The sequence below is a fragment of the Plecotus auritus genome, assembly GCF_963455305.1.
Source record: "Plecotus auritus genome assembly, chromosome: 9".
Classification (NCBI taxonomy): domain Eukaryota; kingdom Metazoa; phylum Chordata; class Mammalia; order Chiroptera; family Vespertilionidae; genus Plecotus; species Plecotus auritus.
This window is the reverse complement of record NC_137783.1, coordinates 153,938,034-154,006,941: the sequence shown is the minus strand read 5'-3', so window position 1 is coordinate 154,006,941 and position 68,908 is coordinate 153,938,034. Positions and strand designations below refer to the sequence as shown.

General features: G+C 60.0%; 4 protein-coding genes across 5 annotated transcripts in view; 3 read left to right on the top strand and 1 right to left on the bottom strand.

Annotated features, from left to right (window-relative positions):
• Window positions 1-13,794, bottom strand: part of VPS37C (VPS37C subunit of ESCRT-I) — a 16,799-nt gene extending 3,005 nt beyond the window's left edge. Inside the window, exons 1-3 of one of the 2 annotated variants that reach the window (XM_080641786.1) lie at window positions 13,723-13,794; window positions 2,080-2,178; window positions 272-443 (exon numbers count right to left, since the gene is read on the bottom strand). In XM_080641786.1, coding sequence (XP_080497912.1) covers window positions 272-443; window positions 2,080-2,172 — 265 coding nt within the window. In that variant the 5' untranslated portion in view covers window positions 2,173-2,178; window positions 13,723-13,794. Of the gene's footprint in view, window positions 1-271; window positions 444-2,079; window positions 2,214-13,722 lie in introns of both variants that reach the window. The other variant, XM_080641787.1, reaches the window with a different exon arrangement.
• An 11,045-nt stretch (window positions 13,795-24,839) lies between these two features.
• On the top strand, window positions 24,840-51,110 carry LOC308234104 (pregnancy-associated glycoprotein-like; the record flags this gene model as incomplete). Its single annotated transcript, XM_080641339.1, has 9 exons — window positions 24,840-24,892; window positions 26,401-26,551; window positions 27,285-27,402; window positions 27,491-27,609; window positions 29,130-29,329; window positions 48,174-48,290; window positions 49,646-49,790; window positions 49,879-49,977; window positions 50,961-51,110. The coding sequence occupies 9 exons, from the start codon at window positions 24,840-24,842 to the stop codon at window positions 51,108-51,110; spliced, it is 1,152 nt and encodes a 383-aa protein (XP_080497465.1).
• On the top strand, window positions 41,824-46,240 carry LOC308257772 (pepsin F-like; the record flags this gene model as incomplete). The annotated part of the gene is made up of 5 exons (XM_080687843.1): window positions 41,824-41,876; window positions 43,166-43,316; window positions 44,048-44,165; window positions 44,248-44,366; window positions 46,037-46,240. The coding sequence occupies 5 exons, from the start codon at window positions 41,824-41,826 to the stop codon at window positions 46,238-46,240; spliced, it is 645 nt and encodes a 214-aa protein (XP_080543969.1).
• A 7,867-nt stretch (window positions 51,111-58,977) lies between the features above and the next one.
• On the top strand, window positions 58,978-68,287 carry LOC308233879 (pregnancy-associated glycoprotein-like; the record flags this gene model as incomplete). Its single annotated transcript, XM_080640852.1, has 9 exons — window positions 58,978-59,030; window positions 60,334-60,484; window positions 61,212-61,329; window positions 61,419-61,537; window positions 63,104-63,303; window positions 65,376-65,492; window positions 66,827-66,971; window positions 67,058-67,156; window positions 68,138-68,287. 9 exons carry the CDS (start codon window positions 58,978-58,980, stop codon window positions 68,285-68,287), a joined length of 1,152 nt encoding a protein of 383 aa, XP_080496978.1.
• Window positions 68,288-68,908: the final 621 nt, after the last annotated feature.

Sequence of the window (68,908 nt, the reverse complement as noted above, 5' to 3'; positions counted from 1 at the left end):
ACAGGGGTCCCCGGAGCGCAGAAGCGGAGCTGGCCCAGCCGACAGCCGTGCAGCCCCACCTCCAGCCAGCAGCCTCCTGGTCCCACCTATGAAAGGAGTCACAGCGGGACCACCCTCCAGGGCGACAGTGAGGAATGCCCGGCTGGGACGTGGGGCCGCAGTCACTGGGCCCCCCTGCCCTGCCCTGGGGGCGAGCGGGCTCCACTCTCCCAGGCTTCCCAGCAGCTCGCCAGGCCCACCCTGACCGGGACCGCTCCGGTCAGCCACCTACCCAGCTTGGCCTTCTGCTCCTGGCACCGCTCCACGAGCTTCCGCAGCTCCTGGTACTTGTCCGAGAGGTTCGAGCGGCTGATCTCCAGGGGCCCTTGGAACTCCAGGTTCCGCTCGGCCAGGCTGCGGTTGGTGGCCAGCGCCATCTCCCGCTCCAGCTGCAGGTCCTGGACCTGAGGGAGGGGACACCTGGCTGAGAACCACCCCACTGAGCAGGCGGCAGGCTGGCCCAGGGCTCGGGGAAACCGCAGTCCTCAGCCCGTGGTGAGAGTGCAAGGACCGGGGCTCACACCTGAGCCAGCCTCCGACCGGCACCCCCGAATCCTAGTCCATCGGCCGGGTGGTGGAGACACGGGGACACTGGCGCAGGCCACAGCTGGCCCAAGGCCAGGATGGCGCACCATGGACTGAGCAGAGCGGGGGGGGGGAGCGGGGGGAGGACCAATTTATAGGAAAAGTCACAGGCTTTGCAGGAGGGAAGGGACCAAGAGCCCCGACCACTTGTCCACAGGATTCAGAGTCAAGAGACTCACTCTGGGGTGGACTAAGGTGGCCCGGCCAGACCACAGGCCCCACAGTAAGTGACTCTGAGGGTGAGCGAGGCAGGGGCAGAGTGTGGCACTGGCTCAGGAGATGCCCCTGCCTCCTGGGCCACGTGTGTCCTGCCGAGAACTGTGCACATGAGCTGACAGAGGGGCCCCCAAGAACTACAGGGGAGTCCCCACGGCCAGAGGACCCCCACCAACAGGCGACCTAATGCCAACCTCTGCCCCTGGACGGCACTTCCCCAAGCCGGACGGCGCTTCGCCCTCAGCCCAGTCCTTGCCACCGGCCCGAGGTGGCAGCCACAGGAACCCTTGCCGGACCTGCTGTGACCGGAAGCCCTGCCCGTTTGCCGGGGAACCGTCTTCACCAAGAGGAGGGCGAAGAGTCTGATTCCCCTGCCCTAACCGGTTTGGCTCAGTGGATAGAGCGTCGGCCTGCGGACTGAAAGGTCCCAGGTTCGATTCCGGTCAAGGGCACGTACCTTGGTTGCCGGCACATCCCCAGTAGGAGGTGTGCAGGAGGCAGCTGATCGATGTTTCTCTCTCATCGATGTTTCTAATTCTCTATCCCTCTCCCTTCCTCTCTGTAAAAATCAGTAAAATATATTTAAAAAAATAAAGTCTGACCCCCCACCCTGAGACGGGGGACAACACCCCTCCAGCACCCGGTGGCACCAACCCCCAGGGCAACTGCACCTGTGAGCTCCGTGGCCACGTCCGGCGCTGCCCTCTCCACCTGGCAGGGGGGTCATAGGGTCAGAGCCAGGGAGGCCGGGCAGGCCCTCCGTGACGTGGGAAGCCCTTTATAACGGGTGGCGTCCCAGCTGGGCAGCAGACGGAGGGCGCTCTTAATCCCCAGAGGACAGATTAGGGGCCGGATTAGGTGCCAGTTACGACAGGAAATGGGTGTCAGATGAGCCACATCCAGCCCGGGAAGGGGTCCTCATGGAGACGCAGGCCAGGGGCCCTGGGGATAGGCAGCTGCGATCGGTGCCCGAGCTTCCAGAAACCGCCTCCCAGTTCAGGCTGCCCCACGGTGTGGCACTGCTGGGCTGTGTGGATTCACGTGGGGCCCTGGACGCCGCACTCCCAGGAGCCCCGGGAACTGGGCTGACATTTCAGGGGAGTCTCTGGTTGGGTCCCAACCAGGGGGAAGACCACAGACAGGGAGATGAACTTGACCCCAACTCCCAGCCAGCCAGCGCTCTCGAGCGCCTGGGACCCCTCTGGGGCCTTCACCGGGCCCGCGCCCGCCTGCCTCTACCTCAGGGGCCTCCTGGGCCAGCCGGTCGATGGCCGCCGGGTCGTTCTGCATCTCCTCCAGCTCCTGCAGGGTCTTGTCTTTCAGGGTCTCCATCGCTCCCTGTGGACACAGCACGGTGCGACGTGAGGGAGAAGCTGGGGGGAAGAGCCGTGTGTTATCCGTGCAGACGAACGAGCTTCCTGAGGATGCTCCCCGCCAGGGCGGCTCCAGGGGGGGCAGGGGTCCCACTTCCTGTGTTCCTGCCGCCCTGCCCAGCCCTCTCCCCAAGGAGACCAAGGAGCCGCTCCTTCCGCCCCATGGACAGCGGGACGTGCCAACGCCCTCGGCAGCGAGAGGGGAGCACAGACGGCACTCCCCAAGGAGCAGGTGGGAGAGGCAGGCGGAGAGCACCCGCGGCCAGGGACGGAGGAGAAATCAGCCCCAGGCGCCGCCAGCACCCACCCTGGCAGGTGCCTATCTCTGCCGGAACCAGGAATACGCCCACCCTCCCGGGCCTGGCGGGCTGCACCAGCACCGCCCCCAGCACCGCCGCTGGTTACATTTAGGGCACCGCAGCCTCGGGCCCCCTTGGGGTTCTCTGAAACTGCCGTCCTCTCTACATGCCACAACGGAGTGACAGTCATGTTCACGCCTCGTCTTCATCATGACAGGGAACCCCCCCCGCCCCCCGGTCCCCCGACTGGCTTCCCCGGCAACCGGGAGGAAGAGAAGCGGAGCGACCTGCACAGACAGATGCTCTGGCGCAGAGCTGTCATCTGCCGGGGGACACTCACTGACTGTCTGCAGGACAGGGCGCACAGCAGGAGGAGAAAGCGCACACAGAGACACCCCCAGGCTCGCTGGACCCTGTGCTTATGTGTCTCCCTCCAGAGAGGCGTTTTAGAGCCCGCCTTCGTGATGGTTTGCTCACCACCAAGGCTGCTCGTGTCCTGAAGATTCTGACGCTGGGGGGAACCTGAAGTCCCCACACCCCGCCCCGGTGCTGGCCTCCAGTGAGTCCGCACCCACTCGGCCAAGGGGGTGCTGGAGTCCAGGCCCACGGTGACAGCCACAGCAGCCTTCTGTGGGTGGCGCCTGGCGGCAGGAGCAGCGGGCCTCAGGCAGGGTGCCGAGGCCGGCGTCCCCTCCGCTGTCACGCAGGCAGGTCCCACGCCTCTCTGCCTTAATGTCACACCTGCGACGTGGACACGGCAGGCTTGAGAGGGAAGCCGACCGAGAAAGCGGAGGAGGTGGGGTTAGAGGAAGTGCCACATCCAGTCCCACTGTGGCCAGTGACATCGCAACGGAGAACGCGCTGCCCGGACAGGGGCCGCCTCAGTTTCCCCATCTGTCACAGAAAGGGAGAGGCATCTCCTAGGGTCACAACAGGTGAAGAGAGAAGCGGACAGGCCTGGCCACACCCCCACGGGCCGGGAAAGGCCTGCTTTCCCGTCGTGTCCCCGCGTAGCCGTGAGCGAGGCCCCTCTACAGGCGCACCAAGGCCCCGTTTCGACATGTCCCAGGCGGACCTCGGAGATACGCGGTCTGGTCCCAGGTCCCCGCACAAAGCAAGTGTCGCAAGAGTGGGACCCCTCCTCCCGCTGCTGGAGGGCCTTGCCTTCGTTTGTAAAACACACACCTCTGAAACGCGACGGAACAGGGTGCCTGTGCACAGCACCCCCTTCTATAGAGCTACCCAGGCAGGGTCACATGGCGGCCGCTACCTACGGAGGCTGGCGGAGCCCCAGCCTTGCGGGAAGGACGTGCGTCTTTGGTGTGCACCCGAGCCCCGGGGACCCTCGCCAAACATGGAGGTGCCTGTCAGTGCGCCAGGCGGGCCCCGACGTCGGGTCTCTCCAAGAAGTGCTGCTGTAGCCCGAGTCTGACATGTGCTGTCCCTCCCAACCCTGCCAGGTGGCCATCGTCCATCTGCAGGTGGCAGAGCAAATTCACACTCGCACTCTGCCCACACCCCCTGCTGCTCCCCAACCCGTGGCCTGACAGCTGGCAGGGCACAGCGGGCTGCAAGGCCCCGAAGGGGCGGAGCTCAGAGGGTGAGTGAGATGACGCTGCATGAGTGACCCCCAGGAGGGGGACAAGCAGAGCAGCGTTCCGAAGACCTGAAAACACGTCGGGAAAGGGGTCCGGAGGCATCCGGCCCTGCCCCTCACCAGCTGCAGGGCCTCGCCCAGGCGCGGCTCCCCGAGCCTCGGGCTCTTCACCTGTGAAATGGGCTAGTGCAGGTTCAGTGAGAGGAGGCAGGCAGCGCGCTGGCTTAGCGTGAGGCCTGCCCTGGAACGAATGTGAGCGCAAGACTCCACCACCACAGAACTCAGTACTCCTCAGGCTGCAGGATGGCCCCGGGAGCACCTGCCGGGTCTCCGCGGCACAGCGCCCAGCCCTGCTCCACCCGGGGGTGGGGGGGGGCACCTGCCGGACCAGGCGTCCGCTCGCTCCGCAGCCAGGCTGAGCACGGGACACGCGGCTGAGAGGAAGCTCGGCAGGGGCAGCTGGGCAGCTGGCCACCCGCACACCAGCAGCACGGTGGGCGGTGCGATCGGCACAGGCCCGGCGGGTCCAGGCGCACTCTCACATCGGGGAGGTCTCCATGCACGCGGCCGGAGAGCGCTGGGCAGAGCCGAAATTCCCTAGGACAGCACCCCCCGCCCCGCCCCCCCGCCCCGCCCCCCCGCCCCGGGAGGTGTCATGATCTGAGGACAGCGTGTTCTCAGTTGCGATGTCACTGGCCACAGTGGGACTGGATGTGGCACTTCCTCTAATCCCACCTCCTCTGCTTTCTCCATCGACATCGCTCTCAAGCCTGCCATGTCCGTGTGACATCAGGCAGAGTGCCATGTCACCTGCCTGTGTGACCTAGGAGGGGACACCGGCCTGGCACCCTGCCCGTGGCCCGCTGCTGCTGCCGCCAGGCACCACCCCACCGCCTCCTCTCACTGCCTCACAAGGCCCTCCTGGCACGGGGGGTGCTCAGGGTCTCTCACCCAGACACCCACCTTCTCTTTCCTAGGGGCTCTGTTTCCTCACCTGTAAAATGGGTAAGCAGCCCCAATGGTCACTTTCCTGAGGTCAAAGCCCTTTGCCAACTCTCCCATTAACTTCAATCAGTGACGTCAGCCCTTCTCACCTCACAGCGCACACACACTAACCACCGGCCTTCTGCGGGGGCACACGGAGAAGTCACGCCTTTTGCGGATCTGACAAAAACAGGCGTAGTTCTGATTCACCCACCGGCTGGCTACTGTGCTGGCTGCTGCCTTTGCTTCACCATCGCAGGGAGGAGAAGTCAGGCCCCTGACGCAAGAGTCAGGTGGTGCGTGTCTTAGAAATTCTTGCGGCACACCGGCTGAAAAGTCACAGGCTTACACAATCAGCTAGTGAGTAAGGGGAACACGGGGCTTAATGACCCCTAATCCAGGGATGAAAGCGAGACCAGGAAGCGCAAGGGAAAGCACTGCCCAAGGGCCCAGAAGCCAAGCCCTTTGGTATTTAAATTTCACAAGCACCTCTGCCTCGCTGCTCCATCGCCCCACGCCCCGTGGAGTCAGGAGAGGAGTCAGGAGAGGAGCCCACGACTGACATCTCCAACCCCGGCAGGCAAATGCCTGTCTTGGGAGCAACAGCGGCCCCTGGAAGCTGCGGGGCCTTCCTTCCCGGGTCAGAGCCGCCAGTGAGCCCAGGGCAGCGAGCACTTCTCTGGTCCCTAACTGGGGAAAGGAGAAGGAAGGGGCAGGGCGATACTCTGCCCGAGGCCTACAGAGCAGGGGCCCTGGGGCCTGGCACCTGCTGCTGGCAGGGCTCTGCCTCCCAGGCACCCGCCTGGCACAAAATCCCAACCAGCGCGACTCAGCGGCCGCAGCCACCAGGGACGTCCCAATGCAGAGGGCGGGGGTGGAGGGCTTTTGGGTCTGGAGGGCCTGACAAGCCCAATGACCTCGCCTCTTGGCACCCAGGCCCAAGCAGGACCCCCCTCCACCTACCAAGGTGCCCCGGAGGGTGCTGGGTCAGGGGGTGTGGTGTCTGAGTCTGCTGCCTGGAAGGAGGGAACAGGAAGGGAGAGGGAGGCAAGAAGGGACCACAGGCAGGAAGGTGGCCTGTTCACCCTGCTATTCCTGGTGGCGCCCAGAGGGCCCCTAACAGCATGTGCAGGAGACAGACTGGTGGGGAGGGAGGGAACCAGCGCCTCCGGTGGGGACCCACCGAGACAAGGGGATGTGAGCCGCCCGGGCTTCTCCCACTTGCCCGTCCTCACTCCTTCCTCAGGCTCTGACTGAACAGACAGCGAATGCTTATTCATCACGCCGTGCCAATACTGTACAAGAACCCACAGAGAGGAGGAGGGTAAACGGGGCGGAGGGCTGTAAATCAATGTTTACTCTGCGCCAGACTCGGCCTTAAGTTATCAAAACTGATGCAATTCTCCGGAACTCAGTTTGGTTTTAAAAGGCCAAACAGTTCACAACGACCTGGTGAGAGGGGCCGTGACAGAGGTGGGGACAGTGGCGTGAGGAGGGGACGTGGACAGTGCCAAGGAGCCCTCAGGCTCCCTGAAGGGGCTGCTTGTCCTGGGAGAAGGCCCAGGGCAGAGGCTGTGGGGCCATGGGGGCTGCATGGCCGGGAGAGGGAGAAGGCTGGTGGGGAAGGTGGTGGTGGGGGGGGCAGGCACAGCGAGACGACCCCTCTTTGGGGGGCGACACCACCAACTCAAAGGAGGTCCGACGGGAACAAGGCGGAAAGGCAAGAAGGCGAGCGCTCAGCTGCGTTCCCTCCGCCGCGGCCAGAAAACGTCACTGATCCCGAGACAGGGTCCCAGGAGGAAAAAGCTTTCTTCTCTGTCTCTTTCTTTTTTCCCTTTTTTAAAAAATATGTTTTTATTGATTTCAGAGAGGAAGGGAAAGGGAGAGAGAGAGAGAGAGAGGAAAATCAGTAAGAAGAGAGAATCATCGATCAGCTGCCTCCTGCACACCCCACACCGGGGATTGAGCCCCAAACCAGAGCATGTGCCTCGATGGGGAGTCGAACTGTGGCCTCCTGGTTCATGGGTTGACGCTCAACCACTGAGCCACGCCGGCCGGGCCTTTTCCTTTGTTTGTTTGTTTGTTTGCCTCCTCCGCAGCTCACCTCCACCAGATCTCCTTAGTCACAAGCCTGCGCCTACAAGGGCGAGGCAGGCGCACTGGCCGAGCCTGTGGCGGGAGTGCGTCCCCCTGGAGGGCTCGGCCTCCAGCCCAGCCGGGCACCTCCTGCAGGCAGAGGGCGGCCGCTCTGCCAGACCTGCCAGGTTTCCCGGGGAAGCTAGGAATCTGAACCCGCGTGCTACCTGCCACCCCCCCATCTTTAAAGGTCAGCAGCCCTTCAAAGTTGTCAAAGACACGAGAGGGTGAGGCATTAACTGAAATCCACATGCCCTCCGAGAGAGACGGGGCCAGGAGGACAGATTCCACCGACCAGGGGCGGGCAGAGGGCCAGGCGACGCCACAGGGGCTGCAGTGCACACGGTGACGGACGAGGGGGGACGCGGTTTCGGCCCCGGCCCTCGCCGCGCTGCCTCTCTGGGTCACAGCTTCTTTCTGTTTCCGTGTCTGGCCTGACTCAGCCTCACATGCCTGGACCACGGGGACATGGCTGAGGGGAAGATCCCGGGCCCCAAGGAGACTGCCTGCACCTGGTGCCCTTGGCCGGAGGCAGTATCCTTTCTTGCCCCGGGGCGGGGCGGGGCAGGGCTGCAGAAGGTCCAGGTGGAGAGGGGATGCTGGGAAGAGCCTTCCACACCTGTCCTTACCGGGAAAAAGAAAAAAGCAACGTATTGCTGGATGTTGTGCAATGAGGGTCGTTGCCAGGACTGCTCAGCGCAAAAAACAAAGTTTCAACTGATATCAGATCCTTTGAAGAATAAACTCAGGGCGGGGGGGGGGGGGGGGAGCGCGGGGAGGACAGAAAGCAAAACGCAGCACCTGCTACGCGCGAGCTGCTCAGGTCAGAGTGAGGCTGGCAGCCCTAGAGACGGTGAGGGGCACCCCTCGCCCAAACAGTCAGATCCGCTCTCCCCCAGAAAGCGAGGAAAGCACAGAATTTGGAAACAGTGCCCTGGCTGCGCACTCTGGCTGCCCAGCTGTTTGGTGGTGTGACCTGGGTCCAGGCCCCTGGCCGCAGCTTCCTCCTCAGGACAGTGGGCACGCCGCTGGCAGCGCCACGCTGGGGCTGTGTGCCAGGGGAGCAGGCTCCTGAGCGCTGAACAGAGACTCATCTTTCTGCCTCTTGGGGGTGAGCTGATCATTAGGGGTGAGCTGATCATTAGGGGCGAGCTGATCATTAGGGGTGAGCTGATCATTAGGGGTGAGCTGATCATTAGGAGTGAGCTGATCATTAGGGGTGAGCTGATCATTAGGGGTGAGCTGATCATTAGGGGTGAGCTGATCATTAGGGGTGAGCTGATCATTAGGGGCGACTCCTGACACCCCTGAGCTCAATACTGAGTCAAGCAAAACGACCGCTCTCACTGTGACTGGGCCGGCGACTGCTGTCCCCAGCGCGGGCCCCTCCTCGGCGTTACAGTCAACACTTCCTGGCCCGCTACTTCCCAGCCTGAACTCACAGGGCCAGGAGGGCTGTGAAGGCCCTGGGTCTCTGGTAAATGTCCCACTTCCACCTAGGAGAGCAGAGGACGGCGTTACCATAGCAACCTGCACGGTTCAATCCAAGGTGTTTCACAGTCTGGCCCATCCCACCCCTCCGGGCAGGAACACCTGTGGAGGCTGGAGAGACCGTCCTAACCCTGCTCCTCAGGAGGAAATACGTGTTGACCTGACCTGCTTTTCCTCTTCCAGAAGGACTCCAGCCGAGCAGCCAGGACTCACGCTGCCGAGCCCCTGGCTGCACGCAGGAGGCAACGACACAGCCAACCGGGGCGCCAGCCTCCCCGGGCCCAAACCACCCACTCACTCGCCCGCCGTTGACAAGTTGGCCCGGCAGCCCCAGGAGGGGGAGCCTCCCAGCGCTCAGTAGTCGTAGGGAAGCTCTGGAGTTGGGGTGGAGGCCCCTCTGACCCCCGACGCTAAAGGGTTAAGACAGCGTGGGAGGTAGTAGAAAGAGGTCAGGGCTTCGGAGCCAAACGGTCCTGCTCCTGCGTTTAAACCCCAGGGTGACCTTTTACTAGCTACTTGACCTTGGGCAGATGACTCTGTTTCTCACTGGGAAAGGGGGGCTAACCCCAACATCGCCTCGGGCTGCTGGAAGGGTTTCACGGGAATTAAACGAGAGAACCGAGAGAACCGGTGGAGGTGCCAGATTCACACGCTCACGCCTCGTTGTGTGAAAGACGCCTGCCAGCCCTGCCAGGCCCCAGCGGAGGCAAAGGTGTGCCTTTCTGAAGCGGCCTCCACGGCAGCGGAGCCAAGGCCCTGGACTACACGCGTGCCCATGCGTGCATGGGGGGTGCAGCCTCTCAGGACAGGCTTCCGAAGGAGACGGGCGCCGACAGAACGCTCCCGGGCCCGCCGAGTAACTCCGCCCGACCCCCCGCTTCCCAGAGGCAGGCCCGCAAGGGAGAAGACCCAGGAAGGATGAGCCCAGCTACCATGAGAATGGGGGAGGGGCACTCTCATCACCTATCTGTTCTCCCCAAACTAGAAACCCCTCCCAAGCGCCCTCCACCTCTGCTCCATCAGCACCCCCACTTCCAACCCTCCAGGCCATCTGGGAGCACAGGCCTCCCGAACCTGACGCCCCATCACCAGGTTTTATCTAGTCATCGAGTGCCTCCATCCCTGTCCTTCTGCAAACTCCACAAGGGTCTTCCCACCTCCAGCGTCTCTCCCTTCCAACCATCGGGGCTCATTCTTTTTAACAGCCCCTCCCCCCTTCCCGAAAGCTCGTCACCCCGCCCGCCCCTCCCGTCTCCCAGCACCCCTCCAGCGGAGCATCAGGACAGGCTGCAGGGCGTGCCTCCTCCATCCTTTCCCACGCGGTGAACCCCTCCTGTTGTTTCCCCAAACCTTTGCAACTGTTTTTCCAAAGGAGAGTATTTTTGTTTTTTTCAAACATTATCCCCAAACCCCCAGTGCAGAGAACAAACCAGAGGCCACTCTCTGGGCAAAAAGGCAGAGGGAGAGCCTGGCGCCCCGAAGTCTCAAGGGGGCCCCCAGGCACTTTCCCAGAGAGTGGTTTGAAAACCACTATCCCAGTGGTTGGCCAACTGCGGCTCGCGAGCCACATTCGGCTCGAGAGCCGCGGTTTGCCGCTCTGTTGACTAATGAGTTTGCACTATCCTAACCCGCCCTGCCTGGCCCCCGCCCAAGCCCTCCTCTGCGCCCTTTCGGAGGCCATGTCTCACGAAGGCCAAGGGCAGAGGGAGGGCTCTGCATAGGAAACTGGGTACCCCTGGCACCTACAGAGCACGTGGGGCGGGGGGGGCCGGATGAAGTCTTGGGAGAAGGAGCAAGGAAAGCGTCCCAGAGGAGCTGACAGCGAGGGAGCCGGCACTTCCAGGACGGAGGAGGTGCAGGAAAGAGGGTTCCGGGCTGCGGGGAGGGAAGGCGGAGCAGAGGAGGGTGGAGCGGGGCGCTGTGAGGGCAGCAGTGGAACCACGCTTTACCACCTCCCGCTGTTCCCCTCTCCAAGCCTCGGGGTCCCACCACTTAAACAGAAAGATGGCAGTGCCCAGAGCCACTGTGCACAGAGCACCGTCCTGGGCACTCTCTCCCTCAGCTCGTGTGGCCCTCACAATGGGCCTTCGCCACTGGGAGTCCCTTGTTTTCCTCCTTTTGACAGACAAGAGCAGCGGGTCAGAGGGAGGGAGGCTGTGGAGCCTGGACTTCACCCAGGGCGGTTCACCCAGGGCGCTCCGGCTCCGGCCCCGCTCTGCACACTGCACCTGCCGCCTCTTAGTCATACAGGGGTGCGTCTCTCCTCTCCTGCCCATCCTAAGCCCCGGGGGCCACTCCATCAGCCCCAACAAACCTGTTTGGTACTTGCTCACGTTCTCACATAAACGCGTGGGAGAGAAATGCCGTGGAGGGGCGCCTGCTAAGCAAGCATGCCTTCACCTCGCTGCCACAGAGGTCTCCCTGATGAGGCAACGCTCCAGGAACAAACCAGAACCTTCGGAAAACGCCAGACCCTAAGCAGAAACTAAGAGAATTCCTAAACAACAAAGTCTTCAATGATCTGATTATGTGATTCTGGAAAAACCCTACTGGTCCCGGCCAACAGTGTCCAAAGATGATTCACACAGCTAGTTACCCCAACGCCCCCCCTTTTTTAAAATATATTTTTATTGATTTCAGAGAGAAAGGGAGAGAGAGATAGAAACATCAATGATGAAAGAGAATCACTGATGGGCTGCCTACCGCATGCCCCCTACTAGGGATCAAGCCCGCAACCAAGGTACATGCCCTTGACCGGAATCGAACCTGGGACCCTTCAGTCCGCAGGCCGACGCTCTATCCACTGAGCCACACCAGCTAGGGCCCCAATGCCTTTTTAAAGGCAGACTTAGGTCTGATTAGCCAATTTCACAGCAACAAGAAAAGGAAAAACAGGATACTCTGGGGGAAAAATCGCACGTCCAAGCTCAGCAAACCTACAAAGTCCTGGAGATAGTGTTCCCACCCTTGCCTTATAAGGATCACTCCGTGCACATGTTAACGACACAGGTTCCTGCGGCTGACCGACAACCTAAGCGAGACTCTCCACAGGGTGGCTGGGTTCTTAGTAAGCATCACAGGTGATTCCTAAGGTCCAGCAAGTGCACCTTCGCTTTGAAATGAGACCAGCAGGTCAAACACCCCAACTGGGCCCCTGGCTGGCTCTGTGGGACCCTCGCCCATTACCTACCACCTCTGACTCTCTTCTCACCTGTAAAACGGGAGCAGCGCCTACCCTGGCGTGTTCTGCGAGTTCACTAGGATCACGCAGCCCCTCAAGCAGTGCCAAGGGCACGTGCAGCCACGCAAGGAGTCAGCCGCCGCTACCTGAAGACCCCACCAGCAGCTGCCCCGGCGAAGAACCCTGCAATGGGAATGTCCCGCCGATGGCAATCGCCGAGGCACCAAACCAGAGTCCCAGGATAATGCGGGGGAAGCTTCTCTAGGCCGTGACCGCCAAGAACAAAGACTCTCACTTCGGTGTCCGTTTTTCCGCCCCAAGTTCCTCGCTCCCATCCAGAACCAGAGCGCGGGCCTGTACGTGGCTGCAGCTTTGGAAAACGGCCACACACACAAAAGGCTTTCCTTCCCAAATCCCTCTGTCACCATCTCCTCCAGCGCTAGGGCTGACAGTCAGGGACCTGGGAGTCGGGCGGCAGCATCGTGGGTGAACCAGTAGGGAATGGGACTCCAGGATAGGAGGCTGGGGTTCCCTGGACCTGCTGGGTGAAACGGGCATTGGTGTGTGTGTGTGTGGGGGGTGTCTGCCTGTGTGCCTGCTTCTCCCGGGTACAAGGGCAGTGTGGGGAGTGGAAAGGGCCTGAGTCAGCACCGGGACTGCTGAGGCAAAGGGAAGTGACTCTCAAGTTCCCAGAGCGAAGGTGGGCAGCACGCAGGTGAGGGAGCCCGGACGCTGCGAGGCTGAGAGAGCACCGGCTTGTCGTTGGGGCCAGGCCCTGAAGTGCAGAGTGAGCTTCGCCAGGAACTCACAGCAGAGCCCTGGTCACATCTTTCCCACCCGGAGTGGGGAATGAGACCTCACTGGCAGGGGTCGGCCAGGAGGACCAGGTACAGAGAGCCCTACGGACGGCGTTCCCCTTTATGATGGTGTGAAAGTGACAGGCATGATCAATTACAGGAGCGGGTCTACAGTTCATTACAGAACAGGCTTTGTGTTAGATGGCTGTGCCCAACCTCAGGCTGTCAGGGCTCTGAGCTCAGTTAAGGTGGGGAGGCTAAGCTGTGCTGCTCAGTAGGTTAGGGGTAGTAAAGGCATTTTGTATTATTTTCAGTTTACGATGGATTTATCAGGATGCAACCCTGTTGAAGGTCAAGGAGCATCTATCTATCACTATGGTAACTATCCATCTGTAGATACCTACCTACACACACACACACACACACACACACACACACCCCAGTGCCCTATTTGCCCCGGAATAAGGAATGAGGATTGGTCAGTGACTCGGGTGGTCCTAGTCTGGGTCCAGGAAAAAACAAGAACAGAGTCAAGGCATAAAGCCCACCCAGTCACTGCCCTGGAGAAAGAGCACGTGTCAGGGAGGCAAAGACCAGGGACCCTCGACCCCACTCTGCCACTGCCTCCCGCGTGCCCTCCGCACGTCAGACTCCGCCTGGGGCCTGTTTCCCCGCCGGTGCCATGGGCGAGCTGCCTGGAACGTCTCCAGAACCGAGACCAGCAAACCGCTCAAACGTGGGGAGGGGGTGGGGGTGGAGAGTGGAGGGTGGTGGGAGATGGTGGGAGGCGGGGCTGGAGGCCGGACCTGCGGAGGTAGCCGCCGGCGCCCGCGCCCTCCCCTCACGCCCTCCCTCCCTCCCTCCTGCCGCGAGGGGCCGGGAAGCCGACCTCGGCGGCGGTCACGCGCCCCTCGCGCCCAATCACCGGCCTCCACCCGAGTGAGGCGGAAAGGAGGGGGCGCGCCGGCGGCCGCCGCAGCACCACCCCCAGCCCCGACCTCGCCCCTCCCCGGGCCCCGCTCACCTGCCGGGGCCGCAGCCGCGCCGCCACAGCCGCGGGTGAAACCACAGCCCACGCCCACACTTCCGGGTCCGGAGGCCCGCCCCCTCCTGCCGGATGTGACAACTCTCAACTTCCGGGTCTGGGAGCGGGATCCACGCCGCTCATCCCGCTACCACATTGGGTGTCCCGCGCGCCTCTGAGTCACGGCACCGGGCCACCCACCGCACCAGACACACTCACGGCCACGCGGGGCCGCACCCACGGACTCCGGGCCCCGCCCCCCGGGAGGGACACCGCCCAGGAGGCGGGAACCAGGCCGCCGGGGGCGAGTGCGCCTGCGCAGGGTGGGCGGGCCAGGGGCTGGTGTCTCACTGCGCTCAGGCTGCGGGCGGCTCCCCAAAGCAGCCCTGGAGGGGCCGAGAGGAAGCAAATGGACCCCCAGGATGTAGGGGACGCCCTAGGTGGGCTGAGCTCGGACTGCGGACACCTCCCCCGCTAAACGAATGCCCGCTTCCGTGACACCGTTTGGCCTCTAGACCAGAGTGACCGCAGAACTCAGTGTCCCCCGTGGAACATCAGTGCCTGGCAGTCCGGGTGGCTCCGCAGGGATGGGGAGCCGAGTGCTTTCTTGTTGCTCTGCCTTCATCTCGGGCTACTGTGGCTGCCCCGGCCCTGTCATCACGCCTGCGTCCCAGCTGGCGGGAGCTAGAGAAGGGGAAGCATGAAGGCAGCGAGACGCCAGTCATCCTTCCACCCGTATCCACTGGCTTTAAGGACGCCACAGGGCACGTGGATGGAAGGGAGGCTGGGAACTGCACCGGGGAGCGGGGTGGGTCACGGGTTGATTGCTAAGGGCAGAAGGAGTCCATGGCAGACGCTGTGGCGCCCGCCTGTTTCAGTGAACACACGCTGAGGCGCGCACATCAGGAAGACGCCAGTGTTTGCGCAGCCAAGGTTTCTTTCCCATTCACATCCGGCACCGGCTGGCAGCGAGCCCTGCTCCTGTCACTGAGGGAGAAGCTGATGCAGGAGGGGGTGGGAAATGGACTCTGGTTCTTAAGGCTTCCTTCCACCTGCCCGGGCCGGTGGCTCAGTGGGTGAGCGTCACCCTGTACACCAAAAGGCTCCGGTTCAATCCCGGTCCAGGGCACACACCTAGGTTTCAGGTTCAGTAGGGGTGCGTAGGGGAGGCAATTGATGGATGCTTTTCTCTCACATCCATGTTTCTCTCCTCCCGCGCTCCCCATCCCTCCCTTCCACTCTCCCTAAAAAAATCAAGGGGAAAAAAATCCTTGGGTGAAGATTAAAAAAAAAAAACACCCCCACCTGGAAGTGACACACATGCCCTCTGCCACAGGCCATGTGCCAAAGCAAACTCCACAGTCGTGGCAAACCTGATGGGGGAGTGGGTGCGGGGAGGGGTCGTGGTGACAATGCCACCATTTATTCTCAGGCCTAGGATTTATTCTGCCTTGGTCCTCCCCGCCCTGCCCGTCAGCCTTTCTTGGCCCCTAGATACAGATTTGGATAAGATTATCTGAGAAGACGTACACTAGGCTGTTCATAAGTGAGGAAACCAAGCAAAAAGAAAAAACCCAAAAAACCAAAAACTATACTTTAAGAAAGCATGTTTACAATCACAATTTTGTATTTATACAGGATACGTGTGTGTGGGTTATGCATACATTTAATTAAATGATAAAGGAAAGAAATTCATAAAATGTAAATGTGTGTTTGAAACCCAACAAAATAATAACAATAAAGCTGTACCATATTAAGCACATAGTATATGAGGTTTAAGTTTGGGTGCACGTTACAAAAAGCCTGAAGAACCGTAAGTTAAGATAAAACGTGAGTTTTTTCTCCCACTTAAATCTGGAGGTAGGCCGTCAGAGCTTGAAGGAGAGAGAAATGAAATTGTGTTTTATTTCAACCGCCGTTATTCAGGCTTCGGCTATAGCCGCTGAGCTGTCACCTAATGCTGTCACCTAATACTAACCTGTGTTCCCTGGTCTTAACAGGTGGATAGAGAGCTCTCTGCTTCCACCGGCTTATGAACGAGCGAGGCCCCGGCCTCGGGAGCCCGTGTCCACGGGGCTTTGGGAAATGAGGCCAGGACAAAGCGCGTGGCGGGGACACGCCGGGAGCCCCCGGGAGGGGAGCCTGACCTGGTCGGGTGCCTGAAGCGGGGGCCGTCTTAGGCCAGGCTTCCCGGAAGTCGCCCCAGAGCTGCGTTCTCGCGTGCCAGTGACTTCTTTCAAAGTGGCTCCCAGAAACATGAGTGAGGGAGCAGAGGAAGCAGGAGGGAGAAGGGAGGAGGCCCAGCAGGGCGTGGTTTCATTCAAGGCAGCCCGCCTGCTCCCACAAAGAACTCTGGGGCGCTAGAAATGGAACCTCAGACGTGCCGAACCCCAGGCCAGGGCTCTCACGCTCCCCGTCATTGGCTGGGGTCCCCCTTGCGACTGCAATAGATCCTCCAAAGGTCCTCCAGGCGCGAGAAGCGAGGTCCCACGGAAGCCGGGAGAAGGCTCTGCACCCTGCTGCTGTCTCTGGCATCTGTCAGGGACCCTCCCCCCCCTCCCCCCCCCCCCCCCCCCCCCGCCACCCAAAGGCTTCGGGGAAAGCTGCTTCGAGCCTGAGAGGCCCAGGCGCCCTAAATGTAGGGGAAGCAGGAGTGCATTCTGCCCCAGCGGCGCCCACAGCACCCAAATCCCCACCTGCCTCCCCCTCCCTCCCCGACACAGACGCAGGCAAGATGTGGGGAGCGCTGTGACTGCTGTTAGGGTGCTCAGCCAGGACGGGCCCCCAGGAACTGTGAGCCTTCCTCACGCTCCCAGCCTCGATGACCATAGGGTACCAGGAAGTCACACCCATCTCCGCCCCCGCTGGCGCCCCTGGATGTCAGGAGGAGAAGACAGTCTCCCCCCCGCCCCCGCCCCGCGCCAGGCGGCCCCGGGCCAGCGGGAAGGCAGCCGCTGCTTCTCCTGCTCAGGCCTGGAGGCCCCCCCGCAGCCTACTCTCCCCACAGCCAGGCAGCCGCGTGGCAAAGCTCACACAGCTCCCTGAGCCCCAGGTCTGGCTCTGTCACTACATGACCTTGGTCTAGGGCAGCGGTTCTCAACCTGTGGGTCGCGACCCCTTTGGGGGTCGAACGACCCTTTCACAGGGGTCGCCTAAGACATCCTGCATATCAGATATTTACATTATGATTCATAACTGGAGCAAAACTATAGTTATGAAGTAGCAAGGAAAATAATGTTATGGTTGGGGGTCACCACAACATGAGGAGCTGTGTTAAAGGGTCTCGGCATTAGGAAGGTTGAGAACCACTGGTCTAGGGCGACCTCCCCCAAGTCCTTTCTCTCTGGGTTTGATTCCCCATCTGTAAGGCAGAGATTCAACCAGATGGTCCCTCGAGATATGACATTACATTAAGAGGCAGCTCCCTCGTAACCCCCACATCCCAGACAAGCTCCCCATTTATGGCAGGTGTAACAGGTATAAATTTGAGTCCAAACACATGATTGATTTTTTAAATATTTTTATTGATTTCAGAGAGGAATGGAGAGGGAGAGGGAGACAGAAACATCAGTGATGAGGGAGAATCATTGGTCGGCTGCCTCTTGCACGCCCGACACCGGGGATGGAGCCCACAACCTGGGCATGTGCCCTGACCGGGAATCAAACCATGACCTCCTGGTTCACAGGTCGACGCTCAACCACTGAGCCACGCCGGCTGGGCCATGACTGATTTGATGCAAGACACACAGATATAGCACTTCCCACGCGTCTATGCACCCTCCGCACACGAACGCATCAGGTCCTGTCCCTCTCCATCGGAGGACGGGACCTGCGGCACAGAGAGAGACAGCCACTGCCCGGGTCACACAGCTAGGGAGTGGCCAGGCTAGGATGTGAGCCCAGCTCTGGGTTGCTAAGTGCTGTGCTGTGCCCCCTCAAGGTCACGGTTGTGGATTTCCTTAACTCAAGTTCAGTCTCCCCCGAGCCTCCTCCTGTAGGCCAGAGAGCGCGTGCGTCCCACACGGAGACTTCGGGCTATTTAGTTCAGGACAAAAGAAAGTGGGGCCTGGGGTCCAGACACCATGGTGGTCACCTTCATAGCCACAGCCCCCTGACCACAGGGGACATGCCAGTGCCCTCTGTCCCCCAGCAGGTGGCAAAGGTGCCCCTCCCAGGGCCAGGCCAGAGCCAGGGCCAGTCCTAGGGGGTCCCCCCCGCTCTTCTCACAGCCACGAGCTCAGTAGTCAAGTCTTGGCACCCACTCGCCTACATGCGGAAGTTCCGTCCCTTCCGGCAGAAAATCTGCCCCTCCAGGTGGCTGCAGGCTAGGGGCATGGCTCAGCAATGGGCACCGACTAGACTCGGGCACCTTCCCCTTCCACTGGCACCTGTGTTCTGGGCACAGTCTGCATGCTGTTCACGCCTGCCAGGCTCCCGCATTTAGAGCGAGCATTTGGGGGACTTGGCTTAGAGCATCCTCAAGAAGTGTTCACTAGCCCTGGCTGCTTCAGCTCAGGGTATAGAGTGTCAGCCTATGGACTGCAGGGTCCCAGGTTCGATTCCAGTCAAGGGCACATGCCTGGGTTGCCGGCTCGATCCCCAGTAGGGGCCCTGCAGGAGGCAGCCGATCAGTGATTCTCTCTCATCATTGCTGTGTGTGTCTCTCTGTCTCCCTTCCTCTCTGAAATCAATTTAAACAACAACAAAAAAGTGTCCACTAAAAGAACGGACAGTTTTCATGGATGAGACTCCCTTATCGGTTACCCTGGCAACTCCCAGCCCCTCCTCCCGGCTCTCTCCTGGGCATCACTTCCTGGCCCTCCACCCCCAAGGAGCAGCGTGGTCCAGAGAGGGAATCTGTCGGGCAGACCTGGCTTCACCTCTCAGGCACTCACTGGCCATATGACCTCATGGGAATTTAACTCCCCCAGCCTCCGTTTGCTCATCTGTAAATTGGGGACATTCTCAACCCCATGGGGCTCCCATGCAAAGCACATGGGAACATGCATTCCGTGTCTGGGGCTCCTCAAATGAGTCATGGTCTGTGCCCGGGGACCAGCGTGGCCAGGGCAGACCGCACCGAGGAGGGGGCAGTGCAGAAGGACAGCTGATTATGAAGAAGGGCCAGCCGTGCAGAGCGCTGGGAGAAGAACATTCCAGACGGGCAACAGCGATTGCAAAGGCCCACGGTAACCAAGCCCAGGAAATGGCTACTTCTCCAGTCGTCCTTCCACACTGGACGCACCGGGCATCAGGCCGCAGGCACCCTCACGGTGACCTCATCAGACACTTGGCGAGTGAGTTACCAGCAATGCGTCACCCCCTCCCAGAACAGCAGCTCCGTGCTGCGTGCAGCCTGAGGGCAGAGCAGGGCTATCAACACAAGGATTTCTGCTGGGCCAGCGCGCCGATAAGCTGAAGGAGCAGCCCAACCACGCCCGAGGCACAGTGACAGCGCACTAAGGACTGGCCTCTTGCTCGCGCTCCTGGCGAAAGCCCGGCACCCGCAGGACCAGGGTGCTGTGCCCTCTCCCCGAGTGGTCCTGGGGCCCAGGAGTGGCCGTTCCCGGGCAGAACCTGGTTCCTCTCTTCCATCCCAACAGGTGGCCACGGGCATCAGCAGGAGCGCCTGACCCTGAGGCCGGACCTCAACCTGCCGTTAGCTGGGACCCAGGAGATGCCCCGCCTTGCCCAAGGTGCCCCAGCCCGCTCGCTCTCTCTCTCTTTGAAATCAAATATTTATTTCAGAGCAGGAGAAAGAGACAGAAACCTCAATGATGAGAGAGAATCATTGACTGGCTGCCTCCTGCATGTACCCTGATCGGGGATTGAACCGTGACCTCCTGGTTCATAGGTCTGCGCTCAGCCTGTCTCCACGTCAGGAGACTGGACTTGTTCCACACTGAGTGTCAGTGACGGCCAGACACCCGGTGGCCGGAGCCTGACCGCCTGGCGCTGCCGCCCTGGAGCGGGATGGGGTGGCAGACAGGTGCCGTGTAACTGCCATCATGAGCTGGAGAGCCCTGGGCCTGCCCCGTGGACAGCTGCCACGCATCCGGTGGGCTCGACAGGGTCGTCATACGGAGGGGCTACCAATGGAGGGGGGGCTCTCCAATAGAAACCCGCGCTGGGCCCGGCGTGGAGGCCCAGTGGTTGACCAGGAGGTCACATTCCGATTCCTGGTCAGGGCACATGCCCGGGCGCACAGGCAGCAGCCAATTGATTAGTCTCTCTCATCACTGATATTTCTATATCTCTCTCTCTCCCTCTCCCTTCCTCTCTGAAATTAATAAAAATATTTACTAAAATCAAAAGGAACCCATGAAACCCGAGCTGGGTGAGGGATCGCCTCTCCTAACGGTGTGGATGCCAACACCAGGGCTCCGGTCCCGGGCCTGCAGGAAGGCGAGAGCCATGAGGCACGGTTTTAATGCTCCACTGACCTGCCGACCCCCTCCATGTCCAGCACAGGGTGCCCCAGCACAGGGTGCCAGAGGCGCAGTGGCACGGGGCACCGAGCTCCATCCTGCCCAGGCCTCTTCCCCACCCCGGGCCGGGGCCTGGCCGGCGGCCTTCTCTGTTACTCGGCTCTGCACCCCCTTCCCTTCCAAGGACCCGCGGCTCACTGCTTGGCGGCTGCTGCCCAGGCCTGTGCCTCCCCCTGCGGCAAAGCAGAGGCAGCCATTTCCCTCAGCGTTTCCTCATTCCTCCCACCTCCAGGCCCTGACGTGGCTCCCCACTTCTCCAGCTGGACCACGGCCCAGCCCTGGGGGTGGCGGGCCCGGTTCAGGAGGAGCGGGAAACGGGCAGGTGAGGCTCGCAGACTGGCCCTGGAGGCCGCCTCGTCCTCCGCTTGGGCCCCTCGGGGCATCGATACAGACAGATTCTCCAAGTGATAGTGTTTAAACCTCTTGTCCCTTCCAACATAAGAGCTTTCAAAACAGAGTGTCACGAGGCTTTGTTTCATCATTTAGCATCAAACGGACAACGTTCTTCCTCTCCGCCCAGGCTGCCAGGGCCGGAGGCTGGGAGCCCCGCTGCCATTGGCCGAGCTGGGTGTCAGCTGTGTCTCACATTGTGGGGGGCAGGGGCAGGGGCAGGAATCCTCGTGACCCCACCTCAACCAAGTCACCTCCCAGCGGCCCCGTCACCTGTTGCATCCTTTTGGGAGGGAGGCTCCAACATGACTTGGAGGGGGGACACCGTGCGATGCACAGCAGCTATGCAAATCCCTTCTCTCTAGACCCTCACTTCAGGCCTTTACCCTTTCTTCGTTTTGCTGTGATAGTATCAGCAGAGGGCATCACTCCACAGAATACACAGGTGTCCGTCCAAGATGTAAGCTCATGCTTTGAATAGTGATAAAGGCAGTGTTTATTAAAGTGCATTTCATTTTCACAACGGAGCTGCCAGCTGGTAACGCGTGTATACGTTTTGGGGGGTCACTCTGTATAGACCCACAATGCTCTTTTACCCCAAACAAAATTAACAACTCCAATCTCACCTAAGATGTAGTTCGTGCTGAAATCTTCCTGACGCTCTCAAATAATGCCTTTGAACAGCTTATTTATTCAAATCAGGATCTAGAAAATGGACACGTGTTAAAATGGTTGTTATTTCTTAAGATTTATAATAAGTAACAGCCCCCCCCCTTTTTTAGGGCCTTTACTTGTTTGAAAGGTGGAGGGGGTGGGGTTGTTGACCTGAAGAATGCCTCAAGGAATGGTTTTAAATGATTGCTTCCTTGTGCCTTTATCTGTCAGCGATTTCAACCGGCGCCACAAGAACATGTAAAATGTGCAACCCCCCCAAAAAGCACAGAACCTGACTAATACCATCATTTCGGGAGCACGGACCCCTTTTCCTAGATGGTCAGGTTACAAAATTACAGCAGCCAACACAGCAGCCGTCGCTGTGGGCGAGTCAAAATCATACCTATTTTTTATGTCAGATCAGCAAATGCATGTTTTCGGTGTGTCGCGGCGTGTTGGGAAGCAGTGTACGCGCCATGAGGACAGAGGGGCCGACCCCGCTGAGCTGTGGGGTTCCCGAAAACGGGCCGTGAGGCCAGGACGCGCGATGGAACCGTTTCGTTGGACTGCCTCTCGGTGGGGCCACACGTTTCCCGCCGCAGGCGTCCAGAGGCACGGCCTCCCTGGCTGCGGCCCGACAGGTGCTGGGCGTGGGCTGCGGGTCCCGGTGCAGCCCGCTCACCCATTCACGACCAACTTCCATCGGCTGCCAACCTGGGCTTAGCCCCCCCCGCTCCCCTAGGGGTGCAGGACGGGATCTCCCAAGGCTGCCGCGCCCTCCGCATTTAACGGAGGGCGTTCTTCCCTGCGCCCCTCCACCAGCTATTCGATCCGCAGCTCCGTGCAACGCACTTCATGCAGCAAATTAGCCATCAGCGCGTTGAGGGTTCCCCTGCCACTCTGTGACCGGAATGCGTGGGCACGCCGCCTCCTCCCGCCCTGGCAGACGTGAAAGGCGCGGCTTCTCAGACGGTTCATTTGCTTCCAGCGAGTAAAGGCGATGCTCGCACTGCCCTGCTCTGGGCCAGCGGAAGCCTCTGCGCACCGATCCCCGAGCCCACGTCGGCCGGACCCTCTGGTCTGGGAGATGCGGCCCAGGCTGCGGCCCGTGGCCGGAACCCGCCCTCGCTTCCCAAAGCCCTGCGCCCTCGGCCAGGAACGGGATGGAGGCCGCCAGCCCGGCCTTGGGCTGCTCCCTCGAGTCCTGGGCTGGGAAGTAGGCATTTTTAGAACAAAAACAGTGAGCGCAGACATTTCCAGTTCAGGCCTAAGACGCGTGGTTTCCTCCTTGGGTGTGACACCCGCATCTCTCCCTGAACCTCCTGCATCGTGACTGGCTGCGTGAGCCTGCCACACACGTGTCCTGGCGTTGAAGTCACTGGGGCAGCGCCACCGACACGGGCCGCGGGGCCGGGTCAGATTTCCTGTGTGTGTCCTTGTCTTTGGTTTGTCTGTCTGTCCCTAGAACACACCTGACGGTGCACAGTCGTTGGAAAGCCCCGCAAAGTGCTATTTGCTCTGTGCGGCTGCGTCCCATGAGGCCCGCTGGTTCCAGTTGCTCTCCACGGGAGGCTGGGACTTTTTTAATTTCTGAACTGTTTGTACATCCAGAGAGCCGATGTCGTCACTCAAAGAGCCATGTTTCCTAGCGCAGGAATATAGGTCGCTGGCAAGCCTTACGTCTCACAGTCAGGAACAGAGGCCACTGCAGTTCAACCCAAAGGAATGCCTTAGACTCCCGCCCCCGTGCCCCCCGAGAACCGCCAGCCCCCTCCTCTCACATCTCTTGTGGGAGCAGTTCCTGCAGAGGGAAGCCTGCATCCGCCTCTTCGTGGCGCGGCCACGGCAAACCTGCCGAAGGCGCCACCCAGGGCCCGCGGGGCGCCACGGTGTGAAGGCGCGGACGCTCAGCCAGGCCCCGCGGCTGAGGTTGGGGCAAAGCGCCGAAGACACGGAGGCTCTTTCTCCTCCATCCGCTCTTCCTGGTCTCGGGGAGGCGTGGGGGCGGGGGGGTTCCCGTGTTTGTTTGTTTGATTCCCTAGCACGTTTGCATGGCGGCAAAGTCGAACATAAACTATAAAAGCCTCACTCCCACCCTGCCCCTCGCCTGAAACTGCAATTGTTATTAGTGTTTTGGTTCATTCCTCCGTGGTTTCTCATTGAAAACATACATGTACGTGTGTCCGTCTAGGCGTGTGTAAAGCAGCGCGTCGCAAACACTCTTCTGCCTCTTTTACTTTTTTTTGTTAATCCTCACCTGAGGATATTTTCCCATTGATTTTCTAGAGAGTGGAAGGGGGGCGGGGAAGAGAGAGAGAGAGAAGAGAAAAACATCGACATGAGAGAGACACAGCTATTGGTTGCCTCCTGCGCGCACCCCAACTGGAACCAGGGGTCGAACCTGCAACTGAGGTACGTGCCCTTGACCGGGAATAGAACCCTCCACCCTCTGGTGCTCAGGCTGACACTCTAACCACTGAGCCCACTGGCCAGGACTGTCCCCTTTTTAAAAAAGCATCAATATTCCCTCAAAATCCGGCCCATTCATTCCTCTTCCCATCTGCGTTGTACCCAGGGGGGTCCATCCCCTCCATGGGGGTCAAATCCACAAACTGACTTCTTATGTGGCCATGGGGAGGGGGCGGACACAGAGCCCCCAGCCCACCTGCCACTCAGCCTGGGGCGAGGCCAGCCTCCGTGCTGGGGACAGACCTGGACGCTGTCTCGCGGGCCCCGAGGCCTGGAGGCCTGGGGGGATGCACACGCTCCCCTCTCCTGGCCCGGCCGGAAGGATGGCAGGTGCTGGGTAGCCCGTTCTCAGGCTGAGCAGGAGCTCTGGGCCTGCCAGCTCCCTGGAGGCTAGGACCACGGCGCCTTCTGACTTTCCAGCACCCAGCCCAGCCCAGCTGCTGGGCCCTCAGGACTGCTGGGCGGGGAGGAGACCCCCTGTGCACGCAGGCACCGCTCTCCTCCAGCAGCAAGGTCGCACGCTGGTCACGCTGCTCTCGCCCAGGTTTCTGAAGTAGACTGGATGGCAAGCACCCCGATTTGGGCCGTCCGTCCCATCAGCTAACGCCACGCCTACATCCGTGGGCTCCCCACCGTCTTCCCTCTGCCGGGTGACCCCCATTCCTCCCGGCACGCTCCTCCCCCATGCAGACACAAAGCGCAGCTCAATGGTGGCTACAGGAGGACATGAGACCCAGAACGTCAGGCATGGCCCCCAGCACTTGCTTTTATGACATGATTAGCATGTTTTACCTCCAAGCGAGCACGGTCTCCCCACACCTGCGGAGGTCATGTGGTTTGGGTTTGTCCCCCAGCCATGCCCCAAGAAGAGAGTACGATAGAGATCTCTGAATTCCGAACTTTTTCTCAGTTTTCCCCTCACACCGCCCCCCAATTCAGAACGCTGCTGGGAATAAAGATCTTATCGGGAGGCTTGCAGTGTTTTATCGGGGCCATCAGCAGCCCTCCCCGCAGATAACAGCACAGGTCAGAGCGTATATATCGGCAGCGCTAGACCATCCCCACACGCTCCAAACCCGAGCCTTCCGGAGGACTCCACGCGGGGAAGAACGCACGATGAGGTGGATCGGGTTCCTTAGCCTCGTGGCCCTCTCCGAGTGCCTGGTCACGTGAGTATGGATGGGGACAGCTCTCTCCCGGCCTCTCTCTCATTGTCCCCTTATCCTTCCTTCCACCGCTCGGGGGTTGAGAAGGGAACGCCATCATTCCCTGTCCTAAAGCCCGCCTTTCCCTGTATTTTTTTATCTTTATTTTTGTTAATCCTCACCAGAGGATATTTTCCCATTGATTTTTAGGGAGAGTGGAAGGCAAGGGAAGAGAGACAGAGAAACATCGATGTGAGAAAGACACATCGATAGGTTGCCTCCTGCACGAGCCCTGACCAGGGCCTGGGCCAGGGAGGAGCCTGCAACCGAGGTACATGCCCTTGACCGGACTGGAACCCGGGACCCTTTGGTCCGCAGGTGGACGCTCTATCCACTGAGCTCACTGTCCAGGGCCACTTCTCCATGCATTGATGAGTAGCTAGCCACGTGCACTGTGGGGCCAGGGGTCCGGGGAAGGTCTAGGGGTTCCACAACGCCAGGCTGCCCCTGTGTGGATGGTGCCCCCAGGATTGCTCATGACACCACCTGAGGAGCAGTGTCGGTGGTCCCATTGGGGACAGCAATTCCCTCCCATTGGCTGCTCGCTCTCCTCCCCGCTCTCCCTCCTCTCCGTGTGCACGTGTGTCCACCTGTGTCTCTATCTTCTGTCTCTCCGTCTCTTCCGATGTCTCTGTAGGCGTTGAACTCCTTGAGTTTTTCGTTCAGTTTAGATTCTTGCCTGCTCCTCGGTCCTCTGGCTTTTCCTAATGTCTTCTCCATCTCCCGCTCCCTCGCCCACCTCCAGCCTCCCCTCTGCTTGACACGGAAGAAGGGCCCGGAGGGGTCCCCTGGGGCCCAGTTTTGCCCCTGTAAAAGTGGGTGATCACCACTCCGCTCCCTGCAGGGCTTCTTGGACAGGGAGCCGGTCAGATGACAATGGCGACAGCACTGGCTCAGGGTCAAGGTCCCTCGGTCAGGGGCCTTCGGTCCATCCTCTCCCTCAAAGCCCCAGACACCCCGCGGGAGGCCTGTCCTCACCCCACTTCTTCTTTTTTTTTTTTTTAAATATATTTTATTGATATTTCACAGAGAGAAAGGGAGAGGGATAGAGAGCTAGAAACATCGATGAGAGAGAAACATCGATCAGCTGCCTCCTGCACACCTCCCACTGAGGATGTGCCCGCAACCAAGGTACATGCCCTTGACCGGAATCGAACCCGGGACCTTTCAGTCCGCAGGCCGACACTCTATCCACTGAGCCAAACCGGTTTCGGCCTCACCCCACTTCTTTACGATGGGGAAACGGAGGCTCCGCACGGGCATGTGGCTTCCCCGGGGCTGCAACAGGCCCTGCGCTCAGACCTGGGCCCACTGTCCGGCCTTTGCCTGCGTTTGCTGCGCGGCCTGCCCCGCATAAGATGGCCTGTGAACACCCTCGGGGAAGACGCGGTGCGGCTCCAACGCCAGGCCTGGCGGCCACACTGAGCCACGGGGTGGGGAGCTGCTGTCTTATCTGTTGTCTTTCCCGGAAGCATCCCTCTGACGAAGGTCAAGTCCATGCGGGAGAGCCTGCGGGAGAAGAACCTGCTGAGAGACTACCTCCAGCGGCACCCCTACAGCCACGCCTACAAGTTCCTGAGCAGGGAGGGCGTCACTTTCCAACCCATGAGGAACTACCTGGACGTGAGTGTGGCGGGGCGCAGCCCGCAACCTTCCCGAGGTGCTGGCCGAGCACTGGGGGTCCCCCAGGAGTGGGGGCCAGGAGGGGGGGGCAGGACTCCTGCAGGCAGCAAAGCTGGGGAGCAGGGGTCCCTCCCCGGGGAGAAGGCACTCCCCCCTCCGTTCTTGGTCTGTGGTGACCGAGTCCAGCGCTGGTCAGGCGGCAGGCAGACATCCATCTGGGGCCAAGGACACGTCGCTGGGCCCTGCGGACCAGGTGCGGGTTGGACAGATTCTGTTCCTTCTGAACAAGACGCACCGCTGCCCCCGCGGGGACTGCAGTTTGACACCCCAGGCAGAGGACGCTCAGCCTCCGCAGCCCCGAGAACGCCCCCAGCAAAGCGTCCCTGAGCCCCTGCAGTGTGGGAGGTAGAAAACACCAGCAGTGTGGTTATGGCTGCCGACCACAGAGGGTCTGGCCTATTCTGCAAGAAGATAAACGCCAAATGAAAGGGCCGCCTGTGATAGTGACATAACCCGCGCTGAGCTGGGAGACAGTGGCCTGGGTGACCTGGGAGGGCTTCCCGGAGGAGGGAGCAGGCCAGCTGGGCCGTGAAGGCTGCGAGGATTTAGATAGGGGAAGGGGAAAGAGAGAAACTTTCAATGAAGGCACCGCCTGAGCCGTGGCTGTGCGGTGGGTGGTGGGAAAGCATTTTCGGGAGACAGGGACGCCCTAACCCCCTCTCCCGCTCGGCAGCTGTACTACGTTGGCACCATCAGCATTGGAACGCCCCCTCAGGAGTTCAAGGTCATCTTTGACACGGGTTCGGCTGACTTGTGGGTGCCCTCCATCTACTGCTCCAGTCCTGCCTGTGGTGAGTGCCCGCACCCTCGCGGCCCCCACTCCGACCCCGGCCCTGCCCAGGCTCTGGCAGCTGAAGGACACTCGCTCTCTATCCGCAGTGACACACAAAAACTTCAACCCTCAGAGGTCGTCCACCTTCCAGAGGACGGACCAGCCCATCGAGCTGCTGTACGGGTCCGCCAGCATGACCGGGCAGCTGGGCTACGACGATGTGCGGGTGAGTGGGAGCGGGGCTGTGGCCGGGCGGGGCCTGGAGACCTCTGCTCACTGCTCACGGCACCAGATGCAGGGTCGGCTGGACGCACCGTCTCCCCCAGAGTCCCCCAGCGGCTGGCCGTCTGCCTTGGGGAGACAGCGCCGCGCAGACAAGCCCCCGATTGGCCAGGCCAGCGAGCGGTCATGGCACGAGAGGCGGGCATTTGCAGCTCTTGCCCGTGGTGAGCTCGAGGCTGGTTTTGCTGGGAGCAGGCGAGGTGAGGGCCAACCCATTTTTATTTGTTTTTTAAATATATATTTTTATTAATTTCAGAGAGGAAGGGAGAGGGAGGGAGAATCACATCCATGATGAGAGAGAATCACTGTCCGGCTACCTGCTGCAGGCCCCACTGGGGATCAGCCCACAAGCCTGGCATGTGCCCTTGACCGGAATCGAACTGTGACCTCCTGGTTCGTAGGTCCTCGCTCAGCCACTGAGCCCCGCCAGCCGGGGGAAAACCCACTGTTACATTCCCAGATGGTGCCAGGCACGGTGCTGGGCACGTCCTGGTAACAATGGGTCCAATCCTGCAACACCCCCAGGGGGAGGCGCTACTGCTACCTGCATGCAGAGCAGGGACCCGAGGGAGAGGGGGAGGGCCTGCCCACGGCCCACACCGGGAGCAGCACAGCGGGGGTGCGAGTCAGGGCTCGGCAGCTGTGGGGGATTTTCCGGGAGAGGGGAGAACGGACCTGGGTGTCCGGGGGCTGCCGAGGGCTCCAGACACCAGGGCAGGGGAAGCAGGGCCACGGGTGCAGGACGGCCTAGGTAAAAGCTCTTACTTTGGGGGCCTCTGAGAATCTAAGAAAAACTGGGCTTCCTGCCCAAAGTGCCTCACACACACACACACACATGCGCACATACACACACATATGCACACACATGTGTGCACAAACATACACACACATGTGTGCACACACATACACACACATGTGCACACACACACATGTCCCAGAAAGCCTTTTTTTCATTGATCGCAGGGAGAAAGGGAGAGGAGAGGGAGAGAGAGAAACATCCATGATGAGGGAGAATCATTGATCAGCTGCCTCCTGCACGCCACTTACTGGGATCCAGTCCACATCCTGTGAGTGGAATCGAACCCGGGACCCTTCAGTCCGCAGGCCAACGCTCTATCCACTGAGCAAAGCGGGGAGGACCCCAGGCAGTCAGTCTTTTCACAAGAACTCGGCGGCCCTGTGTACGCCTGGGGTGCAGAACCCACAGGGAATCGCAGTGAAATCACTCGATTTCCGCCACCCGATCCCGGGAACGCCAAACACTAGACTCTCCCGCTCTCTGCTCATTGGGGCCTGCAAGGGGGAGCCGCTTGGCCCGCTCCCCAGTCGCCCTGCCGTGCAGGGGGAAGGGGGTGTTTTACTGCCTGGGGTGCTGGTGGCATCCCCCTCACCCCCACCGCACCTTCTGGCCCAGCCCCAGCTCCGCTTCCCAACCTTTGCATGAGACCACCCTGTCCCCCACAGATCGGGGACCTTGTGTGCAAATCCCAGGCATTTGGCCTGAGCTGGACGGAGTCCAGCAAGTCCTTGGAATTCTCGGCCTTCGACGGCATCCTGGGCCTGGCCTACCCCTCCCTCGCCATCAAAGACACCACCCCGCTCTTCGACAGCATGTGGAAGCAAGGCCTCATATCTGAGAACCTCTTCGCCTTCTACCTGAGCAGGTAAGCCTGGCTGGGCACGCCCCTCCCCAGACGCCTTCAGGCGCCTCAGAAACGGTACATGACCGCCCCCCGTTACCTGAGGGCACTCTAGTCCAGGGTCAGCAAATAGTGGCCCCCGGCCACATGTGGCCCGCAATCTGCTTTTATGAATGAAGTTTTACTGGAACACAGCCCTGCTCCTTCAGTCACATCCTGTCTGCGGCTGCTTCTGCGCTACAATGGCAGCATCGAGCACTTGTCATATGAGATCACGCAGCCAGCGGAGCCCAAAATATTAACAATCCAGCATTTTTACTTTATTATACTTTTTGTTAATCCTCACCCGAGGATTTTCCCCATTGATTTTTGGAGAGAGTGGAAGGCAGGAGGAGAGACACAGAGACAAACATTGATGCAAGAGAGACACATCGATTGGTGGCCTCTTACATGCGCCCGGCCAGGGCCAGGGGTCGAGTCCGGGACCCTTCAGTCCGCAGGCCAATGCTGTGTACACTGAGCCAAACCAGCTAGGGCACAATCTAGCATTTTTTAAAGTTTGCCGACCCCTGTACTTCCAGTCCCTCCTTGGATGGACGGGGAAACTGAGGAACTGAGGCTCAGAGAGGAGCTTTGCACAATATTACCCAGACACACACTGGTCGTGGTGGGACTCGAACTCGGCCACGGGGCCGTCCCCTCTGGCGGGTGGTCAAGCCATCAGCAGGCCTCCAGTCCTGGGCCGGCACTGGAAAAGCTACCCTCCCTGACGGGCTGAGGGTCTGGAGCGGGTGGAGGGAGCACACAGGCCGGAGGGACCCGGCGGGCAGACCGTGTGCAGGATGTGGAGTGTGGGTGAGGCTGTGGGCTCTGTGGGGCCTGAGCTCCAGCCTCTGCAGCATGTGCTGAGCCTCTGGGGTGTTTGTACCGAGTCTAGGAGGTGAGTCCCTCCGCACAGAGCCTCCGGCCGCGCCTCGAGGGCTTGGGGTGCGGGGTGGGACCTGGCCGGCTTCAGAGAGGTGGGTGGCCAAAGCGCAGCCAGAATCTCAAGTTCAAACCTTGGCTTTGCTCCCCAGTAGCCAGGGGACTGACTTGGGCTGTGCTCAGCCCCCCTGCCCAGTTCCTATCGGTACAGTGGGGGTCCCGGCAGTGCCTGCTCCGAGGGGCCCTGTGCTGTGTGGCTGGGTGGCCGCTGGTCAGTGCACCCCTCGCTCACTGAGCTGGAGAAATGCCACCCACCGTCCTCCCCTCACAAGAGACCTCCCCACCCCCACAGCAACGAGAAGAAGGGCAGCGTGGTGATGTTGGGCGGCGTGGACCACTCCTACTACCGGGGCGAGCTCCGGTGGGTGCCGGTGAGCGCGCAGGGCTACTGGCAGGTCACTGTGGACAGGTAAGTCCCAACCCCCCCCCACCCCGCTGAGGGCCACGCCAGTGACAGCCACACCTGCACATGCGCACGCAGACACAGACTCAGACAGAGACACGCACAGCCATGCTCACCAACATGGGTTCATAACCGCCCTGTCCAGGGTCCTGACCAGAGAAACGGGATTGGCCTGCGTCACGAAGCACCAGGAGGAGGGACAGGCTGGGGGCTAAGTCATCAGGGCGGCGGCAGGGTCAGTGAAGGGGGGCGGCACCCCCCAGACTGGGGCAAGCGCAGTGAGAAGGGGTCAAGGAGATTTCCACCGTCTGAACAGGGACGTCCCAGGTCGCCGGACAGGAGGGGTTCCCAGCACACGGGGCGCCAGCGTGAAAACTGGGGAGTCTGCCAAGCAGGAGGCCGCTCCGCCTATGAGAACCCCCCACACCCCCGGGGTGGAGACACGTGGGCGCCATCCTAAGGCCTGAAAGCAAATCACACAGCGGGTCCCCCACCCACCCCACGGGGGGCAATGGGGCAGGGGATGTGACCGAGAGCATCGCGAAGCAGGGACCTGGGTGGCTGAGATCCAGGGGCGATCACTGAGGGGGGGCGTGTAAGACTGTCAGACAGAAGCTTAAACTGTGCTTCGGGGCCCACGTCCCGCGCCGTGGGCCGGCTGAGGCATCGCTTGGCCAAGAGCCTGTGGGTACAGGGCAGCGAGGCCGCGGGGGAACAACACTCCCTCCCACCTCTCCGAGCACCTGCTTCCCGGGAACCTCCGTCTTTACCGTGTGGCCTTCATAACCAGTCGCACAGCAGGTCGTGTCTCCCGGTGACCACATTCCTTCACGCGCCCTGTCATTCCCTCGGCAAACACCATCGAGCATGTCTGTGCGCTGGGCATGGGCGCTAATGGGGCAGAGGGCACAGCTTGCTCTCCCGACTAGGAGGGCAGACACGCATGAGCCACCACATCACAGCAATCGGGGTTCCCACCCCGATGCACCCTGGAAACCAGGAAGGCTCTGCGGGTCTAGTCTGGGGGAGGAGAGGGGCCTGATCTAATCTGGGGGGAACACTTCCCTGAAAAAGTGATGACTGATCTGGACCCTGGAGGTCAGGAGAGATCAGCCAAACAAAGGGGCAGGGGTGGGTCTAGGAAGGGTGACAGCGCGTGCAAAGGCCCTGGGGCACAAACAGCACAATGCATTCAAGACCTGAGAGGAAGCCCAGGAAGGTCAGTGTGGCCGGAATACAGGGAGACAGAGGCCGGCGGGAGCTGCAGGCTGTTCTGCAGGCGGCGGGAGGGGCCGCGGTGGGAGAGGCCACGAGTGACCCTGGCGCCTGCTCTGTCCCTCAGCATCTCCATGGACGGGAAGGTCGTGGCCTGTCCCGGCAGCTGCCAGGCCATTATGGATACCGGGACCTCGCTGGTGATTGGCCCAACCAACCCCATCCTCAACATTCTGAGGTTCATCAGCGCCCAGGCCATCAGCACTGGCGAGGTGAGGGGTCACGGCCAGGATCACCCCGGGCTCCCCACGCACAGAAGGACCCGCAGGGCCACCCTCCCTCTCCCTCTCTCTCTGACAGTACGTCGTCCGCTGCGAGGCCATCCAGAGCCTGCCTGACATCGTCTTCACCATCAATGGCGTCGCGTACCCAGTGCCAGCCAGCGCCTACATCCGGAGGGTGAGGGCCTGTCCTGGGGGCTGCTCTCAGATCTGGGACTGGAGGGACCCTTGGGGCCGTGGCTCGGAGAGGCCCCCTGGAGGCCAGGCCGTGCCAGTGCAGATGCTGACAGGCAGCCCTGGCTGGGAGGGCACCTCTCACAGCACAGCCTCTTGATAGAAGGGGGTCTGGCACCCATCGCCCTCAGAGAACTCCGAGCGGCCTCCCCTGCTGGCTGGGGGCCGGGCTCCAGGAGAGGGCGCGCTAATGGCCTCGCCCTCAGAGAGCGTCCGTTCAACCCGGGCACTCGGACCGATGGACAGGAAACGTAGGCAGTAACCCCGGAGACAGGCAACTAGTAGGGACAGTGGGGCTGGCTGGGGACAGTCCCCGGGTCCCCCATAATCAGGCACTGTATTCCCTCCCATCTCCAAGTGTCCTGACTTGGGTGATAGATCATATGGTCACCCTAGTCCTAGGGTGCAAATGCCCCTGCTAGGCCCAGTTCCCTGTCTGAGAAATGGGGAGCAAGCCCCCCTTTGTGGGGTGGGGAGACGCTCACATGGACAAAGGTGTGCAGTGACCGGGCAGTGACTGGCACAGTCGATGCTCAAGAAGTGCCAGTTCCGCTCGGTGTACCGAGGAGGCGTGGGGCAGCCCACGGAGAGAGCAACTGAAAATCTCTCAGCCCGAACCCTGAAGACACCCCGGGAGCCATGCCAGGGGCACCCCGTAGGTCTGTGTGCTGAGGTAGAAGACACAGGGAGCCCGGGGAAGACTCCCCACCCAGCGGTAGTGCCAAGGAGGGGGCATGGGCCCGGGAAGGCTGCCCAGGCGCTGGGCTCGGTCTTAGAGGACGAGTGAGGTGAAAGTGAGCAGGCGGGGATTCTCTCAGAGCAAACAGCCAGTGGAGGGCGCAGGGGAAGGTGGGATAAAGCTGCCGCCAGGCACGACGAGGTGGCGGTGAGGGCGGCTGAGGGCTGTGCTTCCTCCCCTGCAGGAGCAGACGGGCATCTGCTACCCCAACTTGGACATCGACATCTCGGACAGCCTCTGGATCCTGGGGGACGTGTTCCTGCGGCTCTATTTCACCGTCTTCGATCGGGCCAACAACAGGATCGGCTTGGCTCCTGCGATGGCATAGACGTGGGCGCTGCTCCTGGAGGCCGCCGGCCCGCCCCAAGGACTCACACACTCCCTGCGTCCCCGCCCAGGGGACCCTGCTACAGCTGCGTCTGGGGCTTTGCCACGCCCTCTTCTCAGTGGAAAAGGAAGGACCTCATTTGTACCCAGCGGGGTGGCTCAGTGGACTGAGCCTCGTCCCACGCACTCAGAGGTCACCGGGTCCATTCCTGATCAGACCACATGCCCCGGGGGTTGCAGGCTCGATCCCCAGGAGAGGGCATGCAGTAGGCAGTCCATTGATGTTTCTCTCTCATCGATGTTTCTCTCTCCCTTTCTCTCCCTCTAAAACATCATAAAAACAATGATTTTTTTTAAACATATTGATTTTTAATAAACGGTGTCATTTTCAATGGTGCTCATAGGAATGGTGCCTGTGCTTGGGTCTGGGAAGTGCGTCAGAGGCAGGCAGGGCTCTGGAATCTCCTCTGGACCAACAGGGAGGGATCCCGACTCCAAGGGGCTTAATCGGAAAGGACCCGAACCGGGACACCCGGGACCCAGGATGCGGAACCACAGCAGGTCCGCAGAGCGTGGTGGCTGCACCCAAGAAATCAAAACCCACCAGCCCACTGTGTCTCCTCCCTCTGCCTCTGCCCTTCCGTCACCTTTGATTCTTCTCCTGCCAGCCTTCTCTTGGCAGCCTGCTCCAGGCGAAGGGCTCTGCCACCGGCTCCCCCCTCCAGCCTTTGACATCCCGAAGGCTTGGAAATGAGCAGGGCACCGGGAAGGGGTCTGATTGGTCCACCTCAGGTGTTGTGTCCAGCACTGGACCAGTCATGTGCCAGGCATGGGGCACTATGATTGGCTCCACTTGATCACAGACCCCCCCCCCCCCCCCCGGGCGCTGGATGGTGATTGACAGTTTCCTCCAGAACCACTGGCTGGAGCTGGGTGGGGCGGTCCCCAGAAGAGCAGAGGATGCTGTAGGACTCAGGGGTCACCAACCTTTCGGCTTCAGGGACCACCAGTGGCCCGGACCGTAGGATGGCGACGGCGGCTGTGGGTGACAGAAGAATTTGTGGCTGCCCCTCCAACTCCGCCACCCCTCACAGCCGTGTTTTACAAGAAGGTTGAATGCTATGAGAGCATTCTAATAGGACATAAGGAGAAAAGGACAGAATCTGAAACAGCAGGGATACAGGTTCACGAAGCGCCTGGAATACAGGGCCGCGCAGGACAGCCAAGCACAGCCCAGGGCTCTCTGGACCGGGTTCAAGTGCCAGCTCGGACGCGTACATACCAGGCGCATAGTAGGGCCTCAATAAGTACAGTCCTGTCACCGGTCCTGTGACCTTAGGTCAGCTCACTCTGGACATCTGTTTTCTATTCTGTAATTCAGAGGTAAGAATAGCTCCTCCCTCATTAGTCATCAGGGAAACGCAAATGAAATCCACAATGAGCTCTCCCTCCACACCTGGGAGTGGCCTCCCGCAGACACAAACGCCAGCACGGGTCGGTGAGACGTGGAGCCCGTGCCGTTAGTGTGCGTGTCACCTGGTGCGGCCACTGTAGGAGACAATATGGCGATGCCTCGGAAAGTTAAACACAGAATGTTTATAAGACCCCAAGCAACCCCACTTCTGGATTTTTGTCCCAAAGAATTAAAATCAGGATCTGGAAGACAGCCGCACCGCGGAGCCGTTACCGCGTTGTTCACAACAGCCAACACGTGGAAACAAGCAAGCGCCCATCCACCGACGTGTGGGTGAAGGACCCGCGCACAGACGTCGATGGAGCAGTGCTCGGCCATGAGGAGGAGAGCACCCTGCCATCGGCAGCAGGCTGGGACCCGCGGGCTTACGCTAAGGGCGGTGAGCCAGTCCAGAGGGTGAACCCTATGAGCCCAGGTCCCTGAGGCGCCTTCCATCGTCAGGCTCACAGAAGCAGAGTGGGCCATGGTGGCTGTCAGGGTGAGGGGAAGGGGGGGGCTGCTATCCAACAGGTATATTGCAGTAATGCGGGCTATGCAAGGTGAATGCGTCTAGGGGTCTGTTATGGAGCACTGTGCCTATAGGTAACAATACTCCATTGTGCAGCTGAAGTTTTGTTGAGTCCTGCCCAGTGTGGCTCCGTGGTCAGAGTGTTGGCCTGCACGCTGACGGGTCACAGGTTCAATTCCCAGTCAGGAGGATGTCCCTGAGTTGCAGGTTCAATGCTGACCCCGGTCCAGAATGTGCAGAAGGCAACCAATCAATGTTTCTCTCACATCAATGCTTCTCAGACTCTCCCCCTCCCTTCCTCCCCCACTCCCACTTTCTCTAAAAATCAATGGAAAAAACATCCTCTGGTGAGAATAAGAAAATTTATATTAAGAGGGTAGATCTCATGTTAAATGTTCTTACTGCGATAAAAAACAATCTATACTAATGAAAGAGAAGTATGCAAATTGACTGTATCTCTACGACGCCCATCAGCCAATCAGGAGTGAGTATGCAAATTGACCTAACAAATATGGTGGGTTAATCTGCATACGTAGGTACGGAGCAGAGGGCAGGACAGGGCGCCTGCTATGAGGGGAAGGGCGGAGAGCGGGGGCAGAGAAAGCTACAGGAGCCGCGCTCCAGCCGGGAGCGAGGACTTGCAGGCTCCCGGGTGGCCAGGAGTGAAGCCACGGGAAGGAAGGCCTATTCTCACAGGAATCTTCATGCAACGGGCCTCTAGTTAATTAATAACAACAGTATCTTCTCTTGTAGTTGGGGCAAGGGCAGGGTTGAAAATGAAGGTTGGCTATTAATGTGTATGGCTTTGCCTTTTGGGGTATCATAATGTTCTCAAATTAAATCATGGGATGGCCGTACAGCTCCATGAGTATCCTAAATCATACCGAACTACATGCCTGAAATGGTGGCTTTTATGAGGTGGGAAACACACCTCAATCAGGCTGTACCAATACTACACCTAAGAGAATGACAGGAAAAGCCAGTCCCACCTTCTCGGTCTGTGGGGAAGATTCCAGGCGTTAACCTACAGAAAGCCTTTGGGCAGTGTGTGTCCCTCCGCAGCATGAACTACTGCTAACGTCACACACACGGCAGAGAAAGACAACGTGTGTATGACAACAGTCAGACCCAGGAGCAGCACATGGGCGATCGCTCCTCTCATCTGATGCTTTTATTATTATTTTTTCAGTGCCAGCTTTTAAGATCAGGAAAATGCCAAGCATCGTTTGCTAAAGGACAGAGGTGTCTGCCCAGGTGAGTGGCTCAGCGGCTGAGCACCCACCTAGGAACCCGGAGGTCAGGGCACATGCCTGGGTTGTGGGCTTGGCACCACTGGGGGGTGCGCAGGAGGCAGCCGATCAGTGATTCTCTCTCATCATTGATGTGTCTATCTCTCTATCCCTCTCCCTTCCTCTCTGAAATCAATTTAAACAACAACAACAAAGTGTCACTAAAAGAATGGGCAGTTTTCATGGATGAGACTCCCTTATCGGTTACCCTGGCAACTCCCATCCCCTCCTCCCGGCTCTCTCCTGGGCATCACTTCCTGGCCCTCCACCCCCAAGCAGCAGCGTGGTCCAGAGAGGGAATCTGTCGGGCAGACCTGGGTTCACCTCTCAGCACTCACTGGCCATATGACCTCATGGGAATTTAACTCCCCCAGCCTCCGTTTGCTCATCTGTAAATTGGGGACATTCTCAACCCCATGCGGCTCCCATGCAAAGCACATGGGAACATGCATTCGGTGTCTGGGGCTCCTCAAATGAGTCATGGTCTGTGCCCGGGGACCAGCGTGGCCAGGGCAGACCGCACCGAGGAGGGGGCAGTGCAGAAGGACAGCTGAATATGAAGAAGGGCCAGCCGTGCAGAGCGCTGGGAGAAGAACATTCCAGACGGGCAACAGCGATTGCAAAGGCCCACGGTAACCAAGCCCAGGAAATGGCTACTTCTCCAGTCGTCCTTCCACCCCGGACGCACCGGGCATCAGGCCGCAGGCACCCTCACGGTGACCTCATCAGACACTTGGCGAGTGAGTTACCAGCAATGCGTCACCCCCTCCCAGAACAGCAGCTCCGTGCTGCGTGCAGCCTGAGGGCAGAGCAGGGCTCTCAACACAAGGAGTTCTCCTGGGCCGGCGCGCCGATAAGCTGGAGGCGCAGCCCCACCACGCCCGAGGCACAGTGACAGCGCACTGAATGACTGGCCTCTTGCTCGCGCTCCTGGCGAAAGCCCGGCACCCGCAGGACCAGGGTGCTGTGCCCTCTCCCCGAGGGGTCCTGGGGCCCAGGAGTGGCCGTTCCCGGGCAGAACCTGGTTCCTCTCTTCCTTCCCAACAGGTGGCCACGGGCATCAGCAGGAGCGCCTGACCCTGAGGCCGGACCTCTACCTGCCGTTAGCTGGGACCCAGGTGATGCCCAGCCTTGCCCAAGGTGTCCCAGCCCGCTCGCTCTCTCGCTCTGAAATCATTCATTCATTCATTCATTCATTTATTTATTTATTTATTTATTTATTTCAGAGAAGGAGAAAGAGACAGAAACCTCAATGATGAGAGAGAATCATTGACTGGCTGCCTCCTGCATGTACCCTGATCGGGGATTGAACCGTGACCTCCTGGTTCATAGGTCGGCGCTCAGCCTGTCTCCAGGTCAGGAGACTGGACTTGTTCCACACTGAGTGTCAGTGACGGCCAGACACCCGGTGGCCGGACCCTGACCGCCTGGCGCTGCCACCCTGGAGCGGGATGGGGTGGCAGACAGGTGCCGTGCAACTGCCATCATGAGCTGGAGAGCCCTGGGCCTGCCCCGTGGACAGCTGCCACGTGATCCGGTGGGCTCGACAGGGTCTTCATATGGAGGGGCTATCAGTGGAGGGGGGGCTCTTCAATAGAAACCCGCGCTGGGCCCGGCGTGGTGGCCCAGTGGTTGACCGTCGACCTGTGGACCAGGAGGTCACGGTAAGATTCCTGGTCAGGGCACATGCCCGGGGCGCACAGGCAGCAGCCAATTGATGACTCTCTCGCATCACTGATGTTTCTCTCTCTCTCTCTCACTCTCCCCCTTCCTCTCTCAAATCAATAAAAGTATTTATTAAGCCAGTCAATGAAAGAAAAATACCACATGATCTCACTCATTTGTGGATAATAAAAAACATTATAAACTGATGAACAAAAAGATAGATACAGAGGCAGTAAAGCATCAAACAGACTGTCAAATTACAGCGGGAAGGTAGGGAGAGGTGGGGGAAATAAGAGATCAACCGAAGGACTTATATGCATGCATACAAGAGTAACCAACGGATGCAAAACATTGGGGGGTGAGGGCATGTATGGGAGTGGGGTGGGGGGGCAATGGTAAGGTATGTACACATATAATACCTTAATAAAAATATCTTTAAAAATAAAAAAAAATATTTATTAAAAACAAAACCAAACCATGAAACCCAAGCTGGGTGAGGGATCGCCTCTCCTAACGGCGTGGATGCCAACACCAGGGCTCCGGTCCCGGGCCTGCAGGAAGGCGAGAGCCATGAGGCACGGTTTTCATGCTCCACTGACCTGCCGACCCCCTCCATGTCCAGCACAGGGTGCCCCAGCACAGGGTGCCAGAGGCGCAGTGGCACGGGGCGCCGAGCTCCATCCTGCCCAGGCCTCTTCCCCACCCCGGGCCGGGGCCTGGCCGGCGGCCTTCTCTGTTACTCGGCTCTGCACCCCCTTCCCTTCCAAGGACCCGCGGCTCACTGCTTGGCGGCTGCTGCCCAGGCCTGTGCCTCCCCCTGCGGCAAAGCAGAGGCAGCCATTTCCCTCAGCGTTTCCTCATTCCTCCCACCTCCAGGCCCTGACGTGGCTCCCCACTTCTCCAGCTGGACCACGGCCCAGCCCCAGGGGTGGCGGGTCCGGTTCAGGAGGAGCGGGAAACGGGCAGGTGAGGCTCGCGGACTGGCCCTGGAGGCCGCCTCGTCCTCCGCTTGGGCCCCTCGGGGCATCGATCCAGACAGAAGATCCAAATGACAGTGTTTAAGCCTCTTGTCCCTTCCAACATAAGAGCTTTCAAAACAGAGTGTCACGAGGCTTTGTTTCATCATTTAGCATCAAACGGACCACGTTCTTTCTCTCCGCCCAGGCTGCCAGCGCCGGAGGCCGGGAGCCCCGCTGCCAGGGGCCGAGCTGGGTGTCAGCTGTGTCTCACATTGTGGGGGGCAGGGGCAGGGGCAGGCACCCTCGTGACCTCACCTCAACCAAGTCACCTCCCAGCGGCCCCATCGCCATGTAGCATCCTATTGGGAGTGAGGCTACAACATGACTTGGAGGGGGGACACCGTGCGATGCACAGCAGCTATGCACATCCCTTCTCTCTAACCCTCACTTCCAGGCCTTTACCCTTTCTTCGTTTTGCTGTGATAGTATCAGCAGAGGGCATCACTCCACAGAATACACAGGTGTCCGTCCAAGATGTAAGCTCATGCTTTGAATAGTGATAAAGGCAGTGTTTATTAAAGTGCATTTCATTTTCACAACGGAGCTGCCACCTGGTAACGCGTGTATACGTTTGGGGGGGTCACTCTGTATAGACCCACAATGCTCTTTTACCCCAAACAAAGTTAACAACTCCAATCTCACCTAAGATCTAGTCCATGCTGAAATCTTCCTGACTCAAATAATACCTTTGAACAGCTTATTTATTCAAATCAGGATCTAGAAAATGGACACATGTGTTGAAATGGTTGTTGTTTCTTAATATTTATTATAAGTAACAGCCCCCCCGCCCCCACTTTTTGATGGCCTTTACTTGTTTGAAAGGTGGAGGGGGGTGGGGTTGTTGACCTGAAGAATGTCTCAAGGACTGGTTTTAAATGATTGCTTCCTTGTGCCTTTATCTGTGTCAGTGATTTCAACCGGCGCAACAAGAACATGAAAATGTGCAACCCCCCAAAAAAGCGTAGAACCTGACTAATACCATCATTTCGGGAGCACGGACGCCTTTTCCTAGATGGTCAGGTTACAAAGTAACTGCTGCTAACACAGCAGCCGTCATTGTGGGCGAGTCAAAATCGTACCTATTTTTTATGTCAGATCAGCAAATGCACGTTTTCGGTGTGTCGCGGCCTGTTGGGAAGCAGTGTACGCGCCATGAGGACAGAGGGGCTGAGCCCGCTGAGCTGTCGGTTCCCGAAAACGGGCCGTGAGGCCAGGACGCGCCATGGAACCGTTTCGTTGGACTGCCTCTCGGTGGGGCCACACGTTTCCCGCCGCAGGCGTCCAGAGGCACGGCCTCCCTGGCTGCGGCCCGACAGGTGCTGGGCGTGGGCTGCGGGTCCCGGTGCGGCCCGTTCACCCATTCACGACAAACCTCCTTTGGCTGCCAACCTGGGCTTAGCCCCCCGCTCCCCTAGGGGTGCAGGACTGGATCTCCCAAGGCTGCTGTGCCCTATAACCTCAGGTCCCCTGGTCTGGCGCCAGGGCGTGCCTTGAGGTCACCTGACAAGCCCAGCCAGGTAGGGGACACGGCCTGAGGTTCCCTGTAAAGCGCCACCTGGTGGGGGGGGGGGTGAGGCTTAAGGTCTCCCGGCCTGGCACTAGGGCGGGGGGAGCAGCATGAGGTCCCCTAGCCGAGCACCAGGATGGGACATGCACCTTGAGTTTCCCCGTCAAGCCCTGCCGGGTGGGGGACACAGCCTGAGGTTCCCTGTCAAGCTGCATGGGGGCTGGAGAGGGCATAGCCTCAGGTCCCCTGGCCTGGCACTGGGGCGGTGGGTGTGACCTGAGGTCCCCCAGCCTGATGTCAGAGTGAGAGGTGCGGCCTGAGTTCCCGTGAAGCCCTGCCAGGTGGGGGTGCGACCTGATGTCCCCTTTTTAGCCCCACAGGGGTGGGGGAGGGCGTAGCCTCAGGTCCCTGGTGATTGCTCCTTAAGGCTCCTGATGGGAACTTGGCCTCAGCTGTGGGTGCAGCCATCTTTGTGACGGAGTGATGGTCACTTAGCATATTCCCTCTTTATTAGATAGGGTTATTTGATAGGATTAGCATGCTCTACCTCCGAGGGAGCACATGTCTCCCCACTCCTGTGAAGGTCATGTGGTTTGGGTTTGTCCTCCAGCCATTCCCCAAGGAAGAGATTAAGATACAGATCTCTGTATTCCGACCTTTTTCTGAGTCTTTGCCCCACCCGGCCGCCCAATCCGGAATGCTGATGGGAATCAAGATCTTATCGGGAGGATTGCAGTGTTTTATCCGTGCCATCAGAAGCCATCCCAGTGGATCATGAGCAAGGTCAGAGCGTATATATCGGCAGTGCTGGCCCATACCCGCACGCTCCAAACCCGAGCCTTCTAGAGGACTCGACGTGGGGAAGAACGCACGATGAGGTGGATCGTGTTCCTCAGCCTCCTGGCCCTCTCTGAGTGCCTGGTCACGTGAGTATGGGGACAGCTCCCTCCCGGCCTCTCTCTCATTGTCCCCTTATCCTTCGACCGCCCAGGTGTGGACAAGGGAACACCATGATTCATCCGCGTCTCCCTGTATTTTTTTATTTTTATTTTTGTTAATCCTCACCGGAGGTATTTTCCCATTGATTTTTAGGGAGAGTGGAAGGGAAGGGAAGAGACAGAGAGAAACATCGATGTGAGAGAGACACATCAATTGGTTGCCTCCTGCACGAGCCCTGACCAGGGCCTGGGCCAGGGAGGAGCCTGCAACCGAGGTACATGCCCTTGACCGGACTGGAACCCGGGACCCTTCGGTCAGCAGGTGGATGCTCTATCCACTGAGCAACACTGACAGGGTCACTTCTCCATGCATTGATGAGTAGCTAGCCACGTGCACTGTGGGGCCAGGGGTCCGGGGACAGGTCTGCGGGTTCTACAACTCCAGGCTGCCCCTGTGTGGATGGTGCCCCCAGGATTGCTCATGACACCACCTGAGGAGCAGTGTGGGTGGTCCCACTGGGGACAGCATTTCTCTCCCATTTGCTGCTCGCTCTCCTCCCCGCTCTCCCTCACCTCCGTGTACACGTGTGTCCACCTGTATCTCTCTCTTCTGTCTCTCCGTCTCTTCCGATATCTCTGTAGGCGGAATTCCGTGGGTTTTTGGTTCAGTTTAGATTCTTGCCTGCTCCCCTGTCCTCTGGTTTCCCTAATGTCTTCCCCATCTCCCGGCTCCCTCGCCCACCTCCAGCCTCCCCTCTGCCTGACCCTGGAGAAGGGCCGGGAGGGGTCCCCCGGGTCCAAGTTTTGCCTTAATGAGCAGGTGGCCACAGCCAGGTCACGAAGCCCTGCCTTTCAGGTTCCTCCAGTAACAGTGGGTGATCCCCACTGCGCTCCCTCCAGGGCTTCTTGGACAGGGAGCCGGTCAGATGACAATGGCGACAGCACTGGCTGTTCCCTCGGTCTGGGGCCTTCGGTCCATCCTCTCCCTCAAAGCCCCAGACACACCGCAGGAGGCCTGTCCGCACCCCACTTCTTTACGATGGGGAAACGGAGGCTCCGCACGGGCATGTGGCTTCCCCGGGGCTGCAACAGGCCCTGCGCGCAGACCTGGGCCCACTGTCCGGCCTTTGCCTGCGTTTGCTGGGCGGCCTGCCCCGCATAAGATGGCCTGTGAACACCCTCAGGGAAGACGCGGTGCGGCTCCAATGCCAGGCCTGGCGGCCACACTGAGCCACGGGGTGGGGAGCTGCTGTCTTATCTGTGGTCTTTCCCGGAAGCATCCCTCTGACGAAGGTCAAGTCCATGCGGCAGAGCCTGCACGAGAAGGACCTGCTGAAAGGCTACCTCCAGCGGCACCCCTACAGCCACGCCTACAAGTTCCTGAGCAGGGAGGGCGTCACTTTCCAACCCATGAGGAACTACCTGGACGTGAGTGTGGCGGGGCGCAGCCCGCAGCCTTCCCGAGGTGCTGGCCGAGCACTGGGGGTCCCCGAGGGGTGGGAGCCAGGAGGGGGGGCAGGGCTCCTGCAGGCAGCAAAGCTGGGGAGCAGGGGTCCCTCCCCGGGGAGAAGGCACTCCCCCCTCCGTTCTTGGTCTGTGCTGACCGAGTCCAGCGCTGGTCAGGCGGCAGGCAGACATCCATCTGGGGCCAAGGACACGTCGCTGGGCCCTGCGGACCAGGTGCGGGTTGGACAGATTCTGTTCCTTCTGAACAAGACGTACCGCTGCCTCCGCGGGGACTGCAGTTTGACACCCCAGGCAGAGGACGCTCAGCCTCCGCAGCCCCGAGAACGCCCCCAGCAAAGCGTCCCTGAGCCCCTGCAGTGTGGGAGGTAGAAAACACCAGCAGTGTGGTTATGGCTGCCGACCACAGAGGGTCTGGCCTATTCTGCAAGAAGATAAACGCCAAATGAAAGGGCCGCCTGTGATAGTGACATACCCGGCGCTGAGCTGGGAGACAGTGGCCTGGGTGACCTGGGAGGGCTTCCCGGAGGAGGGAGCAGGCCAGCTGGGCCATGAAGGCTGCGAGGATTTAGAGAGCGGCAGGGAAAGAGGGAAACTTTCAATGAAGGCACCGCCTGAGCCGTGGCTGTGTGGTGGGTGGTAGGAAAGCATTTCCAGGAGACAGGGACGCCCTAACCGCCCTCCCCGCCCGGCAGCTGTACTACTTTGGCACCATCAGCATTGGAACGCCCCCTCAGAAGTTCAAGGTCATGTTTGACACGGGCTCGGCTGACTTGTGGGTGCCCTCCATCTACTGCTCCAGTCCTGCCTGTGGTGAGTGCCCGCACCCTCGTGGCCCCCACCCCGGCCCTGGCCCGGCTCTGGCAGCTGAAGGACACTCGATCTGTATCCGCAGTGACACACAAAAACTTCATCCCTTGGTGGTCGTCCACCTTCCAGAACACAGACCTGGAATTCGACATGCAGTACGGGTCCAGCAACGTGACCGGGTTACTGGGCTTCGACGACGTGCAGGTGAGTGGGAGCGGGGCTGCGGCCGGGCGGAGCCTGGCGACCTCTGCTCACTGCTCACGGCACCAGATGAAGGGTCAGCTGGACGCACCGTCTCCCCCAGAGTCCCCCAGCGGCTGGCCGTCTGCCTTGGGGAGACAGCGCCCTGCGGACAAGCCCCCGAGTGGCCAGGCCAGCGAGCGGTCATGGCACGAGAGGCGGGCATTTGCAGCTCTTGCCCGTGGTGAGCTCGAGGCTGGTTTTGCTGGGAGCAGGCGAGGTGAGGGCAAACCCATTTTTATTTGTTTTTTAAATATATATTTTTATTAATTTCAGAGAGGAAGGGAGAGGGAGGGAGAGACAAATCCATGATGAGAGAGAATCACTGACCAGCTACCTGCTACAGGCCCCACTGGGGATCAGCCCACAAGCCTGGCATGTGCCCTTGACCGGAATCGAACCGTGACCTCCCGGTTCGTAGGTCCTCGCTCAGCCACTGAGCCCCGCCAGCCGGGCGGAAAACCCACTGTTACATTCCCAGATGGTGCCAGGCACTGTGCTGGGCACGTCCTGGTAACAATGGGTCCAATCCTGCAACACCCCCAGGGGGAGGCGCTACTGCTACCTGCATGCAGAGCAGGGACCCGAGGGAGAGGGGGAGGGCCTGCCCACGGCCCACACCGGGAGCAGCACAGCGGGGGTGCGAGTCAGGGCTCGGCAGCTGTGGGGGATTTTCCGGGAGAGGGGAGAACGGACCTGGGTGTCCGGGGGCTGCCGAGGGCTCCAGACACCAGGGCAGGGAAGCAGGGCCACGGGTGCAGGAAGGCCTGAGTAAAAGCTCTTACTTTGGGGGCCTCTGAGAATCTAAGAAAAACTGGGCTTCCTGCCCAAAGTGCCACACACACACACACACACACACACACGCACACACACGCACACAGGTGCACACACATGCACACACACAGGTGCACACACACATATGTACGCACCCACATATATACAAATACATAAACACGCGCACACATACACACACACACAGGCACACATAGACACACACACGTGTTTCCCAGGAAGCCTTTGTTTTCGTTGATCGCAGAGAGGAAGGGAGAGGAGAGGGAGAGAGAGAAACATCCATGATGAGGGAGAATCATTGATGGGCTGCCTCCTGCGCGCCACTTACTGGGATCCAGCCCACAACCCGTGAGCGGAATCGAACCCGGGACCCGTCAGTCCGCAGGCCAACACTGTATCCACTGAGCAAAGCGGAGAGGACCCCAGGAAGTCAGTCTTTTCACAAGAACTCGGCGGCCCTGTGTACGCCTGGGGTGCAGAACCCACAGGGAATCGCAGAGAATTCACTCGGTTTCTGCCACCCGATCCCGGGAACGCCAAACACTACACGCTCCGGCTCTCTGCTCATTGGGGCCTGCAAGGGGGAGCCGCTTGGCCCGCTCCCCAGTCGCCCTGCCGTGCAGGGGGAAGGGGGTGTTTTACTGCCTGGGGTGCTGCTAGCAGGAGAGAGGGCGAAGGTTGGGCTCCTCAGCAATGCACAGTGCGTGCTGCTCCGGCACCTCCAGTGCAGCCGCACCTCAGCTGATGCCTGGGGTGCTGGTGGCATCACTCCCCCTTCCCCCCCTGCCCCAGCCCCAGCTCCGCTTCCCAACCTTCGCATGAGACCACCCTCTCCCCCACAGATCGGGGACCTTGTGTGCAAATCCCAGGGATTTGCCCTGAGCTTGTGGGAGTCCAGCGTGTCCTTGGAATACGCGGTCTTCGACGGCATCCTGGGCCTGGGCTACCCCGACATTGCCTTCATGAACACCACCCCGGTCTTCGACAGCATGTGGAACCAAAGCCTCATATCTGAGAACCTCTTCGCCTTCTACCTGAGCAGGTAAGCCTGGCTGGGCACGCCCCTCCCCGGATGCCTTCAGGCGCCTCAGAAACGGTAGATGACCGCCCCCCGTTTCCTGAGGGCACTCTAGTCCAGGGTCAGCAAATAATGGCCCCCGGCCACATGTGGCCGCCACCTGCTTTTATGAATGAAGTTTCACTGGAACACAGCCCTGCTCCTTCAGTCACATCCTGCCTGCGGCTGCTTCTGTGATACAATGGCAGCATCATGCATTTGCGATAGAGATCCTGCATCCGGCGACCCTTCAGTCCGCAGGCCAATGCTGTGTACACTGAGCCAAACCAGCTAGGGCACAATATAGCATTTTTTAAAGTTTGCCGACCCCTGTACTTCTAGTCCCTCCTTGGACAGACGGGGAAACTGAGGAACTGAGGCTCAGAGAGGAGCTTTGCACAATATTACCCAGCCACACACTGGTCGTGGCGGGACTCGAACTCGGCCGCGGGGCCGTCCCCTCAGGCAGGTGGTCAAGCCATCAGCAGGGCTCCAGTCCTGGGCCGGCACTGGAAAGGCTACCCTCCCTGACGGGCTGAGGGTGTAGAGCGGGTGGAGGGAGCACACAGGCCGGAGGGACCTGCTGGGCAGACCGTGTGCAGGATGCGGAGTGTGGGTGAGGCTGTGGGCTCTGTGGGGGCCTGAGCTCCAGCCTCTGCAGCATGTGCTGAGCCTCTGGGGTGTTTGTACCGAGTCAAGGAGGTGAGCCGTTTAACAAGTATCCATTGAGCACCTACTATGCGCTGGGTACTGCTCTGTGCACGTGACGCAGACAGGTGAGAGGGAGGAGAGGCCCACACGGAGCGAGGAAGTAGATAAGAGGAAACATCTCACATGCGGGTGGAGACTGGCTGTGGGAAAGCGGTAAAACGCGGTGACAGAACCACAGAGGTGGGAGCGTGGTGTCCGACGGGCAGGGCTGGGACCTCTCTGCACGAGGCCTGGCGATGGGGGAGGAGGCCCAGGGGCAATAGAGGACCAGCAGGGCAGTGTGGCTGGAGCAGGGAGGGAGGGAGGAGGGAGGGCAGGCCTGGGGCGGGCGGGGAGTGTGAGGGGCAGGCAGGGGCACGGCCGCCCAGGGCTTTGTTTTAGGTGGGAGTGGAGGCCTCTGGCAGCGGCCTAGGCAGGGAGCAGACCTGATCCCACCAATGTTTCTGAAAGCTCCCCAGGCGCTGGCTGGAGAATGATGGACCGGAGAGGAGGCAGGGAGGCCAGGGACGAGGCTGCTCAGCCTCTTTGGAGAGAGAGAGCCGGAGCTGGACCAGGGAGGCAGGAAAGGGGGGAGCCCTGGAGGAGTCAGGACTCAGGGGGAAGGGAAAGGCCATGGGATGTGCTAATCGCTTCGATGCAGCCGGAGGGGGAGGTGGGCAGGGGTGTTTCCTTCCCCTCAGCCAGGTTTTCCTGAACCCGGGACCGGCGGCTGCACTGCAGGAACCAGTGCAAAACGAAAATGTGGGGCCTCTTGTTCAAAAACTACGAGAGATTTCAGGACGGGGCAGCGGGCCGTGGGGCCCCAGTGAGGTGGGCGCCGTGGGTGGCGTGTCGCAGGCCTGTGAGCCAGCCTGGGGGAGCCTGAGTGTCTGCCTGGGCCCCTGAGCCTCCGGCAGCGCCTCGAGGGCTTGGGGTGTGGGGGCGGCCGGGATCTAGCCGGCTTCAGAGAGGTGGGTGGCCAAAGCCCAGACAGAATCTCAAGTTCAAACCTTGGCTTTGCTCCCCAGTAGCCAGGGGACTGACTTGGGCTGTGCTCAGCCCCCCTGCCCAGTTCCTATCGGTACAGTGTGTGTCCCAGCAGTGCCTGCTCCGAGGGGCCCTGTGTTGTGTGGCTGGGTGGCCGCTGGTCAGTGCACCCCTCAGTCACTGAGCTGGAGAAACGCCGCCCACCGTCCTCCCCTCATAAAAGCACCTCCCCCCCCCCCCCCCAGCAACAAGAAGAACGGCAGTGTGGTGATGTTTGGCGGCGTGGACCACTCCTACTACCGGGGCGAGCTCCAGTGGGTGCCGGTGAGCGAGCAGGGCTACTGGCAGATCACTGTGGACAGGTAAGTACCCCCATGCCCTGCTGAGGGCCACGCCAGTGACAGCCGCACCTGCACATGCACACGCACATGCAGACACAGATACACAGACTCATACAGACACAGAGAAACGCACAGGCACGCTCACCAACATGGGCTCATAACCACCCTGACCAGGGTCCTGACCAGAGAAACGGATCGGCCGCGTCACGGAGCAGCTGGAGAGGGACAGACCCGGGACCGAGCCGTCAGGGCGGCGACTGGGGCAGCGAGGGGGGGCTGCACCCCGCAGACCGGGGCAAGCGCAGTGAGAAGGGGTCAAGGAGAATTCCACCTTCTGAACACGGACATCCCAGGTCGCCGGACCGGAGGGGTTCCCAGCACACGGGGCGCCAGCATGAAAACGGGAGCTGGGCAAGCGGGAGGCCGCTCCGCCTAGGAGAACCCCCACACCCCCGGGCTGGAGACACATGGGCGCCATCCTAAGTCCTGAAAGCAAATCACACAGCGGGACCCCCTCCCACCCCAAGGGGGCCAATGGGCAGGGGATGTGACCGAGAGCACCAGAAAGCAGGGACCTGGGAGGCTGAGAACCGGGGGCGATCACTGATGGGGGTTGTGTAAGACTGTCAGACAGAAGCTTAAACTGTGCTTCGGGGCCCACCACCCGGGCACTGGGCTGGCTCAGGCATCGCCTGGCCAGGAGCCTGGGGGGAGAGGGGGTGAGGCGGGGGGGGGAGTAACACCCCCTCCCACGTCTCCGAGCACCTGCTTCCCGGGAACCTCCGTCTTTACCGTGTGGCCTTCATAACCAGTCGCACAGCAGGTCGTGTCTCCCGGTGACCTCATTCCTTCACGCGCCCTGTCATTCCCTCGGCAAACACCATCGAGCATGTCTGTGCGCTGGGCATGGGCGCTAAAGGGGCAGAGGGCACAGCTTGCTCTCCCGACTAGGAGGGCAGACACGCATGAGCGACCACATCAAACCAATCAGGGTTCCCACCCCGATGCACCCTGGAAACCAGGAAGGCTCTGCGGGTCTAGTCTGGGGGAGGAGAGGGGCCTGATCTAATCTGGGGGGAACACTTCCCTGAAAAAGTGATGACTGATCTGGACCCTGGAGGTCAGGAGAGATCAGCCAGACAAAGGGGCTGGTGTGGGTCTAGGAAGGGTGACAGCGCGTGCAAAGGCCCTGGGGCACAAACAGCACAATGCATTCAGACCTGCGAGGAAGCCCGGAATGTCAGTGTGGCCGGAATACAGGGAGACAGAGGCCGGCGGGAGCTGCAGGCTGTTCTGCAGGCGGCCGGAGTGGGGGGGGGGGGGGGGGCGCGGTGGGAGACGCCACAAGTGACCCTGGCGCCTGCTCTGTCCCTCAGCATCTCCATGGACGGGAAGGTCGTGGCCTGTCCCGACAGCTGCCAGGCCATTTTGGATACTGGGACCTCGCTGGTGATTGGCCCAGCCAACGCCATCCTCAACATTCTGAGGAACATCAGCGCCAATACCACCAGATCCGGCGAGGTGAGGGGTCACGCCCAGGGTCACCCCGGGCTCCCCACGCACAGAAGGACCTGCAGGGCCACGCTCCCTCTCCCTCTCTCTCTGACAGTACATCGTCAGCTGCGATGCCATCCAGAGCCTGCCTGACATCGTCTTCACCATCAATGGCGTCGCGTACCCGGTGCCAGCCAGGGCCTACATCCGGAGGGTGAGGGGCCCGTCCTGGGGGCTGCTCTCAGATCTGGGACTGGAGGGACCTTGGGGCCTTGGCTCGGAGCGGCCCCCTGGAGGCCAGGCCGTGCCAGTGCAGATGCTGCCAGGCAGCCCTGGCTGGGAGGGCACCTCACACAGCACAGCCTCTTGATAGAAGGGGGTCTGGCACCCATCGCCCTCCGAGAACTCCGAGCGGCCTTCCCTGCTGGCTCGGGGCCGGGCTCCAGGAGAGGGCGCGCTAATGGCCTCGCCCTCAGAGAGCGTCTGTTCAACCCGGGCACTCGGACCGATGGACAGGAAACGTAGGCAGTAACCCCGGAGTCAGGCAAAGAGTAGGGACAGTGGGTCTGGCTGGGGACAGTCCCCGTGTCCCCCCATAATCAGGCACTGTATTCCCTCCCATCTCCAAGTGTCCTGACTTGGGTGATAGATCATATGTTCATCCTAGTCCTAGGGTGCAAATGCCCCTGCTAGGCCCAGTTCCCTGTCTGAGAAATGGGGAGCAAGCCCCCCTTTGTGGGGTGGGGAGACGCTCACATGGACAAAGGTGTGCAATGACCGGGCAGTGACTGGCACAGTCGAAGCTCAAGAAGTGCCAGTTCCGCTCGGTGTACCGAGGAGGCGTGGGGCAGCCCATGGAGAGCAACTGAAAATCTCTCAGCCCGAACCCTGAAGACACCCCGGGAGCCATGCCAGGGGCACCCCGTAGGTCTGTGTGCTGAGGTAGAAGACACAGGGAGCCCCAGGGAAGACTCCCCACCCAGCCGGCAGTGCCAAGGAGGGGGCAAGGGCCGGGAATGCTGCCCAGGCGCTGGGCTCAGTCTTGGAGGACGAGCGGGGTCAAGGGGAGCAGGCGGGGATTCTCTCAGAGCAAAGAGCCGAGGGGAGGGCGCAGGGGAAGGTGGGATAAAGCTGCCGCCAGGCCCGATGGGAGACGGCCCGCGAGGGCGGCTGAGGGCTGTGCTTCCTCCCCTGCAGAAGCGGACGGGCATGTGCTACCCCAACTTGGACATGGACAGCCCGGACGGCTCCAGTCGCTGGATCCTGGGGGACGTGTTCCTGCGGCTCTATTTCACCGTCTTCAATCGGGCCAACAACACGATCGGCTTGGCTCCTGCGATGGCATAGACGTGGGCGCTGCTCCTGGAGGCCGCCGACCCGCTTAAGGACTCACACACTCCCTGTGTCCCCGCCCAGGGGACCCCGCTACAGCTGTGTCTGGGGCTTTGCCATGCCCTCTTCTCAGTGGAAAAGGAAGGACCTCATTTGCGCCAGCGGTGTGGCTCAGTGGATTGAGCCTCGTCCCACGCACTCAGAGGTCACCTGGTCCATTCCTGGTCAGGGCACATGTCCATGAGGTTGCGGGCTCGATCCCCAGGAGGGGGCATGCAATAGGCAGTCCATCGATGTTTCTCTCTCATCGATGTATCTCTCTCCCTTTCTCTCCCTCTAAAAAATCATATAAACATTGATTTAAAAAAAATATTGACTTTTAATAAACGGTGTCATTTTCAATGGTGCTCATAGGAATGGTGCCTCTGCTTGGGTCTGGGAAGTGCGTCAGAGGCAGGCAGGGCTCTGGAATCTGCTCTGGACCAACAGGGAGGGATCCTGACTCCAAGGGGCTTAATCGGAAAGGACCCGAACAGGGATGCCCGGGACCCAGGATGCGGAACCACAGCAGGTCCGCAGAGCGTGGTGGCTGCACCCAAGAAATCAAAACCCACCAGCCCACTGTGTCTCCTCCCTCTGCCTCTGCCCTTCCGTCACCTTTGATTCTTCTCCTGCCAGCCTTCTCTTGGCAGCCTGCTCCAGGCGAAGGGCTCTGCTACTCCTGTCCCAGCCTTTGACATCCCGAAGGCTTGGAAATGAGCAGGGCACCAGGGAGGGGTCTGATTTGTCCACCTCAGGTGTTGTGTCCAGCCCTGGACCAGTCATGTGGCAGGCATGGGGCACTATGATTGGCCCCACTTGGTCACAGGGCCCCTGCGCTGGATGGTGATTGACAGTTTCCTCCAGAACCACTGGCTGGAGCTGGGTGGGGCGGTCCCCAGAAGAGCAGAGGATGATGTAGGACTCAGGGGTCGCCAACCTTTCGGCTTCAGGGACCACCAGTGGCCCGGACCATAGGATGGCGACGGCGGCTGTGGGTGACAGAAGAATTTGTGGCTGCCCCTCCAACTCCGCCACCCCGCACAGCCGTGTTTTAGAAGAAGGTTGAATGCTATGAGAGCATTCTAATAGGACATTAGGAGAAAAGGACACAATCCGAAACAGCAGGGTTACAGGTTCACGAAGCGCCTGGAATACAGGGCCGCGCAGCACAGCCAAGCAGAGCCCAGGGATCTCTGGACCGGGTTCAAGTGCCAGCTCTGACGCGTACATACCAGGCGCATAGTAGGGCCTCAATAAGTACAGTCCTGTCACCGGTCCTGTGACCTTAGGTCAGCTCACTCTGGACATCTGTTTTCTATTCTGTAATTCAGAGGTAAGAATAGCTCCTCCCTCATTAGTCATCAGGGAAACGCAAATGAAATCCACAATGAGCTCTCCCTCCACACCTGGGAGTGGCCTCCCGCAGACACAAACGCCAGCACGGGTCGGTGAGACGTGGAGCCCGTGCCGTTAGTGTGCGTGTCACCTGGTGCGGCCACTGTAGGAGACAATATGGCGATGCCTCGGAAAGTGAAACACAGAATTTTTATGAGACCCCAAGCAACGCCACTTCTGGATTTTTGTCCCAAAGAATTAAAATCAGGATCTGGAAGACAGCCGCACCGCGGAGCCGTTACCTTGTTGTTCACAACAGCCAACACGTGGAAACAGGCAAGCGCCCCTCAACCGACGTGTGGGTGAAGGACCCGCGCACAGACGTCGATGGAGCAGTGCTCGGCCATGAGGAGGAGAGCACCTGCCATCGGCAGCAGGCTGGGACCCGCGGGCTTACGCTAAGGGCGGTGAGCCAGTCCAGAGGGTGAACCCTATGAGCCCAGGTCCCTGAGGCGCCTTCCATCGTCAGGCTCACAGAAGCAGAGCGGGCCATGGTGGCTGTCAGGGTGAGGGGAAGGGGGGGGCTGCTATCCAACAGGTAGATTGCAGTAATGCGGGTTATGCAAGGTGAATGCGTCTAGGGGTCTGTTATGGAACACTGTGCCTATAGGTAACAATACTCCATTGTGCAGCTGAGTTTTGTTGAGTCCTGCCCAGTGTGGCTCCGTGGTCAGAGTGTTGGCCTGCACGCTGACGGGTCACAGGTTCAATTCCCAGTCAGGAGGATGTCCCTGAGTTGCAGTTTCAACGCTGACCCTGGTCCAGCATGTGCAGAAGGTAACCAATCGATGTTTCTCTCACATCTATGCTTCTCCGACTCTCCCCCTCTCTTCTTCCCCCACTTCCACTCGCTCTAAAAATCAATGGAAAAAACATCCTCTGGTGAGAATAAGAAAATTTATATTTATAGGGTAGATTTCATAGTAAATGTTCTTACTGCAATAAAAAAACAATCTACAGCAATAAAAGAGAAATATGCAAATTGACTGTACCTCCATGACGACCATCAGTCAATCAGGAGTATGCAAATTGACACAACAAAGATGGTGGGTTAATTTGCATACATAGGCGTGCAGCGGTGGGCAGGGCAAGATGCCTGCTATGAGGGGAAGGGCGGAGAGCGGGGGCAGAGGGAGCTACAGGAGCCGCACTCCAGCCGGGAGCGAGGACTTGCAGGCTCCCGGGTGGCCAGGAGTGAAGGCAGGGGAAGCAAGGCCTATTCTTGCATGAATCTTCGTGCAACGGGCCTCTAGTTAATTAATAACAACAGTATCTTCTCTTGTAGTTGGGGCAAGGGCAGGGTTGGAAGTGAAGGTTGGCTATTAATGTGTATGGCTTTGCTTTTTGGGGTATCAAAAATGTTCTCAAATTAAATCATGGGATGGCCGTACAGCTCCATGAGTACCCTAAATCATACCGAACTACATGCCTGAAATGGTGGCTTTTATGAGGTGGGAAACACACCTCAATCAGGCTGTACCAATACTACACCTAAGAGAATGACAGGAAAAGCCAGTCCCACCTTCTCGGTCTGTGGGGAAGATTCCAGGCGTTAACCTACAGAAAGCCTTTGGGCAGTGTGTGTCCCTCCGCAGCATGAACTACTGCTAACGTCACACACACGGCAGAGAAAGACAACGTGTGTATGACAACAGTCAGACCCAGGAGCAGCACATGGGCGATCGCTCCTCTCATCTGATGCTTTTATTATTATTTTTCAGTGCCAGCTTTTAAGATCAGGAAAACGCCAAGCATCGTTCCCTAAAGGACAGAGGTGTCTGCCCAGGTGAGTGGCTCAGGGGCTGAGCACCCACCTAGGAACCCGGAGGTCATGGTTCGATTCCCCGTCAGGGTACATGCCTGGGTTGTGGGCTCCCATGCAAAGCACATGGGAACATGCATTCGGTGTCTGGGGCTCCTCAAATGAGTCATGGTCTGTGTCCGGGGACCAGCGTGGCCAGGGCAGACCGCACCGAGGAGGGGGCAGTGCAGAAGGACAGCTGAATATGAAGAAGGGCCAGCCGTGCAGAGCGCTGGGAGAAGAACATTCCAGACGGGCAACAGCGATTGCAAAGGCCCACGGTAACCAAGCCCAGGAAATGGCTACTTCTCCAGTCGTCCTTCCACACCGGACGCACCGGGCATCAGGCCGCAGGCACCCTCACGGTGACCTCATCAGACACTTGGCGAGTGAGTTACCAGCAATGCGTCACCCCCTCCCAGAACAGCAGCTCCGTGCTGCGTGCAGCCTGAGGGCAGAGCAGGGCTATCAACACAAGGAGTTCTCCTGGGCCGGCGCGCCGATAAGCTGGAGGCGCAGCCCCACCACGCCCGAGGCACAGTGACAGCGCACTGATGACTGGCCTCTTGCTCGCGCTCCTGGCGAAAGCCCGGCACCCGCAGGACCAGGGTGCTGTGCCCTCTCCCCGAGGGGTCCTGGGGCCCAGGAGTGGCCGTTCCCGGGCAGAACCTGGTTCCTCTCTTCCTTCCCAACAGGTGGCCACGGGCATCAGCAGGAGCGCTTGACCCTGAGGCCGGACCTCAACCTGCCGTTAGCTGGGACCCAGGTGATGCCCAGCCTTGCCCAAGGTGCCCCAGCCCGCTAGCTCTCTCTCTCTCTCTCTCTCTCTCTCTCGCTCTCTCTGAAATCAAATATTTATTTCAGAGAAGGTGAAAGCGACAGAAACCTCAATGATGAGAGAGAATCATTGACTGGCTGCCTCCTACGTGTGCCCTGATCGGGGATTGAACCGTGACCTCCTGGTTCATAGGTCGGCGCTCAGCCTGTCTCCATGTCAGGAGACTGGACTTGTTCCACACTGAGTGTCAGTGACGGCCAGACACACGTTGGCCGGAGCCTGACCGCCTGGCGCTGCCGCCCTTGAGCGGGATGGGGTGGCAGACAGGTGCCGTGTAACTGCCATCATGAGCGTGAGAGCCCTGGGCCTGCCCCGTGGACAGCTGCCACGTGATCCGGTGGGCTCGACAGGGTCGTCATACGGAGGGGCTATCAATGGAGGGGGGGCTCTTTAATAGAAACGTGCGCTGGGCCCGGCGTGGTGGCCCAGTGGTTGACCGTCGACATGTGGACCAGGAGGTCACGGTCCGATTCCTGGTCAGGGCACATGCCCGGGGCGCACAGGCAGCAGCCAATTGATGACTCTCTCGCATCACTGATGTTTCTCTCTCTCCCCCTTCCTCTCTCAAATCAATAAAAGTATTTATTAAGCCAGTCAATGAAAGAAAAATACCACATGATCTCACTCATTTGTGGATAATAAAAAACATTATAAACTGTTGTACAAAAAGATAGATACAGAGGCAGTAAAGGATCAAACAGATTGTAAAATTACAGCGGGAAGCTTAGGGAGAGGTGGGGGAAATAAGAGATCAACCGAAGGACTTATATGCATGCATATGAGAGTAACCAACGGATGCAAAACATTGGGGGGTGAGGGCATGTATGGGAGTGGGGTGGGGGGGCAATGGTAAGGTATGTACACATATATTACCTTAATAAAAATATCTTTAAAAAATTACAAAAATATTTACTAAAAACAAAACCAAACCATGAAACCCGAGCTGGGTGAGGGATCGCCTCTCCTAACGGTGTGGATGCCAACACCAGGGCTCCGGTCCCAGGCCTGCAGGAAGGCGAGAGCCATGAGGCACGGTTTTCATGCTCCACTGACCTGCCGACCCCCTCCATGTCCAGCACAGGGTGCCCCAGCACAGGGTGCCAGAGGCGCAGTGGCACGGGGCGCCGAGCTCCATCCTGCCCAGGCCTCTTCCCCACCCCGGGCCGGGGCCTGGCCGGCGGCCTTCTCTGTTACTCGGCTCTGCACCCCCTTCCCTTCCAAGGACCCGCGGCTCACTGCTTGGCGGCTGCTGCCCAGGCCTGTGCCTCCCCCTGCGGCAGAGCAGAGGCAGCCATTTCCCTCAGCGTTTCCTCATTCCTCCCACCTCCAGGCGCTGACGTGGCTCCCCACTTCTCCAGCTGGACCACGGCCCAGCCCCAGGGGTGGCGGGCCCGGTTCAGGAGGAGCGGGAAACGGGCAGGTGAGAATCGCGGACTGGCCCTGGAGGCCGCCTCGTCCTCCGCTTGGGCCCCTCGGGGCATCGATACAGACAGACGCTCCAAATGACAGTGTTTAAACCTCTTGTCCCTTCCAACATAAGAGCTTTCAAAACGGAGTGTCACGAGGCTTTGTTTCATCATTTAGCATCAAACGGACAACGTTCTTCCTCTCCGCCCAGGCTGCCAGCGCCGGAGGCCGGGAGCCCCGCTGCCAGGGGCCGAGCTGGGTGTCAGCTGTGTCTCACATTGTGGGGGGCAGGGGCAGGGGCAGGCACCCTCGTGACCTCACCTCAACCAAGTCACCTCCCAGGGTCCCCATCGCCATGTAGCATCCTATTGGGAGTGAGGCTACAACATGACTTGGAGGGGGGACACCGTGCGATGCACAGCAGCTATGCACATCCCTTCTCTCTAGACCCTCACTTCAGGCCTTTACCCTTTATTCGTTTTGCTGTGATAGTATCAGCAGAGGGCATCACTCCACAGAATACACAGGTGTCCCCCCATTATGTATGCACACGCTTTGAATAATGAAAAAGGCAGTGTTTATTAAAGTGCATTTCATTTTCACAACGGAGCTACCAGCTGGTAACGCGTGCATATATTTTTGGGGGGTCACTCTGTATAGGCCCACAATGCTTTTTCACCCCAAACAAAATGAACAACTCCAATCTCACCTAAGATCTAGTCTGTGCTGAAATCTTCCCGACTCTCTCAAATAATGCCTTTGAACAGCTTATTTATTCAAATCAGGATCTAGAATATGGACACATGTGTTGAAACTAGTGACCCGGTGCACGAAATTTGTGCACATTAAAAGCGGATTAATTAGAGGAAATAATTTAATATTGCTATTCGCCCTTTCTCTATAATAGAGGTGTCAGAGATGAAAGAAAATTAGTAAAATGTATATGAAAACCTTCCTCCTGTCAGAGTCTGGGGCTCACCACAGGACCCAGAGTCAAGTCCCTGCCCATCCACATGCACCTCAAAATTGCCTGAGATCCAGACCCTGCCGCCCCCCTCCCCCCCCCCGCCCACACCCATTGGGCTAGATCCAGACCCGGCCAGTCCCACCCTTGTCAAGGGTGCATAGCCTCAGGTCCCCTGGCCCAGCGCCAGGACGGAGGGCCTGGCCTGAGACCACCAGCCCAAACTGGGCATGGGGCATGCCTTGAGGTCCTCCGTCAAGCCCCGCCAGGTGGGGGACACAGCCTGAGATCCCGTCAAGCCCTGCTTGGTGGAGGGCATGGACTGAGGTCCTCGGTCAGGCCCCACCTGGCGGTGGGGTTCAGCTTCAGGTCCACCAGCCCAGCACTGGGAGGGGAGCACAGCCTCAGGTCCCCTGTCAAGTCCCGCTGGTCGGGGGCATGGCCTTAGTTCCCCTAACCCAGCACTGGGGGTGCACCTTGAGGTCCCCCATCAAGCCCTGCTGGGAGGGGCCCGCCATGAGGTCTCCTGTCAAGCCCAGCCAGGCAAGGGGGCGCAGCCTCAGGGTCCCTGGCCCAGTGCTAGAGCGGGGAGTACAGCCTGAGGTCCCCTGTCAAGCCCCACCTGGTGGGGGGCAGGGCCTAAGTTCCTCCAGCCTGGCACTGGGGCGGAGGGAGCAGTCTGAGGTCCCCTAGCCCAGCACCAGGACAGAAAGCGCACCTTGAGGTCCCCCGTCAAGCCCTGCAGAGTTGGGGGCGCGGCCTGAGGTCCCCCGGCCTGGTGCTGGGGCACGGAGAGCAGCCTGAGATCCCCTAGCCCAGCACCAGGACGGGGAGCACACCTTGAGGTGCCCCGTCAAGCCCTGTTGGGTGGGGGGTGCAGTCTGAGGTCTCCTGTCAAGCCCCATGGGGGCGGGGGAGAGCATAGCCTCAGATCCCTGGTGATTGCTTGTTAAGGCTCCTTATGGGAACTTGGCCTCAGCTGTGGGTGCAGCCATCTTTGTGACAGAGTGATGATCAATTAGCACATTCCCTCTTTATTAGATAGGATTAGCATGCTCTACCTCCGAGGGATCACACATCTCCCCACTCCTGCGGAGGTCATGTGGTTTGGGTTTGTCCCTAGCCATGCCCCAAGGAAGAGATTACGATACAGATCTCTGTATTCCGAACTTTTCTAAGTCTTCTTCCCCACCCCCGCCCTGCCCCACCCCCCAATCCCTAACGCTAATGGGAATAAAGATTTTATCAGGAGGTTTGTAGTGCTGATGGGAATAAAGATCTTATCAGGAGGATTGCAGTGTTTTATCAGGGCCATCAGCAGCCCTCCCAGCAGATAACACCACAGGTCAGAGCATATATATCGGCAGCGCTGGCCCATCCCCGCATGCTCCAAACCCTAGCCTTCCTGAGGACTCCACGCGGGGAAGAACGCACAATGAGGTGGATCGTGTTCCTCAGCCTCCTGGCCCACTCCGAGTGCCTAGTCACGTGAGTAGGGGACAGCTCTCTCCCGGCCTCTCTCTCATTGTCCCCTTATACTTCCTTCCGCCGCTCAGGGGTGGAAAAGGGAACTCCATGATTCCCTGTCCTAAAGTCCGAGTCTCCCTGTATTTTTTTATCTTCATTTTTGTTAATCCTCAACGGAGGTATTTTCCCATTGATTTTTAGGGAGAGTGGAAGGCAAGGGGAGAGACAGAGAGAAACATCGATGTGAGAATGACACATTGATAGGTTGCCTCCTGCACGAGCCCTGACCTGGGCCTGGGCCAGGGAGGAGCCTGCAACCGAGGTACATGCCCTTGACGAGATTCGAACCTGGGACGCTTCAGTCCGAAGGTGGATGCTCTATTCACTGAAGGACACTGTCCAGGGCCACTTCTCCATGCACTGATGAGTAGCTAGCCATGTGCACTGTTGGGCCAGGGGTCCGGGGACAGGTCTGGGGGTTCTACAACGCCAGGCTGCCGTGTGGATGGTGCCCCCAGGATTGCTCATGACACCACCTAAGCCGCTGTGTGGGTGGTCCCGTTGGGGACAGTATTTCTCTCCCATTTGGTGCTCACTCTCCACGCTCTCCCTCCTCTCTGTGTGCACCTGTCTCCACCTGTGTGTATCTCTTCTATCTCTCCGTCTCTTCCGATGTCTCTGTAGGCGCGGAACTCCGTGAGTTTTTCGTTCTGTTTAGATTCTTGCATGCCCCTCTGTCATCTGGCTTTCCCTAATGTCTTCTCCATCTCCCGGCTCCTTCGCCCACCTCCAGCCTCCCCTCTGCCTGACCCTGGAGAAGGGCCCGGAGTGGTCCCCCGGGGCCCAGTTTTGCCTTAATGAGCAGGTGGCCACAGCCAGGTCCCGAACACCCTGCCTTTCAGGTTCTTCCCTGTAAAAGTGGGTGATCCCCACTGCGCTCCCTCCAGGGCTTCTTGGACAGGGAGCTGGTCAGATTACAATGGCGACAGCACTTGCTGTTCCCTTGGTCAGGGGCCTTCGGTCCATCTTCTTCCTCAAAGCCCCAGACACCCCGTGGGAGGCCTGTCCTCACCCCACTTCTTTACGTTGGGGTAACGGAGGCTCCGCACGGGCATGTGGCTTCCCCGGGGCTGCAACAGGCCTTGCGCTCAGACCTGCGCCCACTGTCCGGCCTTTGCCTGCGTTTGCTGGGCGGCCTGCCCCGCATAAGATGGCCTGTGAACACCCTCGGGGAAGACGCGGTGCGGCTCCAACGCCAGGCCTGGCGGCCACACTGAGCCACGGGGTGGGGAGCTGCTGTCTTATCTGTGGTCTTTCCCGGAAGCATCCCTCTGACGAAGGTCAAGTCCATGCGGGAGAGCCTGCGGGAGAAGGACCTGCTGAAAGACTACCTCCAGCGGCACCCCTACAGCCACGCCTACAAGTTCCTGAGCAGGGAGGGCGTCACTTTCCAACCCATGAGGAACTACCTGGACGTGAGTGTGGCGGGGCGCAGCCCGCAGCCTTCCCGAGGTGCTGGCCGAGCACTGGGGGTCCCCCAGGGGTGGGAGCCAGGAGGGGGGGCGGGGCTCCTGCAGGCAGCAAAGCTGGGGAGCAGGGGTCCCTCCCCGGGGAGAAGGCACTTCCCCCTCGGCTCTTGGTCTGTGGTGACCGAGACCAGCGCTGGTCAGGCGGCAGGCAGACATCCATCTGGGGCCAAGGACACGTCGCTGGGCCCTGCGGACCAGGTGGGGGTTGGGCAGATTCTATTCCTTCTGAACAAGACGCACCGCTGCCTCCGCGGGGACTGCAGTTTGACACCCCAGGCAGAGGACGCTCAGCCTCCGCAGCCCCGAGAACGCCCCCAACAAAGCGTCCCTGAGCCCCTGCAGTGTGGGAGGTAGAAAACGCCAGCAGTGTGGTTATGGCTGCCGACCACAGAGGGTCTGGCCTATTCTGCAGGAAGATAAACGCCAAATGAAAGGGCCGCCTGTGATAGTGACATAACCCGGCGCTGAGCTGGGAGACAGTGGCCTGGGTGACCTGGGAGGGCTTCCCGGAGGAGGGAGCAGGCCAGCTGGGCCGTGAAGGCTGCGAGGATTTAGAGAGCGGCAGGGGAAAGTGAGAAAATTTCAAATGAAGGCACCGCCTGAGCCGCGGCTGTGCAGTGGGAGAGCGATTCCAGGAAACAGGGACACCCTAACCCCCCTCCCCGCCCGGCAGCTGTACTACGTTGGCACCATCAGCATTGGAACGCCCCCTCAGAAGTTCAAGGTCATCTTTGACACAGGCTCGGCTGACTTGTGGGTGCCCTCCATCTACTGCTCCAGTCCTGCCTGTGGTGAGTGCCCGCACCCTCGCGGCCCCCACTCTGGCCCCCGGCCCTGCCCCGACTCTGGCAGCTGAAGGACACTTGCTCTCTATCTGCAGTGACACACAAAAACTTCAACCCCCCGAGGTCATCCACCTTTCAGAGCACGGACCACCCCATCGAGCTGCTGTATGCATCAGCCAGTGTGACCGGGGTACTGGGCTACGACGATGTGCGGGTGAGTGGTAGCGGGGCTGCGGCCCGGCGGGGCCTGGCGACCTCTGCTCACTGCTCACGGCACCAGATCCAGGGTCAGCTGGACACACCGTCTCCCGCACAGTCCCCCAGCGGTTGGCCATCTGCCTTGGGGAGACAGCGCCACACAGACAAGCCCCCGAGTAGCCAGGCCAGCGAGCGGTCATGGCACGAGAGGCGGGCATTTGCAGCTCTTGCCCGTGGTGAGCTCGAGGCTGGTTTTGCTGGGAGCAGGAGAGGTGAGGGCAGTCCCATTTTCATTTGTTTTTTAAATATATATTTTTATTAATTTCAGAGAGGAAGGGAGAGGGAGGGAGAGACAAATCCATGATGAGAGAGAATCACTGACCGGCTACCTGCTGCAGGCCCCACTGGGGATCAGCCCACAAGCCTGGCATGTGCCCTTGACCGGAATCGAACCGTGACCTCCTGGTTCGTAGGTCCTCGCTCAGCCACTGAGCCCCGCCAGCCGGGGGAAAACCCACTGTTACATTCCCAGATGGTGCCAGGCACGGTGCTGGGCACGTCCTGGTAACAATGGGTCCAATCCTGCAACACCCCCAGGGGGAGGCGCTACTGCTACCTGCATGCAGAGCAGGGACCCGAGGGAGAGGGGGAGGGCCTGCCCACGGCCCACACCGGGAGCAGCACAGCGGGGGTGCGAGTCAGGGCTCGGCAGCTGTGGGGGATTTTCCGGGAGACGGGAGAACGGATCTGGGTGTCGGGGGGCTGCCGAGGGCTCCAGACACCAGGGCAGGGAAGCAGGGCCACGGGTGCAGGACGGCCTGAGTAAAAGCTCTTACTTTGGGGGCCTTTGAGAATCTAAGAAAAACTGGGCTTCCTGCCCAAAGTGCCACACACACACACACACACACACACACACACACGCACATATGCACAAACACATGTTTCCCAGGAAGCCTTTTTTTTCATTGATCGCAGACGGGAAGGGAAAGGAGAGGGAGAGAGAGAGAGAGAGAGAAACATCCATGATGAGGGAGAATCATTGATGGGCTGCCTCCTACACGCCCCTTACTGGCATCCAGCCCACAACCCGTGAGTGGATTTGAACCCGGGACCCTTCAGTCCGCAGGCCAACGCTTTATCCACTGAGCAAAGCGGAGAGGACCCCAGGCAGTCAGTCTTTTCACAAGAACTCGGCGGCCCCGTGCACACCTGGGGTGCAGAACCCACAGGGAATCGCAGCGAATTCACTCAGTTTCTGCCACCAGATCTCGGGAACGCCAAACACTAGACTCTCCCGCTCTCTGCTCATTGGGGCCTGCAAGGGGGAGCCGCTTGGCCCGCTCCCCAGTCGCCCCGCCGTGCAGGGGAATGGGGGTGTTTTACTGCCTGGGGTGCTGCTAGCAGGAGGGCAGGCAAAGGTTGGATTCCTCAGCAATGCACAGTGCGTGCTGCTCCGGCACCTCCAGTGCAGCCGCACCTCAGCTGATGCCTGGGGTGCTGGTGGCATAACCCCCTCACCCCCCCTGGCCCAGCCCCAGCTCCGCTTCCCAACCTTCGCATGAGACCACCCTGTCCCCCACAGATCGGGGACCTTGTGTGCAAATCCCAGGCATTTGGCCTAAGCAAGACTGAGTCCAGCCTGTCCTTGGAATTCGCGGTCTTCGACGGCATCCTGGGCCTGGCCTACCCCTCACTCGCACTCAAAGACACCACCCCGCTCTTCGACAGCATGTGGAACCAAAGCCTCATATCTGAGAACCTCTTCGCCTTCTACCTGAGCAGGTAAGCCTGGCTGGGCACGCCCCTCCCCGGATGCCTTCAGGCGCCTCAGAAACGGTAGACGACCGGCCCCCCATTTTCTGAGGGCACTCTAGTCCAGGGTCAGCAAATAGTGGTCCCCGGCCACATGTGGCCGCCACCTGCTTTTATGAGTGAAGTTTTACTGGAACACAGCCCTGCTCCTTCAGTCACATCCTGTCTGCGGCTGCTTCTGCGATACAATGGCAGCATCGAGCACTTGTCATATGAGATCACGCAGCCAGTGGAGCCCAAAATATTGACAATCTAGCATTTTTACTTTATTATCCTTCCTGTTAATCCTCACCCGAGGATTTTCCCCATTGATTTTTGGAGAGAGTGGAAGGCAGGAGGAGAGACACAGAGAGAAACATTGATGCAAGAGAGACACATCGATTGGTGGCCTCTTACGTGCGCCCGGCCAGGGCCAGGGGTCGAGTCCGGGACCCTTCAGTCCGCAGGCCAATGCTCTGTACACTGAGCCAAACCAGCTAGGGCACAATCTAGCACTTTTTAAAGTTTGCCGACCCCTGTACTTCTAGTCCCTCCTTGGACGGACGGGGAAACTGAGGAACTGAGGCTCAGAGAGGAGCTTTGCACAATATTACCCAGACACACACTGGTCGTGGTGAAACTCGAACTCGGCCGCAGGGCCGTCCCCTCTGGCGGGTGGTCAAGCCATCAGCAGGTCTCCAGTCCTGGGCCGGCACTGGAAAAGCTACCCTCCCTGACGGGCTGAGGGTCTGGAGCGGGTGGAGGGAGCACACAGACCGGAGGGACCCGGCGGGCAGACCGTGTGCAGGATGCGGAGTGTGGGTGAGGCTGTGGGCTCTGTGGGGGCCTGAGCTCCAGCCTCTGCAGCATGTGCTGAGCCTCTGGGGTGTTTGTACCGAGTCAAGGAGGTGAGCCGTTTAACAAGTATCCATTGAGCACCTACTATGCGCTGGGTACTGCTCTGTGCACGTGACGCAGACAGGTGAGAGGGAAGAGAGGCCCACAGGGAGCGAGGAAGTAGATAAGAGGAAACATCTCACATGCGGGTGGAGACTGGCTGTGGGAAAGCGGTAAAACGCGGTGACAGAACCACAGAGGTGGGAGCGTGGTGTCCGACGGGCAGGGCAGGGACCTCTCTGCACGAGGCCTGGCGATGGGGGAGGAGGCCCAGGGGCAATAGAGGACCAGCAGGGCAGTGTGGCTGGAGCGGGGAGGGAGGGAGGAGGGAAGGCAGGCCGGGGGCGGGCGGGGAGTGTGAGGGGCAGGCAGGGGCACGGCCGCCCAGGGCTTTGTTTTAGGTGGGAGTGGAGGCCTCTGGCAGCGGCCTAGGCAGGGAGCAGACCTGATCCCACCAATGTTTCTGAAAGCTCCCCCAGGCGCTGGCTGGAGAATGATGGACCGGAGAGGAGGCAGGGAGGCCAGGGACGAGGCTGCTCAGCCTCTTTGGAGAGAGAGAGCAGGAGCTGGACCAGGGAGGCGGGAAAGGGGGGAGCCATGGAGGAGTCAGGACTCAGGGGGAAGGGAAAGGCCACGGGATGTGCTGATCGCTTCGATGCAGCCGGAGGGGGAGGTGGGCAGGGGTGTTTCCTTCCCCTCAGCCAGGTTTTCCCGAGCCCGGGACCGGCGGCTGCACTGCAGGAACCAGTGCAAAACGAAAATGTGGGGCCTCTTGTTCAAAAACTACGAGGGATTTCAGGACGGGGCAGCGGGCAGTGGGGCCCCAGTGAGCGTCTGCCTGGGCCCCTTAGCCTCTGGCCGTGCCTCGAGGGCTGGGGGGGGGCGGGGACCTGACCGGCTTCAGAGAGGTGGGCGGCTAAAGCCCTGCCAGTATCTCAAGTTCAAACCTTGGCTTTGCTCCCCAGTAGCCAGGGGACCGACCTTGGAACATGCTCAGCCCTCCTGCCCAGTTCCCATTGGAATAGTGGGGGTTCCAGCAGTGCCTGCTCCGCGGGGCCCTGTGCTGTGTGGCTGGGTGGCCGCTGGTCAGTGCACCCCTCGGTCACTGAGCTGGAGAAACGCCACCCACTGTCCTCCCCTCACAAGAGACCCCCCCACCCCCACAGCAACGAGAAGAAGGGCAGCGTGGTGATGTTCGGCGGCGTGGACCACTCCTACTACCGGGGCGAGCTCCAGTGGGTGCCGGTGAGCACGCAGGAATACTGGCAGATCACTGTGGACAGGTAAGACGCCCCCATGCACGCCCCCAGGTAAGGACCACGCCAGTGACAGCCACACCTGCAAACGCACATGCATACACACAGACTCATACAGACACAGAGACACGCATAGGCACGCACACTAACATGGGTTTATAACCGCCCTGACCAGGGTCCTGACCAGAGAAACGGGATCGGCCGCGTCACAGAGCACAAGGAGGGGGACAGGCCCGGGACCGAGCCAACAGGGCGGTGGCGGGGGCAGCATGGGAGGTGTGCACCCCCAGACCAGGGCAAGCGCAGTGAGAAGGGGTGAAGGAGATTTCCACCGTCTGAACAGGGACATCCCAGGTCGCCGGACCAGAGGGGTTCCCAGCACACGGGGCGCCAGCGTGAAAACAGGGGAGCGGCGAGCGGGAGGCCGCTCCGCCTAGGAGAACCCCCCACGCCACCCTGGGCTGGAGACAAGTCGGCGCCATCCTAATGCCTGAAAGCAAATCACACAGCGGGACCCCCTCCCACCCGGCCTGGGAGCCAAGGGGCAGCGGATGGGACCGAGAGCACCGGAAAGCGGGGACCCGGGTGGCTGAGAATTGGGGGCGATCACTGGGTGGGGGGCTTGTAAGACTGTCAGACAGAAACTTAAACTGTGCTTCGGGGCCCACGCCCTGGCTGCCTCAGGCATCGCCTGGCGAGGAGCCTGGGGGAAGAGGGGGCGAGGCAGGGGGGGAAACACACTCCCTCCTACCTCTCTGAGCACCTGCTTCCCGGGAACCTCCGTCATTACCGTGTGGCCTTCTTAACCAGTCGCACAGCAGGTCGTGTCTCCCGGTGACCTCATTCCTCCACTCGCCCTGTCATTCCCTCGGCAAACACCGTCGAGCATGTCTGTGCGCTGGGCATGGGCGCTAAAGGGGCAGAGGGCACAGCTTGCTCTCCCGACTAGGAGGGCAGACACGCGTGAGCCACCACAAGCAGCAATTGGGGTTCCCACCCCGATGCACCCTGGAAACTAGGAAGGCTCTGCCGGTCTAGTCTGGGGGAGGAGAGGGGCCTGATCTAATCTGGGGGGAACACTTCCCTGAAAAAGTGATGACTGATCTGGACCCTGGAGGTCAGGAGAGATCAGCCAGACTAAGGGGCTGGGGTGGGTCTAGGAAGGGTGACAGCGCGTGCAAAGGCCCTGGGTCACAAACAGCACAATGCATTCAAGACCTGAGAGGAAGCCCAGGAAGGTCAGTGTGGCCGGAATACAGGAGACAGAGGCCGGCGGGAGCTGCAGGCTGTTCTGCAGGCGGCAGGGAGGGGCCGCGGTGGGAGAGGGCACGAGTGACCCTGGCGCCTGCTCTGTCCCTCAGCATCTCCATGGACGGGAAGGTCGTGGCCTGTCCCGACAGCTGCCAGGCCATTATGGATACCGGGACCCCAGTGCTGATTGGCCCAGCCAACCCCATCCTCAACATTCTGAGGAACATCAGCGCCAATACCACCAGATCCGGCGAGGTGAGGGGTCACGCCCAGGGTCACCCCGGACTCCCCACGCACAGAAAGACCCGCAGGGTCACCCTCCCTCTCCCTCTCTCTGACAGTACGTCGTCAGCTGCGATGCCATCCAGAGCCTGCCTGACATCGTCTTCACCATCAATGGCGTCGCCTACCCAGTGCCAGCCAGCGCCTACACCCAGAGGGTGAGGGCCCGTCCTGGGGGCTGCTCTCAGATCTGGGACTGGAGGGACCTTGGCCTTGGCTCGGAGCGGCCCCCTGGAGGCCAGGACGATCTATTGCAGATGCTGCCAGGCAGCCCTGGCTGGGAGGGCACCTCCCACAGCACAGCCTCTTGATAGAAGGGGGTCTGGGACCCATCACCCTCCGAGAACTTCGAGCGGCCTCCCCTGCTGGCTCGGGGCTGGGCTCCAGGAGAGGGCGCGCTAATGGCCTCGCCCTCAGAGAGCGTCCTTTCAACCCGGGCACTCGGACCAATGGACAGGAAACGTAGGCAGTAACCCCGGAGTCAGGCAAAGAGTAGGGACAGTGGGGTTGGCTGGGGACAGTCCCCGTGTCCCCCCATAATCAGGCACTGTATTCCCTCCCATCTCCAAGTGTCCTGACTTGGGTGATAGATCATAAGCTCACCCTAGTCCTAGGGTGCGAATGCTACTAGCCTGGCCTCAATTCTCTGAGAAATGGGGAACAAGCCCCCCTTTGTGTGGTGGTGAGTCGCTGACATGGACAAAGGTGCGCAGTGACCGGGCAGTGCCTGGCACATAGTCGAGGCTTAAGAAGTGCCGGTTCCCCACGGTGTACCGAGGAGGCGTGGGGCAGCCCACGGAGAGAGCAACTGAAAATCTCTCAGCCCGAACCCTGCAGGGACCCGGGGAGACATGCCAGGGGCACCCCGTAGGCCCGTGTGCGGAGGCTGAAGACACAGGGAGCCCTGGGGAAGACTCCCCACCCAGCCGGCTGTGCCAAGGAGGGGGCATGGGCCGGGAAGGCTGCCCAGGCGCTGGGCTCAGTCTTGGAGGATAAGCGGGGTCAAGGGGAGCAGGCGGGGATTCTCTCAGAGCAAACAGCCGAGGGGAGGGCGCAGGGGAAGGTGGGATAAAGCTGCTGCCAGGCCCGATGGGAGACGGGCTGCGAGGGCGGCTGAGGGCTGTGCTTCCTCCCCTCAGGAGGAGAAGGGCGTCTGCTACACCAACTTGGTCACCGACAGCCCGGACGGCTCCGGCCGCTGGGTGCTGGGGGGCGTCTTCCTGCGGCTCTATTTCACCGTCTTCAATCGGGCCAACAACACGATCGGCTTGGCTCCTGCGAAGGCATAGACGTGGGCGCTGCTCCTGGAGGCCGCCGGCCCGCCCCAAGGACTCACACACTCCCTGCGTCCCCGCCCAGGGGAACCCACTACAGCTGTGTCTGGGGCTTTGCCACGCCCGCTTCTCAGTAGAAAAGGAAGGACCTCATTTGCGCCAGCGGTGTGGCTCAGTGGATTGAGCCTCGTCGTCCCACGCACTCAGAGGTCACCGGGTCCATTCCTGGTCAGGGCACATGTCCATGAGGTTGCGGGCTCGATCCCCAGGAGGGGGCATGCAATAGGCAGTCCATCGATGTTTCTCTCTCATCGATGTATCTCTCTCCCTTTCTCTCCCTCTAAAAAATCATAAATACATTGATTTTTTTTAAAACATACTGATTTTTAATAAACGGTGTCATTTTCAATGGTGCTCATAGGAATGGTGCCTCTGCTTGGGTCTGGGAAGTGCGTCAGAGGCAGGCAGGGCTCTGGAATCTGCTCTGGACCAACAGGGAGGGATCCCGACTCCAAGGGGCTTAATCGGAAAGGACCCGAACAGGGACGCCCGGGACCCTGGATGCGGAACCACAGCAGGTCCGCAGAGCGTGGTGGCTGCACCCAAGAAATCAAAACCCACCAGCCCACTGTGTCT